We start from the raw sequence: 55692 nt of genomic DNA on the forward strand, positions 1-55692 counted from the left end.
TGCATAGAGGCTGATAGCCTCATCGGAGAAAAGTTTTTGACAAAGGAGAGAAGGCTGATGACCTCATCGGATAGTCTGGTGATCTGCACTTGATAACACCAGAGAATTTCTTGCATAAAAGAAATATAAGTGCAAAGACTGAAGATCAACCCACCGGAAGGTCCAGTATTTAGTTTGTGCACACCATAGTATAGCACTAGAGCATTTCTTGTAGACGTGACTACAAGTGCTGAAGAATGAAGATCAACTCACCAGATAGTCTGGTGATCACAGAGATTAATGCACCAAAGTATTTTACACAAAGAAGAAGTGACGCGGTCAGGCTCAAGATAACTCACCGAAAGGTCCGATGATGGATTTGAAGGCACATCAGAATGTCCGATGTCCATAGAGGCTTTGAGTGGAGTTCCAACAGCTAGTTTCTGAATTTGTACTAACCGGATGATCTGGTGTTAATACTACTGTTCTCACCAGATCATCTGGTGTTAATAACTTTTTTTAGTCATTGGGACAACAGTTAGTTGGTGGGTTTGAGGCTATAAATACCCCTCCACTCAGTCATTTGAAGGTGTAGCATACTACTAGAGTCTAGAGGAAGCTCACAATATTTTTGAGAACACATCCAAATCACCAAAGTACTTAAAGTGATCATCCAAGGCAATTAAGCACAGGATTAGATAAGTGTTTAGTGCTTATAGGCATAGAGTGAGTTGTAGCTAGGTGTTGTAGCTTGAATAAGGGATCAAAGAGTGATCCGAGCATGTACCGAGAGGTACGTCGGTACCTTGGAGTTTTGGTGACTCATCGACATCTTGGACCTTGGTAGCTCAAGCTTGTTGACCCTCCGACTTGGTGTGGAGCGGAAGTAAGACACGTGTACGGGGACGCGGAGACCCTTACCTTGGTGGCTCAAGCTCCGAAGTGATCATGGCGGCAAGTGACTAGAAGAGAGGCTAGTGGTAAGTCCTTGGCTTAGTGGCTTGGTGACTCATCGTGCTTGAGATCTTGTCTTGGTGACTTGGTAGCTCAAGAGTCGTGATCAGAAGACTCGTGCCGACCGAGAGCATATCCTTTGTGGAGCTCCAACGTGAATGCCATCGATACCACGGAATAAAAATCCCTTGTGCCGAGTTTGTCTCTCTACCTTATTTACGTTTCCACATTTATATACTTGTAATTGACCTTGCTATAGTAGGTTGCAATTCTCTTAAGTGGTAGAGTAGACATGCTAGATAAATATGGAGTATATTTAGATAGAAATTGAGATAGATTTATCTTGTGAAGTTTTTGGAGCCGAATAGTTTCTAAGTGTCCTAATTCACCCTCACCCTTCTTAGGACATCATCGTTCCTCACAATTGGTATCAGAGTCTCGTGCTCTTGATAGGCTTAACATCCTAGAGTTGTGACATCTAGGGTTGGGATGGATACCCATAGCGCTTCACATTTCGATGGCATAAATTTTTCCCGTTGAAAAATTCTAATATCTTGTTATTTGCAAGCTAAAGATCTAGATATTTGGAGAGTCATCGAGGAATGGATGAGACTTCGTATTACTAACAAGGAGAGGCAATTAGATGCTTTGGCAAAGAGTATCATTTTATCATCATTAAATGTTGATGCATTTAATCATGTTTATTCTCTCACTAATATACATGATATTTGGAATAGTCTCATTGAAATACAAGAAGGCACAAAGGATGTGCGCAATGAGAAATATCATGTGCTTGTTACTAAGATCAATAGCATCAAACAATTTGCCCATAGAAGTGCCAATGATATGTATTCACGTTTGAATATTCTTATCAACGAGATAAATAAGCTATGTTTGACGCCAATTGACGATGATCAAGTAGTGAGAAGAATACTTCAAGCTTTTCTTCTATAGTATAAGTTGATAGTCTCCATCATCTACGACAACAACGACATCAAGAAGATGATTACAAGTCAAGTGCTTGGCAAGATCACCACCTATGAGATGACCATGAACATAGGGGTGGAAGCCTCTTCCTCATCCGATGCCAAGAGTCTTGCTCTCGTAAGCAAGCAAGCAACATGCTCACACATGAAGGCGAAGATAAGAAGGCAAGAGCAAGAGTCAAGCTCAAGCGAAGATGATGATAGAGATGAAGATGAAGATGAAGAGAGCAATAAAGATGATGAGCAAAGCACATAAAGTGATGAAAAAATAGATCCTGAAGTCACCAAGCTCAATGCTAAGATTGATCAAGTAGAGAAGAACATCAATAAGATCAATGCTAAGATTGATCATCGAATCTTCATGAAAGACTTGATCAAAATAATTAATCACATCAAGAAGGAGAAGAAGACCAAGAGCAAAAGGGAGACAAGGGGAAGAGTCAAAGTATTTGCAAGCATAAGAAAATGGGTGAGTGAAGATGAAGATTCAAACTCAAGTGATGAGAGCTTCGCCGCTCACTCCTCCAAGAGAAGCTATTCCTAAAAGTCATTATCATGCAAATCATCATCGCGCAAATCATCACACAAGTGCCTTATGACCAAATGTATAGATAGCGATGTAAGTGATGATGAATCCGATGAGGACTCTCCCTCCTATGAGGAACTCCTTCATTTGATCAATGAGCAACAAATGGTCCTTAAGAAACAATCTAAGGAACTTAAGAAATTTAATGCTCTCAATGACATGCATGCTACTTTTGTTTTTAATTATGAATAATTATTGAGCAAATTCAATTTGCTAAACAAGGAGCATGATGAGCTTAAGGCAAAATTTGAGTGCATTGAATCTCAATCTAAGTCCCCTTTGGAGCAATCTACCTCTCTATTTAATTTTAATCCTAAGGTAGATGTTTGCACTTCTTGTGATGATTTAATTGATATATCATGCTCACCCCTTTGCAATGAGATATGTGTTAAAAATATTCTTGTAAAACTATCTAATGAACTCATTGCACAAGAAAATAATAAGTTCAAGCAAGAAGTGGAAAAGCTTAAGAGGGATTTAGCAAGATTAAAGGGCAAGAACCATGTCCAACCTCCTCAAGATAACCATGCTACCATAGTGAAGAAACTTACGGAGGGGTCCACCATGACATGCTTTAAATGTCATCAAGAAGGTCACAAGTTCTTTCAATATAAGCAAGTCAAGAAGGAGACCAAGGAGAAGAAGAAAGTAATGAACCTCTCCAACAAGACCTCCAACATTTACACTAAGCCCAACTATAAAACCAAGACCAAGAGCAACCATTACAAGCTCAAGAAGAAGAACAATGGCAAGGTGGTTGCACATATGGTTGGGAGAAATAATTGAGGGTGGAACCAACTCATTTGGGTGCCAAGAAAGTCGTCACCAATATGAAGAGACCCCAATCGGTTTGGGTTCCAAAGAAGACTTGAAGTTCGAAGCGGCTATGGGGATTTGGAAACCTGCCTCACAAGATGAAATGAAGGTTCAATCGAAGAAGCTAAATACATAAGTTTTAGTCCTTTAATGAAGATTATGATCATCATATACCCAAATTCCCATCTAAAGGTAATGAGGTAATGGTAGCTGGACTTTTGTTTATGTTTTGAGCCATTGCCTTGTCTAAGATTGCATGTGCTTATTTTAATTTATTTTCTTGTGCAATGAGTTTTCATATGGTAGCTAAGAAGGACTTAGCAAGATTGCATGTGGTATTCACAAGTGGGTTTTATTACATGTATGCTTACATAAAGGGAGAGTTTAGATTATATCGTGCGAGTTTTATGAATTATGATCCTTGTTCGTTCTTTTTTAATTGATATCAATGCATCATATCCTCACAATTGGTATCATGAATTATATCCTTACAATCGGTATTTCTTTTTAATTGGTGTCATTTCATTGGATCATGATTTATGAAGCTCTCTCTCATGTGATCAACGCTCTTCCTTGAGTTCAACATATGTTTGTAGTCCTTTTTGAGATTATTGACAAAGGGGAAAAAGTTTCATGACCAAAGCAAGAAGCAAGATATAAGATGTCTAGGAATGCCGAAGTTGACAAAGAAGAGAAGAAGAAGATACAAGAAGCAACATGAGCTACCTAGGTTGACAAAGAGGGAGAAGCTCTTGCATGAGTCGATCAAGCGGGATAGTGGCAATGGAGAAAGGGAAGGCACAACAAAGAGGGACTAAATGATAAGAACATGCATACAAGCAATATGGTAAGGCTTTGTGCTCTTTACAATTGACATAGTTGTGTTGTCATCAATCATCAAAAAAATGGGAGACTGTAGCAAAAATAGCCCTACTAGGCTATGATCGTGATTTTCATGATTAATGATAACATAGTCAATGGGACTAACATATTTGTCAAAAATATATGTTAGTAGATCTCATTGATGCAATACATCAAGAAGCCACCGCAGCTGTCGGTGACACAGGAACCAGGGGTCCCCGAGTCCCGAGGCCAGGTCAGCAGGTTGCCACGTGGTGACCTCCCGCAGGGATCATCTCCCCAAAGCACGAAAAGACTAAGTCTCGGGAGAGGGTGCTCGGGGCCATGAACAGTTGCTCCCGGGTACCCGAGTTCCCCGATGACCCGAGAAGACCAAGTACCGGGAAGAGAGCGCTCGGGGCTGCGAGCAGTGGCCCCCGAGCACTCGAGTCCCCCGACGACCAAGGAAAGCCGAGTTCTGGGAAAGGGGTGCTCGGGGCCGCGAGCAGCGGCCCCCGAGCGCCCAAGTACCCCGAAGACCCAAAGGAAGCTTAGTTCCGGGAGGGAGTGCTCGGGGTCGCGAGCTGTGGTCCCCGAGCACTCGGTTTCCCGAGGACCAAGAGGGGGCATATCCGGGAGAGAGTGCTCGGGGCTGTGAACAGTGGCCCCCGAGCACTCGGTTCCCCGGGGACCTCGGAAGTCCTTCGCCGGTGGCCCCCACAGAGGTCCAGCGGTAAGGTGTCAACCTGTGACAGGCATGATGCCGCATTTAAGAGGATGCGTGGCCTGTCACTTCCAACTGCTCCTGCCACGCTCGGTGTCAGCCCCTGTGTAACACCCTACTTTACAACTAAGCATAATTATTTGAAAATAAGAATTTTGACAGCATTTCCTCTATAGGGGCGGTATAACTAACCACAAAAAAGATCACAGGCAGACAATATATGATATAACCAACAAATATATAGAAATCTTCACGACGCTACCATCGTCTTACCACAACATATACAAAACAAACAACAGACCACCAAAAACACAACTTATAAACACCGGTTGAGTCATCGACATCGTGATGAGGTAGTGCGTGCAACTATCAAGATCCATCCCCAAAAATGCACGTCAACATTCTGAACATACCTGTATAAGATTTAACAGGGGGTGAGATGAGCTCAGCAAGTAACAGCTATGAATATAAACACATGTCACTCAATTCAAAAGTATTAGGGAATAAAACATTCTTCTCACAACGTAAAAAAACCACATGGTTTTAAAGAGAATATCTTTTCAGAGTATTTGTTGAGAAAGTAACAACAGACTCCAACCCAGTCTCCCACAAAAATATGGCATTCAACTCCCAGAATTCTGTATTCTCCAGATATCATAACAAGATGTATGAATGCCATGATGCAACTCCATTTGAGAGCTGGACGATGCCAACTTCTCATGCAACTCCATGTACCGGTACGAATCACGCACGATGGCAGTGATCGGCCTTTATCACCATAAGAAGTGCATAAATGCATATGTATGCATGTGAATTGACGTCAATTCTAATTTTCCTTTTGATGACTCGTGATAAAAACCACAACTGATTCATGAAGATAAAGGTACAATCCAAATCAATAAGAAAAGCATGGATTTAAATAATCGAATGCAACATCATCCATGATTTGAATGAATTAGAAAAAAGCCATATACTTCAATTTTATTTGCAAAAGAAGTAAGACATGAATATAAACATAGCATGGAATCACACCCCCACGTTACTTGCCTTTTACCAAAAGCAACGAAGAAATTTCGATCAAGAACGTCCGGAAGTAGTACCACCTGTACAGGTATATTATTAGCACTACAACACATTTAAAACACATAAAATATGAAGCGTCAACCCTACGTCTGAAAACATCGCATATGCGCCTATATTTCGGAAAACCGAACAGAAAACTGTATCACATGAAATGATACACTATTTCCAATTCAGAGTCGAATCAAAGTTCTCACTAATTAGACTTTGCTCCGATGAAAGAATTGAATGTTTCGACTCGGATGTCGTATCTTTGAATCAATAACGATTATCGAAACGAATCAGACTATTGATCACATGAAATGATACGACAGGAATTGATTGATTTGATTCAACCATAAACGCCTAGGAAATACTGAAGAATCACCTTCGAAGGATTGACGACGACTCCGACAAAAACGCGAAAAATTCCAACTTTCTCTTTTTTTCTTCCTTCTTTTTTTTCCTCTTTCTTCCCTTTTTTCCTTTTCTCTTTTTCTTTTTCTTCTCTTTCTTCTTTCTTCTTCCTGGCTTCCTTGCTCGGCGACTGTTGGCTTGCTTGCTTGCTTCTCTCAGCTGCTAGCACAGAGGCAACGGCGGCCGGCTTGCATGGCAACACGATGGCGCACGGTAGCGGCACGCAGGCGCGGCGGCGGTGGCCCAGCTCGATGGCAGCGGCGTGATGCTCAAGCGCGCGGCGCAGAGGCGCGGCGACGCGCACGTGGGTGGCAGCACGACTCAGACCGGCGGAGACAGCACGGCACGACGATGGGGGGAGAGAGAGAGAGAGAGAGAGAGAGAGAGAGAGAGAACACGAGAGGCGGCACGAAAACTCTGGATGGGTCGGGGTGACGACCGATCCATCCGGAGCTTTATCTCTTCTTTTTTAAAAAAAAAAAACAACAAACGGTCTAAATTTATTGGGCTTGCTACGGGTCACAAAGTGCCCGGAATGGACATATGAATAGCAAAATGGGTTCGTCTCGACGAGATTAACACAACCACGGTCTCCGATCGTCCGTACGAGCAACTGATCAAAAAGTCAACTTTTTGGTCAAAACTCTCTTTTTTCTCTCTAAAAAAAATCGGTATTTCACCCTGCCACGGCTTGGCAGAGAGGCGTGGGGACATTTAATGCACGAGTCCCATCCCGCATCATCCGGCGCGCCTCGGGATAACATCGCGAGGCCCCAGGCGCTCCGCTCGCCACCCTGCTGTGGCAGGCGTACAAGACCAAGCGGGCACGCCGGGCCGCTTGGTGGCTGCCCGGTGGGCCCTCTTCGCGGAGCTCGTTGCAAAACGCCATCATGACGACCAAGACCGGGCGGGGGGCGCATTTTCAACCCCGTCGTCACTCGCGCAGCAGCCCATGATGTTTGCTTTTCCATTTATGGCACCTTGGAACTCGTGCCCTCTCTTTCGGGGCACGCTACTGCTGGCGGGTATTTAAGAGGAGCCGGTGGGCACAGAGAGGAAGGGCCGAATCCGGACGCATCCTAGTCTCTCACACACACTCTCTCTCCAACCCGAACGAAGATCGGAGACAGAGGAGCGCTCAGTACAAGCACAGAAGCTGAGACCACCGAAGAACAAGGAGCCCGAAGCTCTAGGATAGACAGACATTCTTGTAACCAACGACATCCCTGTGAGACATTCTTAGCGCATTTATAGCATCCACACAGGAATAGGGTATTACGCTTAGTGCGGCCCGAACCTGTCTAAAAACCCTCAGTGCATTTACTGCATTCTGCATTCGATCATTCCATCCCACCTGCCATTGCATTTACGTTCATTTATTTCACCCGCAAGCAGATTCAGAATCATCCCCCCGGCCGAATCTCAAAGGGGGTCCCTCCAGATCCCCGCTTTAGGAGTTCACCCTCCGACAACAGCCGGGATAAAGTTTGATTGAATTAGAGAAGTCATAGGAGAATTGACACACATCGAAGTATTGTACACGGAGGCTGATAGCCTCACCGGAGCATTTTTGACAAAGGGGAGAAGGCTGAGGAACTCATCGGATAGTCCGATGATCTGCACTGGATAACATCGGAGCATTTCTTGCATAGAAGAATGCAAGTGCAAAGATTGAAGATCAACCCACCGGAAGGTCCGGTGCTTGGTTTGTGCACACTGGAGTATAGCACCGGAGCATTTCTTGAGGTGACTGCAAGTGCTGAAGAATGAAGATCAACTTACTAGATAGTATGGTGATCACAGATATGAATATACCAGAGCATTTTATACAGAGAAGAAGTGACGCGGTCTGACTCAAGATAACTCATCGAAAGGTCCGATGATAGATTCAAAGGCACATCGAAATGTCCGGTGTCCATAGAAGCTTTGAGTGGAGTTTCAACGGCTAGTTTCTGAGTTTGTACTCATCGAATGATCCAGTGTTAGTTCTACTGTTCTTACCAGATTATCCGGTGTTAACAGCTTTTCTGAGTCGTTGGAAAAACGGCTAGTTGGTGGGTTTGAGGCTACAAATACCCCTCTACTCAATTATTTGAAGGTGTGGCATGCTGCTGGAGTCTAGAGGAAGCTTATACAAACTTGAGAAGATATCCAAATCATTAAAGTGCTTAAAGTGATCATCCAAGGTAATTGCGCACAAGATTAGATAAGTGTTTAGTACTTGTAGGCCTAGAATGAGATGTAGCTAGGTGCTGCAACTTGAAAAAGGGATCAAGGAGTGATCCTAGCGTGTACCGAGAGGTACGCCGACACCTTGAAGTCTTGGTGACTCACTGACATCTTAGGCCTTGGTGGCTCAAGCTTGTTGACCCTCCGACTTAGTGTAAAGCGGCAGCAAGATACGTGTATGGGGACACGGAGACTCTTGCCTTGGTGGTTTAATCTCCAAAGTGATCACGGCAATAAATGACTGGAATAGAGACTAGTGGTGAGACCTTGCCTTGATGGTTTGGTAGCTCATCATGTTTGGTACCTTGTCTTGGTGACTTGGTAGCTCAAAAGTCGTGATGGCAAGAATCGTGCCGACCGGTAGCATATCCTTTGTGGAGCTCTAACGTGAACTAGAGGTGACATTCATACCATCAATACCACGGAATAAAAAAAATCTCTTGTGTTAAGTTTATCTCTCTACCTTATTTATGTTTCTACATTTATATACTTAGAATTTACCTTACTAAAGTATGTCGCAATCCTCTTAAGCGGTAGAGTAGACACACTAGATAAATCTAAAACACATTTAGATAGAAACTAAGATAGATTTATCTTATAAAGTTTTTAGAATCGAATAGTTTCTAAATATCCTAATTCACTCTCTCTTAAAATGTCACTGTTCCTCACACTAACCCTAATTCTCTGGATAAAGTTTGTGTTAAATTTTGAACCCTATGCATGAGGTAATGCCTCTCGTATTTATAATCGTCCCGACAAAGTCCTTTCTTGGAGGTGAAGAGATCTCCTCAAAATCTTATCTTGATTGATGAGGAAACCTTCCAAAAATCTTAATTCAGTGGACAACTTCAATCTCGATCAGAGCCAGCTTAAATGGGCTTCATGGGCCCATGTGCTAGTCGGTACTATCCCTGTGCTTTGCAGTATTTTTAGCCACCCTTTATGCTTTATTCCTTCAGTTTCTTCTGATTTTCTTTGCTCCTTCATCCTTCCAGAAGTGTGTTGTTTAGCAAATATTTCCTTCAAAATAACATATACATACAAAACACACAACATACTTGCAAATAGGGTTAATGTTAGATGCCAAGTGGCATAAATGATCAATTATTATTAATATATCCTTAGAATTGATAAGTAAAAGGGATGCATAACTTGCACTAACACGTAGGCACACTACTCACACACTCGCATGTGTAAAGTTGTGGGCACCATGATTGAACCCTAGTAAATGGAGGTGCACAACAAGTCAATAAGCATAAGCCATGTCCCAAGTAGGAATATATCTAGTTTTGTTCAGTTGGAATAGGCTTGGGCATGTTGGGAAATTCATTGAGAGAAAAAATTCATGAAAACCGGAGAAAAGAAGGTAAAATGAACGAAAGTGTGGGAGAAATGGAATTCATCAAAGAAACAAGATGCTAGAGTGGCATGTTTATTTCAGAAGACCCATCGGTGGCATCCTCTAGTCCGAAAAGTTTTAAGCTTTCCCTTCTAAAAATAAGGCCTTTAATTCAACTATCCCAACCCTAGTCGAATGCATATGGGTGTCAGGGCTCAAACCCCTGACCAACATGCTCTGGTGCCTTGTCAACTACGCTATGGCAGCTCCCTTATAAGGTTTTAAGCTTTTAGCTAAAGAGACATGTATTATGAATGCACTGTGGAAACCATAAGATGTGTAGGGCAGTCAAGCCAAGGTGGCTCCTAATGGCTGCCCTCAGGTGGGAGACCTGGGTTCGATCCCCAGCTCTCACCCCCGGGGGCGCCCCTCAGTCCCTTTGTGGCTGAGGGTGTGTGGACCCCCTTTGTGAAAAAAAATAGACCATAAGATGTATTGTAGGTGCAACAATGCGTACTATAGCAGCCATACACATATTGTAGTCGCCACAACGCTAACAATGTTTTGTGGGCGAAATTACTGAAGTACCCTACCTTGGTTTGGCTATAAAAGAGGACCAGGAAGAGTTGATCCATCCATTCTGTCATCCACCCTCCTCCTCACCGGTGTATCCAGCAGGGGGGGCTCAAGCCCTCCTACCCACTGGTGCTCTATGGAGAGGAAGGACAAAACAGAGGGAGAGGGTTTGGGAAGGAAGGAGATGAGCCCCTAGTACTGCATCATGTGCCCACCGGTGCTTCTGACACTCATATTGTAGTTAGAATAGCCAAACCAATATACTTCAGATTTAAACCGGCTTGGTTAGAACAGCAGGGACTCAAACAGATGGTGATTTGCTGGGTGTTGCGGAATACTTGTTAGAACAGCAGGGACTCAAACAGATGGTCCAGCGGTTGGACGGGGGCTACCAGCCGTGCGAAAAAAACATGGAGGCGGCGATGTGGCGTTCGACTTTCCGGTGAATTCCGGTGATGGCTACGACGAACGTCGGCCAGCAGGCGTCCTGCTTCTGGAGGTCGGTCCCCGAATACGGCGCTGCTGGACCGTGCATCGTTCGGTGCTTGGTTTTTTTTCTTTATGGCTTTTCCTCGCAATAGATAAGTAAATAAATAGATGGCTTCCTACTACCAATGCGAGTGCCTCGTGTTCCTAGGATCAGTCTGATTGGCATCTCATTAACCAGGTGTAAGCAGGCTAGATTACATAAACTGGTACCCAGGTACCACTATGGATTACAAGACGAGACATGCCCCCCCCCCCCCCCCCCAAAAAAAAAACAGAGGTCTATGTCAGTTCGAATCGACGACACCCGTGCAGCATCTTCTGCTTCCTTCTTCATACAGCGATTCTGCTGCTCAAGCTCAACTCATGCAGGAAACTGCCTTCAAATAAGAGAAATCCGCGCACGAGGCGGATGGAGATCTCCATCTATTCTCGCCACATGCCAGGAGGTGAGTAGGTGGTGTCACTCGACCGGTTTATGTTTGGCCTGAGACAGCCCTTAGCACAAGAGAATTGATCCCTGCATGAGTCTAGTTTGCAACTGGATTCTGATTCTGCATATACGCAATGACCACTATTCTCGATCTCTCGTACATAACTTACAATTTACAAGCCTACAATTGCCTGCCTGAGATGAATAACACGCTACTTCTCTACGCAGAAGAGGTTGCATAGCAATAGCCAGAATAGCCACTTCCCTAAAGATCAGTAGAAAGGACTCATAAACCAACATGAACAAGCACCGCAAGGCCTACATGAAGGTTGACGAAGTTCAAGCTGCAGTTGGTAGCAGCAATCCCCGAACAAGATTTTCCAGAGACATAAAATAAGAGTAACAAGGCATTAGCATGTAAGTGTTTGACTGCAGCAGGGGTCGGTATCATGCGTAGAGCAGGCATAGAAGCTTGGTGTAACTGGCCATTGCCCTGTTAACACTGATACCAGCCCAGGACAGGACTGGTATCCAATTCTGATGTTCACATTTGAGAAAAATACAAGGAAAATGCATCATCCTACTACTGCAGAAATATGCATCCTCTTGCCAGAAGTGGCAGCAAGAGCAATAAGACAAAGAAAATAGTTCCACATGGTCGCACGGCACACAAAAGATTGACATTGCATACCTTAATATCCTTCAGATATTCTTGGCGGCATCGAAATTTGAATTGGGACGTATTGCAGCATATGAAGACAAATCCTGCTGGACACGTCAAAAAAGGGCCAATAAGTTCATAGAGCAAAAATAACTTTTTTTATTGCATTGACATCCATAATGCCTAGCTAAACTCCATGCTCATATTTGTGCTACAGTTCGTGTTGCGTCTCTGTGTACTTCTGTTGTCTCTCAGTGAAATGGGTCATATTAAATTTGCCATCAGTGAAATCCAGAGCTAAGGTCCAAATGGACCTAATAACTTTAAGAAGAAAAAGCCCCCGAACCCATCTACCAAGTCATACATCTTTTGCATGAGCCAGGAGTTTTATCATTTTATTGGAGTTTAAGAGATTGTATTATTATAAGCTCAAAAGCCAATAACAGAAACTGTTGATAGTAGTTGGGATAAAGGTTTGCACAGTTCAGTTCAGTATTCATGGTACTTCAGTTTTTTTTAGCAACATAAGCCACCATAGTTTCAGCAGTGCAGTGCTCAGTGGCTGTAATGTTAAGGGTGTTCACCACCATTGTGTTCCATGGTGTGAAGGGTGTTGTTGCTGCCTGCTGTCGATTGCCCTTGCGGCCATGTCTCTGGCGGCTTCCTCAACTTCGAGTCACACCAATGGATCATTCACCTTCAGGAATCGTCTGCCAGATTTCCTCCTCGCTGTTCTTCTCTTGCATGACAAAGTGCACTTTGGAGCCATCATCCAGCCATCAAGGGCTTCAACCATGGCCACCATCACAGCTCGAGAATGAGCTGTCACAGAGGAGCGAGAAGGTGTCATGTGCGGCAGGACAGGGATTGTTCACACGGACAATGTAGCACAGGCAGTGCCCACACGGTTAGCGTCACATATGGTGGCAACAATTTGATTGTCCGGTTATCAGATTATGTTAGTTGCACAGATCAGAATCTTATCTATAATTGTTATGAGAGCCCTCTATAAAATAGGACTATTGTAATCAATATCCTGAAGCAAGAAGAAAGATAAAATAATAGAGAAGTGCCTCTCCCTGCCAAAATCTCTCATAATGTCTCTCCCCTTCACAGCGTGGCACGGCCTTGTATTGATCTTTACAAGATGAGAGAATTTTTTTCAGGTCTATCAGTTAATTATAATACCTGTGGCGTGCAAAGAGGCATTGTGTGCATATTCGGATGCATGTAGATCTGGTTCGGTTGCATAGGGGCAGTTGGAAAAGCCTGCTGAACATGAAGCATGTAAGTACAAGATCTGTTAAATGCTAGAAAGAAAAGGAAATGAACTACATATTTCTGTGTACCTGATAGTAAATTGGTCTTCCAATTGTCGCATGACCCTGAGCATCTTGTGAAGATGGAAACTGATGCTCATTAGTTTGGACAATTAGCTCCTGGCCAATTGAGGAAGATGTTGGGACTTGCTTTGCTTTTTCTGCATAATACGGTATAAATTTGAATAAAACGATGCCCTATATGGAGAAGGGAGTTTAAAATTGTTACTTACTTGAGTTTGGTCCTTTTGATAGTTTTTTCTTCTTTTTCTCCCTTTTACTAGCATCTTTTGCAGCTTGAGTGCGCAAGTTTCTCATTTCAAAGAATACTTCCAGTGCCTTCTCTCCGGTTTCAAGGGAGTCCCAGAATATTTTTCTTGATTCTTCCAATTCCTGACTCTTCATAATTAGGTTATATGCGTACTGCATTGCTCGATTACGATATGCAAGTTCAGCCTCAGTGCATTCCTGTTGGGTTGAATCATCTTGAGCAAGTTTATACATGCTTCTCTTGGCATCTTTTGTCCAGCGTTTCAAAATATACTTTTCTGGAATTGTGTCCACATTCTGCAGGCTGAAGGTTTTGAGAGCATGCGAACAAAGAAGACCCATCCTTTCAAACTTTCTGCAACCACAAGTGATCTCCATGGTGGAAGTGTCAAGAGCAGCCCATACTTTTGAACCCCTCCCCTGCATCGTAATTTCATATCTCAATAAATTTCCACCGGACGAAGTTTCATGGCATGATGTTGCTCCACATCCATCCAGAAATTCTGCCTCAAATAGTTTGTAGATCCTATGAGTATATGATTCTGCAGCCTGCTTCAGAACTGTACTATGCTTAATTGCACGAACTGGAGCAGTTTGGCTACAGCGAAAATCCTCTTCAGATTCATTTCTACGTAGAGCCTTGACAACCTTTTCTAGCAAAAGGGAGAAACGTGTAAGAGAAGTAGATTCATCAGAAATTCCATTGAGAATATTGTTTGAAACTTCCCCCCATTGTGATGAATTCATCCCACCATCAAAGGTATCTTTGTTAAATGCTGAGCACCATTTATGACGGAACCTATAAAGGTCAATCAGCCAGCTATTATCCTGTAGTTTGTATTCATGGAGCATTGCAGTCCAAGATTCCTCAAACTCCTCTTCCGAGTCAGATCCATGCATACACTTCATAAACATATTTTGAAATGCTTGTGAAGTATTTAGTGTGCCTAAATGAGATTGTGCATTCTTCAGAATATGCCAGTAGGAAAAGCAATGTTGTGTGTTAGGAAAAACCTGCTCGATTGCCTGCATAATAGCTTCGTCCTGATCAGTGAAAATTGATTTTGGTGATCGGCCTCCCATTGACTCCAAGAATGATTTAAATACCCAAATGTAGGAAGATACAGATTCATCTAACAAGAATGCACAGCCGAAAACAACATTCTGCCAATGGTGGTCAACACCAACAAATGGGGCACATATCAAGTTATATTTATTTGTGCGGTAAGTTGTGTCAAATATAACAGCGTCTCCAAAGCAGTCATAATCATTTCTACTTTTACCATCCCTGTAGAAGAAATTTGTCATGCGCCCTTCTTGATCAACTTGGACATCCCAATAAAACATGCCTTCCTCGTTGGTTCTACGCTTGAAATAGCTGACAAGATTTTGGCTGTCCCCAGCCTCAATTATCGTTATACCCTGTATTCTCACTTGATTGTAGCAATCCCTTATAGTATACTCTGGATTCTCAGCTATATCACCTTCAATCATATCAGAGAAACCATTTATTGGATGTGGCACTGTAGATGCTGATGGATCTATAACACCTGATCTGCCAACAGCAAGTGACTTGGCCGATCTCAGCATGTGCCTTTCCCCAGGTTTCGCCAATTGGTGATTATGGTCAGGAACAAAGCGAATAACTGTCCATCGTCCCTTCTCGTCAACTCTAAAGCGGATCATTGCTTTGCAATTAGTTCTTGTGTCTGGTCGATTAAAATTTGCTTCTGTAACAGGCTCATCATATTTAAGCCCTTCCTTTGAGCAATAGTAATCCTTTGTCCGAATATTCTTGGTACCAATAAAGTAAGACTGTTTGCCCTTCCGCACACTAAAACCAATTCGATGCCCATAGTCACAATACAGTTTGTATGCCTCTTCCTCACTATGGACTACGCAACCAAGAAGCTCTTCTGTTGCCTTCTTGCGAGTCAAAGCATTTCCGTAATCAACCGCCTTTTCTGCTTCTTCACCATTCTCCCTTCTTTGAAGCCTTTCTTCTTGAGAATCTTGATTGCTCTCCATTTCTACTCAGCTAGCTCCATCAATATTTATAGATAAAGGATCAGAAGTGGTTCCACTCAACTGCTGCAGACCAACATTCATATATTTCTTGTAAGATGCATAAATTAGAGGGAAAACATTTAAATATTTAATCTTGGAAGCTGCAATAAAATTCACTATTATACATAGGATGTTAAAAGCAACAATAGTCAATTTGAGGCTGCTAGACCGGAGAGTCTGTAATGGTCATTGTCTAATGGTTCACTTAACTAAACCTGAAAGTAACATGTCCCATATCCCATGATGATTTCCACCTGCCTGTTGGTGTTTGAAGCTAGTCAAGCAAAAGGACTTAAGTGCACAGGTGAGATATGGTTAATAACTAACAAAAATTGTGAAAAAAATCCTTCCACATGAATAAGAAAATACCAAAATGGGTATTTGCATGAGGAAATTGTTAGCTGTTTTTCTCAGCACACTGAAAATCTACCAGGTGTAGGTCCGAAATGTGAACATATGATACAACAACAGACTTTGTCCGAAATGTGAACATATGGTAAATCCGTAAATGTGATCAATTCTGATGGCCGAATAACACTACTTCACTTAGGGAAGTAGAAATTACCAATATAAGCGAAAAGTTTTGGCTCGCTAATTTACATGGTAAGCTCTAAAAGTGAGGCCCAAACTTTAACAGGGCATGTTTTGTTGTTGTTTAATGCTGTGTTTACTTTCCAAAGGTAATGTGCACAAGCAATCGTGAAAAATCTAGCACCCTATTTGGCAATTAGATTATACTCCCTCTGTTGATATTTAATGAATATTTAGGCTTTGTGTGACCACTAATTTAACTTTGAAAGTGAGAATCTTTGATAATATATAGTCCGTGCATGCATAATCATGATCTTGTGAAAGTACATTCAAATAAGAATCCAACAGCATCGCTTTTGTGTCAAAATAAAACCTACATATCATAAACGTTGGTAAAAAATATTGGTGCGAATCTCTAAATGCTTGGGCGCCTTATAAAAGATTCAACGGAGGTCAGTCGTGCACGCATGGCTAAATTCTAGCCGCTGCTAGTGGGTGGTGGCCACGATGACATCATGCTGGACAGAACTCATTGAATTCCGAAGTTTCAGTTTCATCACCAAAAGATGGCGATTGCTAAACCAAAACCCTCGACCTCCAGGTCCATCAGACCATCACTAACAATAACAGAAGTGAACAAACTAATTCCAAGGAAATCGTGCTCAAAATTGAACCTTTTTTTAGCACGAAAAGAACAATAAATGAAAGTTGAATTGATATCACTTGGCTAACATTAGCAGTTGAGCAAAGTTTTCATCAACTTTAGGCCTCCCTCAACCATCGTAACGTGGCTCCATGTTTGCAAATCCATGAAAAGGGCCAAAATGTCGCCATGTATCACTATCTGAGCAAGACACATTTTTTCCACAGGGGGCAAACTGCACAAGTACGCAGAAACAAATTTTATAGGACCAGTGCTACCAAAGACCCTATGCCCTAGAAAGACATGTGTCCATTCTCTTTCCTCTTCAGTTCAGTGATTGAATCACGAGATGAATGCTATGATAAAATCTCACGAAGGTCTTTCTACGTGCTATAAAATTCGCTTCTACGCAGTGCTCACCGGGGGAAAAAATAACGCCTGAGGAGCCGATTGCTGCGGCCCGCCCGCCTCCGCCTCAGCACTCGGCTCTGCTAGCCGCGGCGCTCCTCCCGGGCCTGCGGCGCCCGCAATCTCCGCTGCCAGGCCAACCGCGTGCCGTGCGCCCTCGGTCAGCACCCGCTGCCCTCGCCGCTAGCGCGCGCCCGGCGGTCTCGTCCCCCTATCCTCCTTCACCGCTGCCGCGCCGCCTGTTTCGATCACGGGAGCAGGGACCACGCCGGTCTCGGCGGCGGGCGATTGGGCCGGGGGAGGGAGGAGCCGAGGAAAGGAGGGGAGGGGAGGGGTCTAGCGGCGGTCTACGTCCGAGATGGTGGAACCGGTCCAAGGGAACTCGAAGCTCCCAAGTCACACATTGGCTGCACCCGGTGCTCGAGCACCTCTTGTGTATCGCGTGGGTCCGCGTGGGCCCAGTCTCACCAGTTGGTTTTTAAGGTAGTGTTTGGTTCGTGAGATAGGATGGAACGGGAGCGGTTCTATTTTGTTTTTAGCTGTTTGATTAAAATTTAGTGGGATGAAATGGTTCTAAATCAGAGAATATTCTTTAAAGATTTGGGATGGATCTGTTAAAAAAAAGGCTGAATACAGTCATCCTACTTGGGACGGGTCACTGACGGTGAGCACGAAATCTAAAATGAACTCGTTCCATTCCACCCACCAAACAAACATCTGATCCTAGATCATCACATTCCATCCATAAATACATGAATAGAATCATCACATCCCTAAATATATGAATAGAATCATCCCATTCCACCTCGTCATTCCATCCCTAAATACATGAATAGAATCATCCCATCTCACCTTACTCTCCAACCAAACACTACCTTACAGCACTCACCAAACTTTGTCTAAGGGCTAGTTTAAAAATAAAAGGAAGGAAAATTAAGGAGTGGAACTTTTTGGAGGGATTTTGATGGCACATGAGAACCCCTCGTTTTTATGGGGAGGAATTTTTGACCGTTGCTGCCGTTTGGAAGGCACAGGTGTAACCCCTGCCTTCTATGTGGGGTGTATTTGTTTTTTTCTGATTATGTAATACTCTCGCTGTTACTGCTACTATCTCCTTCCCTAGTCTGATAGTATTAGCTAGCTTGATACATACGTATAGTTGTATGCATGCATATATATGAGCTATTTGTATCTGCGTGGTTTATGTAATATAGATTGTTTTTTTTTTATGTAACTGAATCTGAACAATATAGGAGCATCTTTCGTGCAACACACTATGCCAAATGGACCTGAGTGATATTCCATATACAAGTGTAGAGCCTGCAAGATAACAGAAACCATAGATTTGCTATACTGGACAGTAGACAATCAATTCACCGAAAGATGATATACAGGTAGCAGCCGCATGAATCACACGCTAGAACACACGTTAAACCACAGTACATCCATATCTGTCTCGTCATCAGCACTAGTTCTTACAGCATCACACATTGTTCAGCATATACAGGCTGCTCATACGAAGTTCAGCATGAAAACTGGTTCTAGGCAAGCCCATGAAAACGCAAGCATCAAAAGTGCTCATATAGCATAACATCCTAGGCTATAACATGTCCAGAATGTTCTTAAAGGTGAGTCTACAACAGTAACAATCTTCAGTACCATCACACATTGTTACGCTGGGTGGTCATTCAAAATTTGCATCTATCACTAGAAACACTTCCATAGTTCGATTAGTCTGATCATCATATTGCTCAAAGCCAGAAAAAAATTACAGTCCAACAAAAGGTCGCCTGCACATCCCATAAATAGGAAGTTGTCAGAGTTTTCTTTCCATGCAGCTATTGCTAATAAAAAACTAATTACACCATGCCTAATTCGAACAGCCAAGCAACACATCAATTGTAAATTACAAACACATCAAGTAGTTAAATAACAGTCATATATCACATTTTCTTTCTGAAATGTGATATTCCAAGTCCTACAAGGCTACAACTAAAGGGTTCAGATCCATGTTGAAAGCTACATAGAGACCACTAAGTCAATTTTGGTTGTGCTTTACTAAACTTGGAACAACATAGTACAGTCTTACTACAGAGACCAGTACTCAGAAGAAAGTAGCACATGATATATAGACGGTTTCTTTATGACACTGAAGGACCATACCTATCCGCTATAATTCGAACTATGAACTAACAATCTAACTATGAGCTATTATTTGAACTATGAACTAAAAAGCAAAAATTTGAAAGGATCATACCTATGGAGTCATTTTCTTCTTTAGCCAAATTAATCTCACATTTGGGTTCTTGGTTTTGATAAATATTTGTTTGTTCACCTCACTTTCAAAAATCACCAATACGTCTGCCTTCTCCTCATCGGTTAACTCTTCCATGGCTTCTAAGTTATTGATACACTTTTCAATGGAATAATCATCTTCATGTCTTTTCTTTTCATTCAGATTTTCCATAGCTTTTTCTGTTTGTTTCCTTTTGTAGTCCAAGTAGTCTTCAAGAACAGCTGCAACTTGACTTTGCGCTTTTTCCTACTATCACCTTCTTGCTGTCCTAAATTATGATCGGATGGTGCAAATTGAGCTTCATTGGGTTTAATATGTTGATTTGATGTCCCTTGACCATCCAAACTTGAAGCAAATGGATTTGTACCAACATTGCGTTCAGAGACAGGGGGCACATATTGTATGCTCTGTTCGGAGGTCCTTCTTTCAGTTAGAGGTTCCACACGCTCAGTTGATGTAAAATTTAAATCTTCCGTAGCAATGCTTCCTGTTCCAAAGCAAAAAAAATAACTAAATATGCATGCCAAAATCACAGCTAAGAGATATACATATTGGAAGCAAAGGCAGCACATGCTTATGGCAAAGTAAAGAGCTTTCATCTTTTAGTTGTGAGCAGAACAGATGGGAAGGACAAGATGAGAGAACTTTTTATCCGTCAACATGCTGGTAATAAATAAATATGTTGGTAATAAATAAATCACCAGTAGTAGAGGGTCAAACTTACCTTCATACAGTGATGCCAAGTTGTTAAACAAAGGAAATAGCTTTTTGCGGAACTTCTTACCTTTTAGGTGATCCTATAGAATACAACACAACAAGATAGTTAGTACTTATTAACATAAGGCAACACAAAGACATCTAGCTGCTAATATGTGTGAGAAGGGTTTACATAAATAATATTATCCCAAATCATTGGTTCAGCAACTATCATGCCTAGAGAATCATTCCAACCGACACCACTCTATTTTCTAGCATCTCGTATTGACTTATAGCTTCCTTTCAATTTCTTTTCTGTTTCTTGTATTTGTTGCTTTGTGAAATGCGCTAGAGGATATCTTTTATTGAACTTGCTTGTGATACTTCTCCAACCCTCTGTTGTCCAACCATTTTGCCCCTTGAACATTGATTTATTATTGTGCTCATGCAATGTGTCAACAAGACCTTTTTCATATATGAATATCCATGCAGCCCCTATATCTTCTGTTGACATGGCTACATTTCCCACAACAAATTTAAACAGAATATGCTTATTATAAAAGAACATTACAAGAAATAAGAAATATTATGAAACATCTTTTACATATCATATAAGAACTACATTAGTAGTACTTTTAAGTGTCCAGCACACAAACTAGTGATACCATACTACATTACAAGACATCATGCTCAGCTAAATATTGTAGGAAGCCCACATTTGTAGTGCAATTTGATCTCTTAGGGCGCTTCCATCGGTTGACTCCACATCATTTGCATAGTTATCATCCCCCTCCGGCAAGTCAACGTAATTGGATGGCTCGGTATAAATAGGTTGGTCATCTAGCTACCCTTCTTGACCATTTTGCCCTCTAATGATATTATGAAATGCAACCGATGTAGCTGTAATCTTAATCTGAGACTCTATTGAATGGAATGTCCCCACTTTCAAAATTGAAAACCGCTTTTTCAGCACTCCTATTGCTCGTTCAATGTGATTGCAATGGATTGTATGTTGATGATTGAACAATTCTTTGTAGTTTGCATAATCATTTCTTCGAGATGAACGACGCCTTCTAAACTCACTAATATGGCATATAACTCCTTGATATAGAGCAATGAAGGACCGTGCGTTTGCATAGCCACTATCTACGAGGTAAAATTTCCCCTCTGTCACATTAAAACCCTTCCTAAGAGCAGATCGCAGAACTCCTTCATCAGATGCAGACCCTTTCCCACCCACATGAAATGAATGTGAACTTTATATCGAAGTCACAAGCGAGCATTACATTCTGAGATAGCATTCCTTTCCTATTTCTATATGGAGGGGCATTGTCTTCTGCAATGTAATATGGATATGTGTGCCATCAATGACACCAATGCAATTCTGCACATTAAAAAAAGGAAACTAAGGATTGGAATCGAGTGTTATGGAATGGTGATAGAGATAGGTGTATAGATCTTATGGCTAACCTGGAAGAAATGCATAAATCGAGGGTCAAATGCAATCTTCACATGAGTTTGGTTTGCACTATGGAGCTTAACAAATCTATGAGTCAAGGTTGGGATTATATCGAAGACCTCCTTTATTTTCCTATAGATTGTCTCACCACTGTGTTGAAATACCTTTGTTAGCCTTAAATTGCTTGTATTGTGAGAGAGCATGAACATAAACATTCCTAGCTGCTCCTCAATGGAAACACCACGTGTATCACGCAACAAATTCTCCCTCCTAAGAAAATTTGTTGTAGCTCTAAATACTTTAGGTTCCATCCTGAACTCAGCTCTGCACCAACTCTCATGACCTTCCAGTATTTCTTTGATCTTTTTTGCACCAGGAAGTGATGATGTGTGCACTAGCCTTTTCTCATCATGAAGGCAAGAGTGAATAGCAGGGGCAATAGCTAGAAATAGTTCATCGTCCCCTTCTTCCTAATCTAACATGAACTCTCTAACTTGTTCCTCCCAAGAACCCATTATCTAGTAAATGTAATTTGTGTTGTTAATTAGCATATTGAATATGAATAGGTAGTTAATTAGCATATTAAACATGAAGATGGAAAGCCTTATCTATCCTAGTGGGAATAGCGGAAGAATTGAGTTGTCCTTGTAGTAATATTAAAGGGAAATGATCAAATGAAGAATCTACAATAAATTGAGTTGTGCACATTGATGCAAAACCATCATAATCCTTTTCCAATATAATTTAAGACAAATATAATCAATTTTTCTCACCCCAGACAATGCATCAGATTTGCATAATGATTAAATCAGTAACATATAATATCTCATTTTATTAATTTTTATAAGAAAAAGGCATATAACTACAGATATGAAAAGCATGCACAACTAGCATACTGCTGAAACAAACACCTCAAAACTCAAAAAAGCATACATTAGCAACATAGACAATCCTTTGTGACATCTACTCAGACTAATAAGAGTTAAGAAGCTAGCATACAGGAAATTAAACACAAGTGCAAGCAACCCAGGTAAATGGTCTACAATAATAATACATTAAAAATAATGGACAATGCATACCTATATAGCAATATACCAAGGGTAAACCACAGATAATTATATCTAACCAGTTAAAAGACAAGCAGCATTTTCACTTCTGTTAAGATAGAATGCACAGAAACAATGAAGAGTAAACAACAACACGTGAACAGTTCTCACTTCTGTTAAGATAAAATGCAGTGAACTTATAAATCATAAAAGTAGCACAATTATGCATAAGATCTACAAGGCTATATTACTACACCTCAACACACTACGTATTTCTGGACAGAGAAAGACCCATGCAGCAACGAACAAATTTTGTCAGGGATATTTTGCATCTCTACTATGAGCAGTCAACAAAATAGCTTTGAACTTCTGAACATTCTCTTGAGTTAGCTCTTAAATATTTTGTAAGGAGTGGCTCTTTTCCTACTGGAGGAAATAGCAGGTGTTCTCAAAAGAAGTTGAACATCACAGAACTCAAACCAATATACTTACACTTGTGGAGGCAACACACCTTGGATGAAAAGAGCAACAGAGATGAACTTCAAACTAATCCACCGTTGTGTCTGTCAAAACCACCATCTAAAATCAAGGAGCAGAAACCTTGGTGACCAATTTGACAATTAAGGAGCTGAAACATGAAAATCAACTTGCTATGACCTGTAGATATGCATGAGCATAGCAAATCACATCCATGTGGCCAGATCGAAGCAAATCAGAGCGAGATAGCGGCAAACCTGGTAGAGATCAGTGTAGGAGAGGATGAGGAACTCCTTCTTGACTGGCTTGAGTGATCAAAACATTGTTGCCCTCCGTTCTTGCGATCTAGGACTCGATGAATCCGTTCTTCGAGCCTCCCTGACCAAGATCTACGACAAAAAGGTGAAGAGTTGAGGAACCTAGTGTTAGTAGGAGAGGGAAAGGGAGAGGAGAACTCACGAGTCACCGACGAGAAGGAAGTGGAGGCGGCGTCCACAGAGGCGGAGGTGGAGAGGAGGTGGTCGTGGTGCTTGTGGCTTCGGTGGAGGTGGAGAGGAGGCGGCCGTGGTGGTTGCGGCGTCGGCAGAGGTGGAGAGGGGGTGATGGCGGAGGTGGTGGCAGCGGAGGAGGTTGAGGTGGAGAGGGTCGGCTATGGTGGACAGGGTGGCGGCGTCGGCCACGGAGGAAGTGAGCGAGCGAGACGGGGGAGACACATCCGACCTGGGAAGATGAGGCGTAAATTCTGCGTGGGAACAACGTGGGTCGGGCCAGAGATTCACGTCATGTGGGCTTCCAAACGCGATTTCCACTCGGCCCGTGGATCATTCCCCTGTGGGCTTGCTCCCCTGGAAAAAGGCCGTTATCTCAGAGATTTTTGGGCTTTCCAAACATAGCCTAAGTATGGCTAACAATTTGTTAGTTATATCTTAGATAAGATTTAACTAAAACATGAGTCTATAATAGTTAGGATTTAGAGTTGTAAATTTATAGCACGTCACAATTGTAACATAACCCAAACAATTATCATATAAAAAATACGACAAAGTTTAATAAACTGTGATAATTAACCAAACATATCCTAAATCTGTATATGGCACGGTCCGATGGGATGGAGTATTGAGGCGCGGCCCTGGACTACATGTCCTGGTGTCCTAGCCAAATGTAAATGAGAACCCCGTGTTGTTTTGTGAAAGTTTTCAAGTGAAGAGTGGATAACATATGAGATCAACAAAGGTGTAGAATGGGCATGTTAAGCAAAAATGATTGACCGTCTCCAGCATTGCTCGACACAGTGGGCATTGTGCACGGTCAGAATCTTGTTTTGGATTAGCGTCCACCCGAAGAATCTACACCCTTTTTTTAGAATCAGCTTGATACGCCCTTGGATTACATCAGTATTTCTCCGCTTACTAGCTTGGTTTTCATGTTAAATTGAAGTGTAATTTTAAATATTAACATGCTCTCTTTCATCTACTTTATTTTCTGATAGATTTGAAAGGGCTGGCAGTAGCAATGGGAGGTGGAAGGAGGCTACAGGACACCGTATCTAGAGAGAAGGCATTGGATAATGGATCGAAATCCTCGTACTTCAAACAGGTGAAGTCACAAAAGAATAATGATTTGTGAGTAGATAAATAGTACCATGAGTGGCGATAGGAGGTGGGTGGGGCAGCAGGACACCGCCGTCAGGGTGGCGGAGGACCCTTAGTATTCTTGTTAATCTTGTCTCTTTTTTCCCAAACTTAATTGCTCGTGTCTAATCAAGTAAGGGCGTGTTTGGTAGGAATCCAAATTCTTCTAGAAACGTTTCAGAAGCAGATTCTTTCTGGAAACGTTTCTCTGATGAATCAAAATCACTTGTTGAAACTATTTGGCTAGCTGTTTGGATTCAGATTCTTAGAAATGACATCAAAATTAAGTTGTTTTGTTAAAAAATTCACAGAGAGAGATATGGTTCATAAAAAATATCAATTTTTTTTAGATGAAGAACAATTCAAATGCAACCCATTTTAACGGGTGGCACTTGAAAAGAATTAAATATAAAAAAATTGGCCGTTTATAAACTAGAGGGAAGGCAAGAAAGGAAGAAACGGAATCACTAGAAACTATCTGATCCCTAATAAAAAAACTAAAATCACTTGAATTGTTTCTAGCACATTGTGCCCGTTTGGCAAGGTTCTGACAGTTTCTCCGGAGAATCGGAAACGATTTATCCAGCCAAACGGGCCCTAAAATATTTAGCGCATTTCAAAACAAAAGTAAAACAATTAGCGTTGTGGCTTGTTTTCCATCCCGTCCATTGTTCAAACCTCGGAGAATCGCATTTGGAACAAGGAAAAGATTGCAAGATAAAATACTCGGATTATACATTTGGCATCTCTGAATTGAAATGAGCATTTTGTGTATCTCGCGAGGGGCAGCGTCACAACACAGAAATCAGCTTTGTTTGTGCTATCAGGAATTACAGACACAGACCAAACAACAAGAAGAGAAGAAAAATGAGAAAAAAGAATTATATATAGCAGCAGGAGCGGCAGTACCGCACCACGAACACCACCACCGTCTCAGCTCGGCTCAGTTAAGCACACAGGGTGAACAAGGAAGAGGCAGCAGCACGAAGATGGCTCAGCCGGTGAGGGCGTCGGCTCCGGCGACGATCTCGAGGATCTCCCCCGTGATCTTTGCCTGGCGCTGGCGGTTGTAGGCAATGGAGAGGTTCTTGCGGAGCTCAATGGCGTTGTCGGTGGCGCTGCTCATGGCGCTCATCCTGGCGGCGAGCTCGCTGGCGAGCGACTCCTGGAGCGCGCGCAGGATCTGGCTGTTTAGGTAGAGCGGGAGGAGCGCGTCGAGGATCTGGACGGGGTCCTGCTCGAACTGCACGACGGGGGAGAAGGGCTGCGTCTCGATCTTGACCTTCTCGCGCTCGATGGTGAGCTTCCCTTCCTTGGTGGTGAGGCGGAAGAGCTCGTCCTCGGTGGCGTCGACGCAGACGCCGTTGACGTCGCAGATCTCGCCCTTTGGGGACATGGGCAGCAGCGTCTGGATAATTGGGTCGGAGCGCACGAGGGAGACGAACTTGGAGTAGAGCAGCTCCACCTTGTCCACCTCCTCGGAGACGAAGAGCGAGTAGACGAGGTCGCAGATGGCCTGCGAGTCCTTGACGGTGGGCACGCTGCTCACCTCGAGCTGCCGCTCCAGCGGGATGTAGGGGCGGCGCACGAAGTAAGCGTTGCCCTTCTTGCCGACGCTGACGACGGTGTACCCGAGGCCGAGCTGCTTGAGCTCGTCGATGCGGGTCTCCGCCTTCTTGAGCACGTTGTTGTTGAAGCTGCCGCAGAGGCCGCGCTCCCCGGTGAGCACGACGAGCGCCACCTTCTTGACGGGGCGGGTGCGGGTGAGGGGCAGGTCGATGTCCTCCGTCTGGATCTCCTGGTTCATGTTGTAGAGCACCTCCACTAGGGCCTCCGAGAAGGGGCGGGAGGAGACCACCGCCTCCTGCGCGCGCCGGACCTTGGCGGCGGCCACCAGCTTCATGGCCTCCGTGATCTTCTGCGTGTTGCGGACCGAGTCGATGCGGCCACGGAGCTCGCGGAGGGAGCACCGGACCACCAGGCCGCCGGAGCGCGGGTTGGGGGTGTTGGAGCGCCGGCGGGTGGAGGTGCTGGCGAGCGCCGAGGAGGACCAGGCGGTAGAGAGGTGGGAGCACGACATGGCTGGTCCGCGGCGATGCGGATCACCGGCGGCGGAGGTGGAAGAGTGAGGGGAATGGAAGGGAGGGAAATATGGGTTTGGATGGATTGGGTTTGGGTGGAGAGAGGTGAGCTTGGTGGGGTTTTCAAGCGCGGGTGAGTGGTGGAGGGGCAGTGACGGCGAGATGGGGGAGGATCATGTGTGGCTCGCCCCAGCTGCCTGCCTCCTGCTGCTGCATTTCACGCTTCATTTTTTCTTGCCAAATAAAATATAAATGAGACCAGTAATCTTTTGGGGGATTAACTGATACTGGGATTGCATTGTGCTCAGGATATCCTAAAACAGATGCTTGAAAATCCAGAAACCGTTTGAAACACGGGAATTTTTTTTCTTCAGTTTTCTAAAATCCTGTAAAATTACTGTGTCCCAAACAAGCCCAAGTGTATATAACACATGGTTTAGAGGTGCCAGATGCTGAGGTATAGTTCACTGATGGTTTTACTTTTACCGTTCTTCCCCCCTGTAACTCTGCATATATGGAGAACGGCTTACCATATGGGAATTTCATGGCATAGGAGCATAGAACGAATAAGATCAAACAGGTATTTCGAGATAAAGCAAGGAAGTACAAGCATGCAAATTAATGGGGTACAAGTACAAGGATCAGGTCTCATGGGATGTAAACAACATTGAAAATAAATTGAACCTCAGGGTACAACGGCAGCGAAGGTATAGGAGAGATCCGTAGCCTAATCGATTTCAGATTGAGCTTTCTTTGGTGGCTTGTAGACACTGAAGTCACCGAAATCCCGCCGTCCACTGCACCGCAGAAGAGGGTACGCAGATAACAGTAAATATCAGATGCTCAAAGAAAGTGTGCACAAAAAGCACCACGATACACACAAAGATCTTCCAAGGCCATTGGTACAGGACTAACACTTAGCAAACAACTTGGCCAATTCTAAGCACCAGAAAGTTCAAGCAATTATGCAATTAACCAATGTGCATAGGAAAAAAAAAGGACTTCCCAAAACAAGCATTCTTGCCCAAAAAAACTACGAAAGGCAACTAACCTGTGCTTGATATTCCAGCCAGACGGTAAATAGCGGGGGTGAACAGCTTCAACAAAGACCTGCCTCCATCTTTGGCAAAACTGGTTAATAGCTTCCTCCCCGTCATTGGAAAGCAAAAGCTCCACAACTTGTTTGCCGTGGTGCCCATGACCCAACAGGGAGATCTTCTTCTCATCATTCTTCGAAATGGCTTTATTAGAATTGTCAAAGATGCAAGGATCCCTGTCAAGATGACCGTTTGCAGGAGTACATGCGCCACTTGCTTGCTGCTTAGTGTTTGTCTCAAGTGTCGCCGTGTTATGATTGCAATTGGAATCATCCATACTGACTGGCAAACTCGAGCTTACTTGGCTCAAGGTTTTATCTTCTGGCTGATTTTGACTCTCTGTTTCATCAAACTCTTGTTGACCATTACTCTCAGTTCCATCTTCTGGAAATTGGTCAGATAAGGCATGACTATTATCTGAATCATGTCCACTGTTTTCTAAGATGGTGTTGTGGTTGCTCTTTCTTATAATATTTTGAGCCTGAGTTCTAAACGAATAACCTTTTTTCTTTTCAAGACGCCTTCGCTCATGGGGACTCATACCAACAAGTAATGCCATCTCCAAATCTTCAGGAGTCACATCCCTACCACCATAGTATGACTTCACAATCTGCATGGTAAGGAATGGATCGGTAACAAAGATCTACAGCTAAGAACACGCACATAATTAACCAGGACGATATTGACACCTAGCACAAACAATCATTCTAACAAGACACTGTCAGTAAACTTTAATAAGTCCATAGAGAGCTAGAAATACTCGAAGGATGTTGTCACCTGCATTAGCTCTTCGCATCTCTTCAAAGGCATATTGGATCCATGTCGTAGAAGAGCCATTGCAGCAGTCCTCAGCTGCAAAGGAGAGACGCCTGTTCTGTTCGATTTATCTTCAGATACTGATGCATCAGTTATTAAACTTATATCACCCGAGTTAACTATCTTTTGCACAAAAAGGGGTATCCCAAATTCTTCCGCTACTCGCCTCTTGTGCTTCTCAGCTGCTGAATGAGCAATTTCATGGCAGTCTACACAGAGAAGTACGATATCATGTGAACGATGGCTCTTCAGATGCTCTGGAAAATGCATCCTGTAGCATGATGGGATTATTCTATATCTGATATAGTGACTCTGTTCTCCACATCCAACGCAAATATTTTTCTTGCTCTGAATATAAAATCCATTATCTTCATCCTCTGGACGACCTTTAGGTTCAAACAGAAGCATGATTGCCGGAGGATTATCTTCTATCAATTTTGCCAAATTACGTTGAGTGTACCTGTGGTAGAAGAAACTATCAGTTTGACAAAATAACTATGACATCGATGCTACATGCTTATACCCAATTTAATGTGCACATCTAAGAGACAAACCATTCCAACTTTTTGCGGTCACAGTAGCAAAGCAGTCTTCCATCACTAGCATAGATCCTGCAGTTGTGATATACTGGGGACTTACAAGAGAACTTTTTAATGAATAACTCCCGGGAAGCCTTTTTACTAGGTGGTGCTGTCAACAACTCTCCACTTGAAGCAAAGGAGAACATATTTGTTTGCTTCAAACTTAGCTGTGATATCAGGTTATAATTATAAACCGATAGTCGACATAATCCACTTGGATCTTTATACTTCTCTAGAAAACTTTTGAAGATGTCGTCCATGCTGACAGTGGTGTCCTCAAGCAGATAGCAAAGTTCTTCAACATGAGCGATAACGATAGGCGATGGGGATGACAAGGAAGGGTACACACTTGAAGTACTTAAATCAGTTTCTGCTATGATAGCTGACACCTCTGTCGGACCTTTCGGAACATTAACAGCAAGGGCAGCTATAGCTTGGTCCGACAGAACATATCGTAAGCTTTCATCATGCATCCTAGCCTGGAATGAGGTCCCCAAGTCATTTGCAGATATTAGAAAGGATAACATACCACAACATGACTGGAGATACAAGGTTATCTGAGGCGGCTGCGCAGAAATATGTTATTATAATGTACTGATGAGTTGTCTAGTTAGGGGTCTCATGACTCTCATCAAAGCAAATGCATATCCAGGAAGGACCACTGGAGAACTTTTTTTAAAAAAAGTAAGGAAAATAATAAGATGAAGATTGCTTGGTTTAAACCTTTAACCTATCATGTTCGATCCAATGAAATTCAAACCTAGATAAACATATTATTACATTAACAAAAAGGGCAGTTAAAAAGATATACTTTGCAGGGGGCAGGGATATAATATTTACCATAGGAAAACTGATAAACTAAACAAAAAGGAAATGAAATATGAAGCTAAAGCATTCCTAAGGAAACTAGTGGTGCTTTGACTGACCATTAAGTCCCTCCATGCGCAAAATTTCCAAACAAGATCCTGCATAGGATTACAAAATTCAAGTATTTATTGAGATTGCTGGCTGGTAAGATAACTATAGGAGCCCCTGAAATAAAACAACAAATACAAAAAACAAGCACCTTAACTTCACTAGACTTTTTGGAGTCAAGTCCTTGAGTTTGCAAATTTCGTGAGAGAATAGATGCTGCAGTGGAAGCTCCAGGGGGACATTCAATCTCTTTTGTATACAGTTGCATGCAAACCATATTTGAGCGATGACTAGCCTCGAAGAAAAAACTGATTTTATCATTGGAAGAATCTGAAGTATCTGATTGAATATTACAGCTGATCAAGGACTTGAGACATGAGATAAAGGATGCCATTACGTGATTTGATGTCGACAAGTAAGGAGATATTTGTTCAGAACTACTCAAATTTTGTGAGGGGTATTAATATCGATTTCTGCTGTTCAGCAATAGAATGTCATCAATGCATCATTACTGCCATCTACCTTTCTTGTCCCCCTTAATGCTGCTTTCATTTGGTAACTACAGATCTGGAATATGTAGAATATATATTCAAGATGATACATTGTGCTTACCGGGTGAAAGTTTATGTTGAGCTTGTCAAATAAGCTTTGTATATCCAATCAACAAATAACCCTCCAGTTTTTTTTCCCGCTGGTAGATAGAATTGCAATTTATTTATCTATGGAATATCCCTTGCTGATATAGCTTGACAGTGTACCATTTCAAAGGCTTTGTTGGTAGAGAACACAATAGATGAGAGTAACTTTATTTAATCATTTACAATTCACGATTAATTCTCCAGCCACAACTCATAAAATGCAATCTTTTCAAACTACTCATTGTTTCCAGAATTAGTGGATTTAAAAATTCTGAATCCACTATTAGCAACAAGTGCATCAGAGCTGTTAATACCTTGCATGTGCAGAAAAACTAACAAAAAGAACTCAAGGGGCAATAATTCAAACCAATGCTCATCAGCTCATGTGAAATTATTTTAAAAGCTACTCTGGGATATCAAATTTTAGTGTATTGAGCAATTCTGAGTGTGCTGGACCAATGAACCAAAAAGAAACACAAACTATCAGAAGTGAAAGGATGACACCGCAATTAGGCCATACCACAGTCTTTTGCGTGGAGCTCTGATGTCAGACAATTTGCAATGTACAGCAGATAATGAGCATCAATGCGAGCATACTCAATCATTTCTGGTGTCAATGGACGCAATCTCCAATCTTCACGCTGGAATCTCAAAATCAAGGTGTATTGACACGAAAAGAGGAGCAGATATCAGGCAATTGTGATACTGGAAACTGGAGATTTGAACAAACTGAAATTTTGAATGCAAAACAAGAAAGATTGCGGACAAGTGTGCAAGTGGTTATCATTTTAATTAGCATGTCATGTATTCAATACCAAAAAAAATGCCTATAAGCAAATAGCCTTTGTGAAAATATCAGTTGTAAAGAAACTGAACTGAGGTTGATTAATGGAACAGAATTTCTAAACTGCTGACCAAGATCTATGATGTTGTTTCATCAAATTTAGTTGACTAAAAGGACACAGGAAGTAAGCTACCTTGCCTTGCTTATTACGGTTAAGCCAATAAACCAAAGTATGAGATCAGCCTAAACTAAGCTAAATACGGCTCAGTGTGTTTGGTACTGTGGTGCTTTTGAAAATAACTTATATTTTGTATTCAATAACTGACAAAAAAAACTAAAAAACGGTGAATATTCCCTGCAATAAACCCTGATTCCATAGGACAGTAATGCCAAATTGACCCCGAATCTGCTTCCCTACTTTGTTGTAATTTACACTGTGAAAACATAAAATCGATGTACTTTTGAGACATTGTCTCTCACAGTATTTTCAATCCTCTAATGGAAGTATTAACCTTTCTGGTTCAAAAGACAAAGCACCAGTAATTGTTCCTTCAGTTGCCTAGAATGAGGTAACTATCTAAAAGTTGAGGAGGCACATGAGTGCTAAATAGGTACTGGGCACACCAGTGTGTAAGGTAAACTGTCACACCAGCTTGCTATTTTTAATCCTGAGCAGTTACTTACCTGCATTGTTTTGTCTGTGGTCACTCCACAATATAGCTCTAGCAAATATGCTAATGATTTATGTGGTTTTGACAGAACATCGCACGCCTGAAATTAAATTAGTTCTAAGAAGCAATTAGAAAAGGCTGCATAAAGCCATGGCATGAGAAAGAAAAAGCTGAGGGTGTAAATTCAGAAATTATCAAATGATGACAAATACATCTACGCAACCTTGGTAAAGATCCAGGATGAGGTGCCAAGAAAAAAATAATGTTCAAAAACCAAAATATTTATAAGTAGAATTGCAGCATGCTGTTATAAGGGAATTGATGATGGTTTAATAAACTAGAAACTCTGATTTTGAACTGCAATGACATTCTACCGCATGATAAATTCATTCATAAAGCTTTTCATATTACAGTTATGAAGTTGACCTTTCCATGCTACAGCAATAGAGTACGTTATTAGACTGAAATTTATAGTCTCTATCAAAAGCTGAGTACAAGAGGAGGCATAAGAGACCACGACATCATTGAATTATCTCCTCCCCATTGGATTCCAGTACAATGAACACAAATGTCTCCATAAAAAAACAATAAATCATAGAATCTAGAACCTATTACAGAAGAAATTCAATAACTCATAGCACAATCTAGAACCAACCTGTTTCTAAGAAAAACTAAAACTAAAAAGGGGAGTACATTTGTTCGGGATTGAAATTCTTAGCTAATTTGGTGCAATTCCACCTGAACATTTCATCCTTCATTCACTGATAATACATATTTTCATACTAATTTTTTAAAGAGAGAATAAATTACTGGAACAACGTGTGGGCTCAATTCTAGTTAAAACACAAATCAATACAACTGAAGCAGAGGCATTGCAGACTAGCATGCATTACAAGACTAGTTGTTGATTCTCAGAGACTAACCTTTCTTTCATTTCACTAGAGCAGCTATAACATGAGTATATGTAATGTGATCTCCAAGAAGTTAGAAATGATAAAAATACTAAAGCATTTGCACATAATTGACAAGTTACTTTAATGGAAATGGGTTGGAAAAGTCTTTGCAGAGTCATATTAAATGTGTCAACCAAGACATAATATTGGTACTAACCTTGGCAGTATCAAACATATTCACGACATAAATATGAAAATCCCTCTGAAGCCAAAGAACATCATTGTCAGCTCCATGGAAGATCTGCAGCATAAGAAGACAAAAGATAAATGATTGTGCGTATTTAGAGAGAAGGCAACATTGATCTTCCATTGAGACAAACAGACAACAACAAATTTTGGTGATCAATAACAAACTCATTGGAGTTCGATGGGAGTATCAATGATAAGCTTTAGCATTGCATGTGCAAAGTGAGGAGATGGGCTTACAATCTCAAAAAGATGGGCTGGATGAAATATCCAAGGAACTCAAGACTCAAGAGACCACTAAACATCATAGGGAATCCAAGAGATGCCAAAGGCACAAATGGAAAACAAAACATAAGTAGACATGCAAAAAAACAACCCAAAAACTGGAGGTCTAGAGACTAACTATTACATCAATTTGTACTTTGTACACATAGCAATGTCCAGCTGCCTTTATGAAAGATGGATAATACGAGAGTTAGGATCACACACGTGAACATTCATCTTTTTATTTCTGAAAACTGTAGCCCGTTGTTCTTCAAGATCTCAGACATGTTTATCAAGGTTTGAACTAGGGGAACTTAAAGCTTAAGCTTAGGCCCTCCCACATGCAGACCCTAGAGATACCCTCTTTTGTTTTGGAGACGACCCTAGAGATAATTCGACTTTAGAAAATAAGAAGCATCAAGTATGAGCTAACAAAGCTATAAATGTAGCTTTTTCGTCAGCAATGGCTCAGGTTGATACCAAAAAGATATCAAACTTAGAATTTTCTAGATATCTTTTACTTTAAGCTTAGTACTTAGAGTGGCGCATAAATGTGATATGGGAGGAAACAATTTGTTGCCATTAGGGTGGTGTACAGCTTATGCCTTTAATGCATGTTCCAAATCTAAAATCAGTTACATTTCAGTGGCATGTACATAGAATTCACGCCTTCATGGCGTCATACCTGCTTGTACTGTTCTAGAGATTAAAAAGGTACCAGTTTACAGTCATCATGCATATCCATTATAAAGAGTTAAAGACTACCTTTAACTTAATCATAACAATAAATGCAATACTGAAGATGAAAATAAATAGCTGTCCAATGACATCAGCTATGAAGATGTGTTACCTTACAGATTGAAGGATTGGCAAAAACTGGTCGTAGAATGCCCATTACATCATGTAATGCAATTGTGTCTACCAAATAGTCTTCCTTCTGGGTAGAGATCTAAAATAGAATATTTCTATGTCATAATATTAACAAACTAATTAAAACAGAACATCGAGGATGCATCCACAAGCAATTACCTGCATTAGTGCAGTATATCCTAGGAAAGACCGAAGGCTATGTTGCTCTGTATCAACAGAAAAAGCTTTTTCCTCACCCAATAATCTTGCCAGATGCTCTAGTTGAGCTTCTGTATCAACCCAATTGTATGAAGTACTCATTTCTGGGCATTGGTTAGCCAGCATTAAGCTAGGACAACCAGGGGGCTTGTTCAGCAAAGATGTGATTACCTCCTCAAACGGGTGAACTTTTTGTGACGAATCTGTAACAATAAAAAGTAACTGTAAGAACTATTAAAAGAATGTATTATATCATACATCTGTTTGAGTTATGGTCCGAGGTAAAATCAATACTCAATATGCTTGATGTGCAAATTTAAATTCTTATGGCAAAAACTTATGCAATCAACCTTCGAGCTTGGCACCTGTGCTATCTCTACATCCTTTTAACTGATTCTTAATAACAGCTTGAGTTCTTGGAGTAAATTAACAGCAATTGCAGCACAAAATATTCAATTACTCAGCCAAGATTGTCAGGAGCTGGACCATGAGAAGCAATTACTGTTTCAAATGATACCAAAAAAAAAGGTAGTCATGTGTTGAGGGCATGGTCTGGAGCTCTTCTGCGATCCTGGAACACCAGGCCACTAGTCCAGTCGTTCATCAAAAAAGCAGTATCAACAAATAGAAGCATCAGTAGAACAGAAATGGAGCTACATTGTACATTAATGCACAAGTAGCGATTGGGCCAAGTGCCAACAACAAGGAAAACTGACCACCCTAAACATCACTTGCAGCTTGTACTTCTGCAAGCCAGACTAGCAGAATATGCAATCAGCTCAGCAGCAATTCCCTAGGATTCCCAACTCAAAACTCGGTGCGACCTTGCAAAGCTGCACTCACTCAAGTGTTCGACCAAATTCCCCAGAGAATCCACGCGATGTTTGACCAAATTCGCTTCCTCGGCGCATCGCGTGGCTCGATCCGCAGAAGGTTTTCGACAGAATTCCTAAAACAACCATATGCATACGACCACGAGGGCAATGCCGAAATAAAAAAACAAGCAGGATCGATAGCGCGCACCTTCCAGCAGCGGCGGCGGGGCCTCGCGTCCCGGCTGTCCACCCTGGCGGCGCAGGTGCTTGAAGGGGTAGTAGGAGTTGTCAGCGAGCACGCGCTTGAACCGGCCCTGCGGCTTCTCCTCCTCCTCGCAGGCGCGGCGGGGGCGCCCCTGCAGCTCCACGAGGCGGCGAGGCGAGGCAGGGGGCCGGTTCCGGCGGCGCCTGCGGTGGAGAAGCGCCGCCGCCGCGAGAACCGCAAGGCACGCGGCCAAGGCGGCGCGCGACCTGAGGTTGGCGCTGGGCATGTCGCGAGGCAGGTTGGCGGCGCGACGGGGACGGGATCACAGGAGGAAGAAAATGGAAAGAGGGTGGATCGGTTCGAATTTGACGTTTTGTTGGTCTCTGTCAAGGCTGGTATCATCTCGAGGCAGAAAATGCAAGGGACACGGATTCATCGATTTAGGGGGTACGATTGCTTGCTCGATCTCGGATTGGACAAACTAATAGAAACTTAGTTTAATTTATCTAGATAGATATAATTAATTAAATATTTTTTTAATAAATATAATATAACTCAGACCGTATATATAGTCCGTATAGATAGGGCTCATACGAATAAACAATCACATTTTAGTTTCTATGATTGAAAAAAATCCATGTTTTAGATGGACTCTACCTTCTTATTCTAAATGTAAGGTATTTTAGATTTTATCACTCTTCTCCGAATGTAAGTTATTATAGGACTTCTAGATCTACTTCTCCGAATATAAGTTATTATCTCTATTATATAAAACACGACCTGATTTTCGTGTCACCTCTTTCATTAATCTTCTCCTATCTAATAAAATCTCTTAAAATTTGAATAATTTATCTAATTTTATCATTCACTCTCATCCTCTAGCTTCTCTGTCTCATTACCAACTACGAGTATAGGACCAGTTGTACTAATAAAAATAAATAAAGAAATAAAGAAGGAAATTAGCGGATAATCTTATCTTCTTTTTTGGGTCACATCTGAAATCAAACTACGGTATTGCTCCCGACATATTCGTTCGACGGCACTCACATGGCGCATCCATGTCTCAATACCTTAAGTTTGTATTTGATGTTACCATGTCTAATATTTACGTTTTCGTTATAACACATGTGATGTAGAGACTAAAATGACTAGTATGACTTCTAGAAACATGTTCTCTACTTTTTCTTCTTATGCCCTTGCTAACTAAATGCTGTCTCTATCATGAATAAATGAGGTATTTTTCCAATGTGTAGTGATTTAAAGGCAACATGATCATTTTAGAATTTCGTTAATTTATGTTAGTCTAAAATGACTTATGCTTAGTATTGGAGGGAGCAGATGCCTAAACTCTGTTCATATGACACCAGGCTTCTTTTTCAATCATTTTCACTATCGAAAAAGTAAATAGGGTATTGTAGTTGCACTGCTAAAAGTAATATCAAGTGGAATAGCCTCAGGAGTCCAACGGCCAAACAGTCACCAAAAGTTTCTTCTACCGACAATGGCAGCTCGTGCTGACAGAGGGTGGAAGTCATCAGCATCCTGGTGTGGAAGAGGGACACCAGTCCCGCCGCCGCCGCCGCAGGATGGTCCCTGCACACGTCCGTCCCACTGGACAGATGACCCTCCTGCCAAGTACAAGGATGCAGCGAGCGCCGCCCTCGTTGTTGGGATTTCACGAGGAGAGCAGCGTGATCTTTGTGTGGATTGATGCTGGCGTGTTTCATGCTCCAACTCCAGTCGACGCAATCCAGGATGGTGTGCCAAGGTGTCAGCGACTTCAAGATTTATCCCTACTCAATTGCTTGTATTTCTACTTTCTAATGTAGACATAATGCAACCAAGTTGTTTTATGCTACTTGCCTTAGGATATTTTCACACCATTTATTCTTCAAATGCATCGATAGTGGTTAATATCGGAGATGGAAATGAGGCATTGTTTTGGTATTTTTTGATAGGTCCATGGCTAAGCCTAAAAAACTAGCACCGGCCCTGTATAACAAGGTAAGAAGGAAACATCAAACGGTCAGTAAAGAACTACCGATCATAATTAGATGCGAAGCCTAGCGCAAATTGATACACCTCAAGAACTGGACCAGCTTGTGCAGCTGTGGGAGAGCATACAAGACGTGGTTATACAGGCAGATTCTCTAACAATATCTTATGGCAATGGACAACAAACGAAGAATATATCAGTAAAAGTGCTTATCAGATGCAGTTCCAAAGATCAATACAACTTCATAATATGAAGCCTGTTTGGAGAGCGCATGCAAAGCCAAAATGTAAGTTTTTCTCGTGAGTACTACTACAGCAAAAGATCCTAACGGTGGATAATTTGGCTCGCTGTGGATGGCCCCACGATCCCACCTGCAAACTTTGTGGCAGTGTTGATGAAATGACACTATATTTATACAAAGATTGCCCATACACCAAGAGGGTTTAGGTATCAGTTGCCACCTGGTTTCACTAACCACCCTGCTAAGCCTAACAGAGTACTGTACAATCAAAAGATGGTGGCAAGAAGTAAGGAGAAGGGTGGACAAATAGCATAGGGATGAAGTCTCGAGGCTAGTGACTTATTTCTGTTAGAACATGTGGAAGGAGCGGAACAAACGAACGTTTCAAAATCAAGCCCAACCACCTGGCTCGCGGCATCAAAGAAGATTTTGATGAAAGGAAGATGGCATTTTGGGGATAGAGCGGCAGTAGCTCTTCCCATGTAATCACAACTAATTTATATCTTTGTAGTTACCCTGGTGATAGTATGTGGATTGAGCTCGGCTCTAGGTGGGGTTATTATAGCCCTCTTGTATTTCTATATTTTCATGCTTTATACTCTTCCTAATAAAAAATCAGTAAATCTTCTTCCGTCCATTCGGAAAAATAATTATTCATCAAATACCGATTTTTTTTCTCGAATTGGCGTCCACCTATTTCCATTACTAGAACGGAAAAAGAAAAAATTTCCTACGAGAAGATACAGGGGTGAAAGGAGAAAGTAGAAAGAGAGGCGAGTAGATAGTGTTTCGTCTGAACCATCCAACTTACTTCAAGTTGTCAGTTTCAAGCAACAAAACACAACCCCAGATCTATCAGCTAAACTGTTACGGGGTTCGATAACAACCATTACAAAAAAACAACAGACAGACTCCATGATACCAAACGCCCAAACATGCCCCTAAGCTTCATCGCTCTCTTCTTCGTCATCTTCTCCTAGATTCGGTTCTAGCAGCATCATCAGACGTCCTGCCACATGAGCGTCCATTGCCTTGCACGCTGCCTTCAAAGGTGAATCAGCTCCCGCCAGAACCGCAACTTGAAATTTACTGCTATGCAATCCTGCCCAATACCGGATAAAGGCACAAGCATGGCACAAAATCTCATTAGGATGTCGAGGGATCTTTTTGTCAAAACAAGCTCAATTTTGAGCTTCCCAAATTGTCCACCAAATCGCAGATAAAACGGGCATATTAACTTTTTCACCATGCGGTAGCCAAATTTTAATCTAGGACCAATATTGATCAAATCATTTAGACGATTGTTTGCCCCAGAACAGCTCCCAACAATGTCCCAATTCCAAAATGACTCTTGCACTGGACAATCAAATAAAAGGTACAGCATAATTGGAATGGTTTCATTGAGCAAAAATAGCAGGAAGGGTCCCTCTGTCACTTTCTCCGGATCGTCTTTTCTTTAGTAAGAACAGACCATTGTCGCCACATAAAAATCTTGATTTTGTTTGGAATCTTAGCACCCCAAATATGCATATGATTAGGACCAGCATAATTGGAATGGCTTCATTGAGCAGAGCTGTGTGGTTGTCTTCATACACGGCTAACTTCTTTGACCGCTTTTTTCCATGAATCGTGCACATATAAAACAATGCTAAGAAGGTTGTCATGCTTATTTGAGCTGTGCATTGGTTTAGAGTTTCTTTGTTAAAGTTGATTAGGCATATAGTAACTGCACGTAGTGCAGTTAGCTAAGACTCGAACCCGGCTCCTGCAAAAGCCTTCAAAGAAGGCTGGGTTAAAAAGACTCTTTTAAAAAAAAGATAAAGTTGATTAGGCATATGCAATACGCTCCACACAAAATATTTCTTATTGCAATTTAAGGCCCTATTTGCGATAGGCACAGAGATGGTGGTGGTGGGGGGGGGGGGATGAAACTCAATTCCTGGAATGTTTTCACTGTTCAACTGAATGCAATGGAGTAATGTTCCCCACAAGTGCATGGTTCAAACATGTAAATATGGAAAATTGGAAGTGCATACAGAACCAAACCAACTTGCAGTTCTGCAGTTCATAGTTTCATACTATATTAGTAATAAAAAGGTGTCCGTTTTTTCCTCTATCTCTATCTGACCAAAATGATCTTGATGAAGTCAACCTAGATGGTATCTACTGGCAACACATCCATGGCTACTTTAGAACCTGTAACGCGGGGCTTGCAATTATCCATTCCATATTTTATAAGTATCATCCCTTTCCCCCTTCTATCTAACCGAAATGATCTTGATGAACTCAACACAGACAGCGACGCGGGAACGCAAGTCAATGCCGCTCCGGAACCTGTAGCAGATGGTGCTTTGGAAGACATGCGCATGCTGCCCATGCCGGGAATGTGGCGCTATGCGGACCCTCGAGGAGATAGATGCACACGGGCCATTCTCCATTTTTATATTTTTTTCTTTTAATATTTGCAAAAGTGCATGCTATTTCAAAAAATGGCATGAATACCCTACCGTTACCCGTTGCATGGACGATAGCAAGATGGTGCCCATCCAACATGCGACAACTTGACATGGCAAGCCAGCGTTGCGGTCAGCTGACCTCACCTTGCTATCGCCCATCTAACGAGCGACACCTTGATGCCGCCCTACCAACAGGCGACATCTAGGGTTTTGGCTCGCTGTCGCTTTGGCTTGTGGCAGAATAAGTGTAATCCGTGCGTCGTCATTCATTGTTGTTGATTTATTTTAATGTACATTGCCATTCAATGTTTTTGAGATATTTTTGATACGCGGAATTCACAAAAAAGAAGGTTGAATACGATGATTTTAATCAGAGCTGCGGCATACACGATGGTATGTATGGTACACGATCATTCTAACCTATCTATGTACCGCGTCTAAACCTAATATGCCTTAGAGAATGTAAACAATATGATTACATAATCTAGTCTATTGAGTGCAACAAGGGTATTTTCCCTTCCTCGCCGCTTCCGGTCCTGCCACACTCGCCCAACATGCCCCCTTGTGTTTCCTCTCCCTCTCTGTCTCATGGGCTTCCTCCATCATGCGCTTATGCTCCTTCCTCATCTTCTGTTGCTCCTCCTAAATGCGTTTGCGCGTAGACTCTCTCCTCTCGTCAGATTTCATTTCATGGAAGCATCTCCAAGCGGTCCGGTGCTAAGTGTGTAGGAGGAACATATCAGCTTGTGACTGCTCAGTATCCAACCACTGTAAGAAATCACATAGTGGTGACGATGACTGCAACAGAGACCAAAATATTTAGTGGTAAATTTTAGTTGTAGCCAACATTGGTGTTGCTCTAGGGTGGATCGTACTCGTATTTTCGGCATATGAAGAACCTCCTTTTGTATGTGTCGGAGAACTCAAATGACTTCATCACCCTACAAAAATCTCCACCCAAAAACATGAGCGCTTCGACCCCAACAGACGTAGTATCTAACAAGTATTTCTTGGGAAAATGATCAGACGCCATCACAGTTGGAGTTATGGAACTTGAGGCTAGTGGTTTGGCTCTACATGTGGCCAAAAGATCATCTATTTATAATGTGGTTTCGTGCTAGTGCATGGACTAGGTCCACATAAATTGAACCTGGGAAAGTAGTTGATTCCACCATAAGGAGTGGTCATGCAACTGAAAAGACTACTTCTAAAAAGGCTATATCTTAAAAGGCTAAGTCTGAAAAGTCTACTGCTGAAAAGGCTAGATCTGAAAAGGCTATATTTTAAAATGCTACTTCTAAAAAGATTAGGTCTGAAAAATGCTACTTCTGAAAATACTAGGTCTGAAAATGTTACTTCTAAAAAGGCTACACTTCAATCGAGTACAAGTTTATTAATGTGACGAGTTCTAGTACAAGCCATCAATTTTATTAGCACTGTTGGATGTCTGCGGGTAACACAAAGTTTATGATAATAGTACATTGAAACGGATAGAAAAAGGTTTCTACTAGGTGGACCGGGGATGTCTCCCCCTTCTTTGACATGCCGCTTCGCACCTAACCTCTTTTTGACGATGCAGAAACGCTTCATGCCTTTGTAGTTTTTCCTCATGCCTTTGAAGCTTGGTCTCTTGCCTCCTTAGAATGTGACAGTGTTCCTCCTCACGCCTCTGTTAAAGTACATCTAGGCCCCTATATGGGTTTTGATGATTGACGACAAACGATTAAGGAACTAATGCGTTCAATGAGTATTTGAATAGGTAAAACTCCCAACGATGAAAGCTAAACAACGTTAGCGATCCCCAAAAATGAAGAAAGAAGACGGCCCTTGGTTACTCCTATGGCTATAGCATTTTAATTTTGAATTGAGTTCAGGAATGTCATACAATTAAGAGGGATGCAACATTGAAGGTTTTGTTATGAACTTAATGCTCAAAGTTTATTCTTAGAATGAGAGACACGATTCACAACACGAACACTTGGGTTGAAAAAGTTTTGGTCTGATCAGATGTTTCGATTATTTTATCGGAAGTTCCGGCCTGAGTCAGAATGTTTGGTTATTTGAAAACTCAAGGTGCTCAAGTTCCTCTTTTTGATTAATCGGAAGTTCCGATATTTTGGTTGGAAGTTCTAATATGGATCGAAATGTTCGAGTTTCCTCAAGTCTCGAGCTCTCGGGTTAGAAGTAATTTTTTTTACTAATTGGAAGTTCCAATGTTGAGATCGAAAGTTCCGATCTGAGTCGGACTATCTGATATTCTCAAAACCTCAGGTTCTCAGGATGGAGTTTTGTTGCTAATCAGAAGTTCCAATTTGTGAGGTCGGAAGTTCCGATGTGTGTTTTATTCCAGTTTTGGTTTGGGTGAAGTAGGTCAATGCTGTTACTTTGCACTGATCGGAAGTTCCGATCAGGATATCAGAAGTTCCGATGTGGGTTGAAAAGCACATAACGACTAGTTTTGGGGGGTACTCTATAAATACCTCTTCACCTCTCCCAAGCTGGTTGCTGCTCCCTTTCTCTTGTGAAACACATCTAGAGCAATTTTGCACCTCTCCTCTCTCCATTCTAAGTGGTTCAATCTTTTGTGAGAGTTTTGAGAGGAAGATTTGAGCGCTAGTGATAAGCTTTGAAATCTTTGAGCGCTAGGGTTCATCTCCAAGCATTCTTTGTACAATTTTGTTACTCTTGGAGATTGAGATCTCTTGGATGGTTAGGAGTCGCTCACAAGTCACCAATTCACTTGTGGTGCATCGTGAGAAGTTTGTGAAGGCTGGATTCTGCCTCTACAAGGGAAGTAGTACCAAGTGGAGCCGAGGAGTGCTTTGTGCAATCTCGAGAGGAAAAGGGTTGAAAGAGACCCATCTCAAGTGTGACCGAGCCCCTCAATGGTGACATAGGATCCCTTCAAGGATCTGAACTTCGGGAACAAATCCATCTTGTCTCCGCTTTCGGTTATTTCTTACCTCTTATGCAATTTCGAGCAATTAGTTTACTATCTTAAGTTATACTGCGTATTTGCTTGCTTTACTTCAAATTCAGTAGCATCATTGCCTGCTACATCTTGTATTTCATAGTTTAACTCATCCTTGCTCGTAGATCTAGCTTTGTTTCAAATTTAGGCAAATTGGAAGTTCTGGTCGTATCAATCAGAACTTCCGGTGTTAGTAGGAACATCCGATATTTTATATTTGAAATATCCGACCTGCTTCCATTGTGCTGTTTTAATATTTGAAAAAGCGCCTCCCCCCTCTAGGCGCTATCTCATTCCTTCACTCTGAAGTTCCTCGGGCTATCGCTTGCGTTCTTATTCTCAGCATTGATATTCTTGTTGGTGCTCATGCCATGCCTCCTGCCGCAACCATGCTTCCTCCATCCTAATCTCGTACTCACATTTGGTTTCAGCCTCTATGATGTAGCCCCCATTGTATGGTGACCTGACAAGGTCGATTCATTCCTTGAAATGACATGACTTAGGACAATAAACTCAACATTAGAAGTGCTGTGGACAATATATATTTTAGAGGTGTGAACGTAGGGCAAAAGAGAGACGTACCATGAAATCATTATCAAGCTCTGAACACATGAAGAACCTTCTACCAAAATTCTCAACCTCGAAGGACGTCGACATTCGAGCTCAGTCGCCACACATGCACAATGGATGCTCGTGTCGTTGTGGCATTCCCATGGGGTGGTTCCTCTCAGACCTTTTTTGAGACGACACAAGTAACCAATTAGCATGCAGAAGGAATGAATGTGCGATAGAAAAATTGTTGCAGATGTATGCATATTTCTTATGTAATTTTTCATGCTGCTTTGAGGAGTCATTTCGGTTAGACAAGTGATTTTGTGTGGTGTCAGCTATTCATGAAAAGCACAGCAGTATACCAAGTTCTTTAGGACAAAAAGGCAATCCTATTTGGCGCAACAAAAACAATTACATCATGATAAAAGGAGATATGTTGGCATCACGCATCTATAAAAGGCTCATATATCTTAAACTGAACCCATAGCAATCAATGGAAGTTAGGGGAGGGAGGGCTGAGGAAGAAGGGGCCCGGGGCGGCCAACGGTGATATGGGAGGGTTCGTTTGGTCCAACAGAGTACGGTAAGCCTCTCCACAACTTCCCTCTGCAAGATAAGAGTGACTTTCGTCCTCCAAGTCACCTAAGGATTTACGACCACCCGAATGCGACGTGGCCCAAGTGCTCCCATGGTTATGACTGCATCATCTAGATGTATGATGGGTGCATTCATGAAGGGCATCGATTATTCTGATGTCCTCTTGGGAGGGTGAGAAGTATATTAGCTTTAACGTCAATATCATATTTTTTATACTAATGAAGATTGTGATCTCCATATTTTTTCAGGCCTCAGACGATGACCTTGACAACTGCCAATACACGATGAGTCGATCCTCCTATTTACAGCATATCTAAGATTACAACCATCACATGTGAGACCACATCTTCAACTTGCAACAAGAGGTGGATGCTACACAAGTCCTCATGTCATATAGATATTACTATGAAAACTACAATGCTCTTCCTTGCTCGTTTTGGCTGCCATGTTGGCATGGAGATGACGTTGTATTCCATGTTTATGAGCATTTCAGTGATGCAGGTTGTCGATTCTTCCATTGTCCACATTTCAGAGTATGAACAAATAATACTCACTTTCTTTCCTATTATCTCAACACCATTTACTTATCTTATCCATCACTTTCTTCAGATATATGATTATGGGTTTTAGTCCTGGATTGACCCGCGGATAAAAGCACACATTCAAGAATACATCCATCACTTTCACGTCATCCTTGAGGAACTACATGAACAATTGCGCCAAGAGAGAGCCAGAAACGTCAAAAGATGCTATATCCCACCTCGCATGGCTGGTCAGAGGAACAACTGTGAGTAATATCGATGTGTTCTAGCTGTCGGTAGATGATTTGATTTCGTATTTGACTTGTACTATTTGTTATTTCCTAAGACATGTTAGGTGAAGCGCTGGTACACCACTAGGGGTATCGTATATGACATCATTCATTTGGTCAACATGTTTATTATGATTGTTATGAAATGATCGTTGTACGAGTCAATGGTCCGAATAGAATTACAAAACAAAAACACGGTACAGGAAAGCTATTATGACAGTAACAATAACAAAGTAGCATGAAGAAAGACAATAACATAACAGCATGAAACTAACAATGACATAGCTGCCTACAGGTTACATCCCCTCTTAGGGATGAGGCCCTTGGTCAGGTGGTCCGGTGGAACGATCAGGTGCTCAGGCCATCCAGCGGGCGGTGGAGTGGCGTACTCGTCCAGGGCGTGTTGTGGCCCCTGGAGTGGCGCGCTAGTAGTTGCGACACACCAAGTTTGTCGCTTTGTCTGAACATGAAGTCATACCTAGGGACCTAAGTAACGTCCTTTCTAATCTGCTCCATGTAGCTACCCTATGCCTCTACGTCCTAGAGATTATCGATCTCTACACATAGAACAACGAAGAAAATATGTTAGCATCGATAAACCATGACATACGTAACAATTTGTTATGCATGAAGCGAGTGTCGTACATGAGTCAAGGACACGAGAACTCGAAGGACCTGGATCCGCGAAGGAAGGGTGTGTCTCCCTGCTCGTGGCGTAGAAGCGGTCACCGCCACTGGTGAAGGGTGGCCTAAATGCTGTGACGCCATAGCAGGGGTCACCGACGTTGGAGAATGAAAGCCGAGGCAACATGCCACTGTATTGGGGTGATCATGCCCGGTGAAGGATTGCCTCGCTGTAGCAGGGATCGAAGAGGAAGTCAAGGTTGAATACATCGTTGACGGGTCGCGCGGCAAAGGTTGGCCGTTTCGATGGGTGTGGCGGCTTGGTGAAGGTGGCGGATGGGTGTGCCGGGATATGAGTTGACGCTCGTGGTACCATTGTAGCGTCCAATGACAAACTGCAGCTCATCGATCGAAATACCTTGGCCACATTCCAGATAATCTGGCCAAATGTCGCGCTCATCTCGGCCCTACAGATCTCGTCACCACTGTTGAGCAGCAGCTTCGACGCACGTGCCTCAATATCAATATGGTGCAGTATGTCCCTCTGCAAAGGAAAGCTTCATTTAATTACACAATTTTTTTTACAATCTATTGTAGTAAATGAGGACTCGCATAGTGTTATTCTTACCTCAAGAGAACGCGCCTGGTCCTTGTGTGTTGGTTATGTGTCATGCACGTCCACCACGTGTCAGGGAAGCTCGGTCGGTGTGAACATGACTTGGATCCACGTCCGGTGTTGCAATATTTTGGATGTAGGTTTACATATTTTTTTATGTTCAGTCAAAATAATGATATGGTTTTATATCGATGGTTGGTAGGTATGTCGGATAAGTGATAGTTTAGGATTTTCTTGTGGGGATAGTGAAATATTTTATGGTCCAGAAGGGGTAGTGTTGTCGGTCTTTGAGTTAATGGACAAGGGTATATCCAGACCTATGCAGAAGAGTGTCAGGTATTTGTACGACTGGTTGATGCAGGGTTTCAAAATAGGCCTCGAGGTTTAAGAAATGACTATTAGCATTGTGGGCAATTGTAGGAGAGATGGTGTGTGCTGGGAAGTATACCCATTCAGGGAAAACCAAGTTTGGAAAAGGTAACTGTAGTATGTAGTGAAAATAGGTTGGCCACCTATGTTGCTTGTGCAATGGAAGAACAAGGAGGGAGTTGGGGAGATGCAAGGTGGGGGTATGTTGAGGAGGAGGAGGGTGACAAGGCTGGCGAATCGGATGCTAGACAGTCATCGGCTGTTCCGATTGAATCCACCGGTGAGGCAGACGATGGGAAACGAATCCTTTCTCTAATTGAATAGATGGAGTGGGATGATCTTGTGGCCCGAAGCTCCTGAGTATGACATATCAAATGATGAGGACGATGCTATTGTCCCTGCGAACTGAAGCAATCCTAACTTTAATAACCTTGTGGTGAATAAATGGAATCAGGTGCCCTGGGAGTATACTCAAAATGAGGTGATTGAGGGGCTAGATATCCTACCAGTCAGACCATGAAGGATGATGTGATTCAATGGACGATATCGCTTCGATGGTAGTTTTATGTTGTAAAGTAAAGTAAGAAGGAGTACGATGTGAAGTGCGTGAAGGAGAGTTGCCCGTGGTGGGTGAATGGCTTCAAGGGGAAGTGTGTTGACTATTGGGAGGTGTCAATTGTGGTATACCACATTTGCACACTAGATGAACTTGAGCCGAGCCACATGAACCTGACATCAGCCTTTGTTGCCAATGTGATGTATGCCTAGATTTTGAACAACTTGAACTATGAACCAAGGTCCATAATCAGGCAATTGAGGAGCACTACCAGTACACTATTAGCTACAACAAGGCATAGAGGATGGAGAGGAAGGCAATTGAGATGAGGTTCATGACCTTCAAAGCATCATATGACAATTTTTCATGCTTGCTTCATACCATTACTCGAAGAAACTTGGTGACTTATTACGACTTTGATAAGTACCTATTGTTGTCTGAACCTGGCAACTATGTATTGAAGCGTAGCTTTTTGTTGCCTTAGGAGCATGTATCAAAACTTTCGAGCATTGTCTCCCTATTCTCTGTAACGATGGTACTTTCCTTACCGAAATGTACAAGGGTCAGATACTGACTACTATTGGGGTTGGTGGGAACAACCAAGTGCTACTGTTAGCCTTTGCATTTGTGGAGAGTGAGAACACCAGCAGTTGGTATTGGTTCTTGTACCGTGTGAAGATGATAATTGTGGGTGCTCGATCGGATGTGTGCCTTATACATGACCAGCATGCATGGATGCTGAAGACTATTCAGGATCTATAGAATGGTATAGAGGAAGGCATGATGGGTCATGTGTGGTCAGATTTGCAGAGTAGGTGGTGCATGAGGCATTTGTGTTCTAACTTCTTTTGGCAATTCAAGAAGAAGAATCTTATGAACATGTTTAAGAGACTATGCTGTTAGAATCAGCAGCGAAAGTTTGATGCCCTGTGGAAGACACTGGAAGAGTTGACAAAAAAGCAAACATAGGAGCGTGCACGGAGGCCAGTGAGGGGACTGGAGGATGAACCAGTAGCTCTTGAGTACCTGCCAATGGACCAAGAAGTTGGCATAACGCGGAGGACCGGGTCATCTACCAGGTCATTCATCGAGTGGATTGAAAATGCGCTGAAGGAGAAGTGCTCTCTGCTCTACAACACAAACGGGGCTAGGTATGGCATTATGACTATAAATTTAGCCAAGTTGTATAACTGGGTGATTAAAGGTGTGAAGGGTCTGCCGCTAGTCAGGATTGTAGTGTTCATTCTTCAAGGGACCTACAAATATTTCATGGACTGTTATGCAATAGCTCAGTCGGCACTAAATAATGCTCATCTGATTTATAGGACGAAGATCACTAAGTACATGAAAGACAAAATGGAGAAGTGAAAAATGCAATGGGTGAAGCCTATGGGTAATGCACAACATAGATACAAAGTTCTTTATAGGGACAAAGGAAGGGCGACGCGTGAGAGAGTTATACATGAGTGCACCTTATTCGATGAATGTGTATTTGCAGTTGCTACAAACCGATGCTACTGCATAAGGCAAGCTCACATGTGGTTGTCGCGTGTGCTGTGACGGGCACGAGGACTCGAAGGTACATCTCGAACTACTTTAAGAAGGAATCTCTCTTTAACACATGGAACCATGAGGTATATGATTTCAGGATTTATGATTCTTTCACGAAGGATACTGGGTTGGATTGTATGTTCATCCCTGATCCCAAGAAGATGAAGCAGAAGAAGGAACGTCGTAGGATGACAAGCATCCATAATGACATGGACGAAGCAGAAGTCGGTCGTCACGTGAAATGGTGCAGCAAGTGCAATGGAACAAGGCACACCTACAAGAAATGCACCGTTGGTGTGATAGGTGCCAACCCCGCTGAAGCAAGTCCTTCTGGCTCAGCTGTAGGTGGGAGACATCCTCGTGCTCGTTGATTGCCGACTTCGTCAACTTAGTGAGTTTGATTCATGTTGTAATTCGTGGTGTGATGAATATTCTTGTTGGCAACATTGTAGTTTGCTATTGTAGTAGTGAGACTATTATTATGTTTGATGTTGTAATGTGTTAAGTTGTGATTGCTTTTTTTTGTCGAGTACATTATGTCCTATGGAATATATGTATTGGACTATGTTAACATATTTGTGTATGCATTAAACATTTTAATCTCTCATATCATATGTTGAGGTCTTACTTGTTACTTTATATTTGTTTTGCTTAACAAAGTCTAAATAACTTTTCAACTTGTAGGTATGGTGCACCTGGAGCTACTTGACCTTCAGCTTGACCTCAGGCACCATTCGTACATCACCATCGTGTAGGCTGAGGAGCTCTCGATACTACGACCCCGTGTGCCGGATGAGCTCATAAAGGTTGATGCTCGCTGGATCCTGAGGTTTGTATCAATTCAATGTAACATTGTCTACGCCTTATTGTCGCAAGTCTTCGCAAAACGTATTTTGCTTACAGGTTGCATGTTGTTGGGCTTCTTCCATTGTGTTAGATGGTGGTGGTGGATGCATTGCTAGGGGGCACCGAGTCAACGACACGCTTCAGCTATAACAGGGACCTACTCGTTGCCCTAGTGGAAAGGTGGCATCCCAAGATGCACATCTTCTACCTCCCGTGCAGCGAGATGACACCCACGCTTGAGGACATCTCCCTGCTGCTGGGCTTGCCTTGTGCAGGTGCCGTAGTTGGCATGAGGGACGTGGGTGTGGTGCGGCACGATGAGTTCCTTGCCCGCTTCTCCGTCATTGTCCAGAGGGACAGTCTGGTCTCCTTCAAGCCAATTTTGGGGTCAGAGAAGCATGACCCGATGAAGATCTTCCTCATTCAGTTTGTGGTACATTATTCATGTAATATTCTTTTATGTCATTCATGTTACTAACTGATGAACTATTTTTTTATCGTTTCTTCATTGACAGGTGGACAACATACACCCACTGGCAGCGAAGACGATGTCTCCTGCCACTCAGAGACATACCTAATGTGGTTGTTCAGTTGGATCATATTCACCAAGACCCACAATAACTCGGTCTCATGGAGCATGATCCCGTACGCTAGAGAGGATCCGAACATCGATCTGAGGGAGGTGTTCATCGGGTGTCCGCTACTATTGTAGTTGTGGTTGTACTAGCGGTTCACCATCGGCAGGCCTGTTATCGACCACAACACGTACCAGTTTTCTACTGACAGTATCGACGACCTGACCATGGGCTATTTGTGGTACGCGACGTTGGGTAAGAGCTACCAACTGTACACATATTCATTAAATCATTCTATTACTATCTTTCTCTAACTTAGTTTTGTTGCACAGCTGACTTGGTCCAGTGTACAGACCCACCGCGCGTACCCATACTTCATTCACCAGTTCGATGACTTCACCGTGCACGATGTTAGTTAGAGGTCGTACACCGATGAGGAGGTACATATACATTCCCCCTCAGACTTTTGTGTTTTAAGCACGAGACCGGGAGTACTGGCTGATGCGGTGCACCCCCGTGTGCAACATCTAAGTCAAGGAGTACTCTCTGCATCGTATCATGCAGCAGTTCAGCTAGTTCTAGGCTTTCATTCTCCTACCCACTAGGACGATGCCTAGTAACATCCACAGGTGTGTAATGCTATAATTACCTCTTAAACTTCATCATTGTCGAATCATGTCATGTGTTTACGCTTATACAGGTTGACATGCAAGAGAGCTCATACCACGACCACGTTTGCGACACATGTCCAGACGTGGGTCCTCAAATGGGAGCAGGTTGTCGAGGATATCATGGACGAGGACCGGCCACACTCAGATGATGCTTACGCCTAGTATCTGGCTTGGTTTGTGGCTCACATGCAGATCCGGATCACGTACACACCGACCGAGCCTCTTTCTCATGTGGTGCATCTGCGCGACATGTACCTGGTGCACAGGGACCAAGCGCGTTCACTAGAGGTACGTAGAGCATTACATGACTTGTCTTTCACTACAATTTTAGGTTACAAACAAATTATCTAATCAAATGAAACTTTTATTTGTGGAAGGACATACTCAACCAGATTGGGATCGAGGCATGGACGAACCAAGAGCGGTTGGATAGTGGCCTCGACATCTCTAGCGGCATGTTGAGCATGGCATTCGTCCGGATCTATTGGTAGGTCCAAAAGGTGATCAAGATCGCAAGTTGTAGATCCTCCACAGACGTTTCAACGGGACCTCGAGTGTCAGCTACTCTTCCACCATGCCCCTTGGCCACATTCATCATCCCGCCGCAGGCATCAGTATGTTCGATGTACGTTACCGAGGCCTCAAGGTTGTCTTGCATCCCGTCTACTGACCCTTACTGCGGCGGTGACTCTACGAGGCAATCTTTCACCTGTGGCGGTGACCTGTACTACAGCAGTGGATCGGTGAGGCACTCTTTCTCCGGTGCCAGTGACCCCCACTATGGTGTCGTAGCGTTAAGGGCAACGTTCACCGATGCCGGTGACCACTACTACAGCAGCAGTGGATCAAGGCTGCCTTCTGTCGTGGACGCGAGTCCCTACTCTTCTTGCATCTCTGCCTCAAGTATGACGAGAAGCATTATAACCTGATGAAGGCAGCTTCACCATGGGCAATACACTGGATTGAGGCTAATCACATGAATTTGTGGGCAAGGTGTTTCTTCTCTAGACTAAGCAAGTGTGATTATGTAACCAACAACATTGAAGGATGTTTTAATAGCTAGATAAGGGATGAGAAGTCCTTGCCTCCCATGGAGCTCATGGACAGTGTTAGACAGAAGATCATGGAGAAGATGCATGTGAGAAGACTGTCAATGAAGATGAAAGGAACATAGTTCCACACATTGTCATGGACCTGAATGAAAAGAGTCATGGATTGGGAGCTTATTTGATCCACAAATGTGCTGATCACACTGTTGAGGTAAGTGGTTATACAAGGACTTGACACCTTGGAGGCACACTGTTGATCTGAAGAAAAAAGAGTGTAGCTGTAGGAAATGGCAACTAACTGGTATCCCATGTACACATGCTATTTCTGTCATTATTTCTCAACATGGTGTAGAAATTGAACATTATGTAAATGATTGGTACTCTGTGGAAAAGTTTAAGGCAGCTTATGCAAACAGGATCATACCGATGACAGACAACACCCAGTGGCCTGAAGTGCACATGGGTTTCAAGTTGTGGCCACCAGTGTAGAAGAGGTCAGCTGGAAGATCAAGGGTGAGGAGATACAAAGGTGTCGAGGAAGGAGGGCCTAATAAGAAGAGGAAGAGATGCGGATAATTTGGCCACGTGAAGAAGACTTGCGACGAATCAGATGCACCTTCTCCTGCTCCACCAAAACTAAAAAGAAACAGGTCCAAAAAGACCAAGGAAGTTGTGTGCAATGAGGCCACACAGATCAGTCAAGCAACAATGTAAGTCCATTGAACATCAAGATATTATATGGTTGTGAGTGCTTTTACTTTGTAACTCACTTCCACTCATTACAGAACAATTCCAACAAAGCTGCATGGAAGCACTTTGGATGTCGATGGCAGCCCTGGAGCTCTAACTAGAAGGTAAACAATATTTGCCTTTGTTCTCTCTCAAAACATTTTGTCACTCAGATTTGCCTTTATTTTATAGTCGAACAAGAGCGTTACTATTGGTAGGGAGTCTAGGTCCTTCAACCACATCTACAGTCCAGTGCAGTGACCAAGTGAAGAAGGGAAACACCAAAAAACTAGTTCTGTGATAGTTGTGATGTATTAGACGTTGCATTTTGGCCAAAAAGCTAGTTCTTTGACCAAGTGATGACAATTTGGCCACATGAAGAAGATTAGCATTTTGTGTCAATTGTGATGTATTAGACGTTGGCATGTGATGGCAGATTACAGTTTGTGTCAGTCGTGATGTATTAGACGTTGGCGTGTGCTGATGCGATCTATCTCCCTACGTAGACTTATATGCTAAATGACATGTTCTTAGACTGTTACTTGTGACATGCTGAATTCCATGACAATGTCATGTATGACCCTAATTATCTATGTTATTTGTGCTAAGACTACTACACAAATGTCATGTATGGAGCCAATTACCTGTGTTGAATAGCTATCCAGAGTCCGGACCTCCCCCACGCACCCAAAGGGCAAAACGTTCAGCCTCCCCACCTTCTCTCCTCCAGCAGCCACAAATATTATTTAGGGGAGGCCGTGTCCTAAGCTAATTTTCAGGGTTTTGCAGTGTCCTGCATCTAAAACGCACAAGAGATATCTAGAGCTAAAACCACGCTATAATAGTGTCCTGTAGCTAAAATCCTCATAAAAAATATCGACAAAATAACATCAAACTAAAAATAGGAATAAATTAAACCACTCTATGATACCGTTTGGACAACTATTTGCACAATTAGTATTTTTCACTGAATAAATGTGTAATATTTTTTAAATTACCGTATACAAAAGTTATATTAGAAAAAAATTATACATACATCTATTCTGCTTTATATTAATAAAGATGTTGCATATTCACTGAGCGAGACGAAGGTCTCGCCCGTTCAGTGAGATGTTCCTCTTTCCGATTATTAATTGTGCTGAGCGTCGAGGCCCACAAGTTCTGGCCCATTCAACGGGCGACGATAGCCTACATATACAATTTTTTCAAATGAATATGTATTCTTAGAATATTAAAAAAATATAAAAAAATCGCGGCATGGCTACTGCGAGGAAGGTTTCAGGGTGTGGAGAACGGACCAGACGAAGGAGCAGGCCGACTTGCTAGCGCATGGCCACTCTTTGAGAGGAATGGGCTAGTGCGTAGGTGTTCAATGTTTTTTTATTTTTTTATTTTCTAATATAAAAATTTATTTAAATATACCGAGATAAAAAGATTTGTGAAAATAAGCCTCTACCGCTCCACAGTGCATAAACAGTAACCTGCGCTGAACAGTACTCCAAAGTTCAATTTCCCTCCTATCTTGTCTATTCAAAACAGTGATGTTCTATTGCTCCAAAAATCCTAAAACTTTTTTTACGTGTTACATAATCCATGTGCAACCTATTTTAATTGAATTCACCCAAAAAATCCTGTATAAAATTTAAACTAAAATTCTCCAAAAAAGACTACTTTAATAACTTCTAACAATTGTTAGGGCCTCAAATAAATTTCTAAAAATCTGGTAAAATTCACTAATATTCTTCTTATGTGATGTGATAATTTCTAAAATTATTTTCAGCACTATTTTTATATATGTTTGAATTCAAATTAAGTTAAAAGAAGAATATCACATGAAATTATAAAAATACATATAAATGGTGCATTACAAAGGAACTCACTTTTTTACCACATAATATAGGGCTGAAAATAATTTTATAAATTATCACATCACATAAGAAGAATAGTAGTGAATTTTACTAGATTTTTAGAAATTTATTTGAGGCGCTAACAATTGTTAGAAGTTATAAAAGTAGCCTTTTTGGAGAATTTTAGTTTAAAATTTACACAGTATTTTTGGGTGAATTCAATTAAAATGGGTTGCACATGAATTATGGAACACGTATAAAAAGTTTTATGATTTTTGGAGTAACACAACATCACTATTTTGAACAGATAGGAGAGAAAATTAATTTCGGAGTACTGCTCACCATGGTTACTGTTCATATAGGGGGCTCATGAGAGCCGCGCATGAGAGGGGCGGTAAGAGTCTTCAAAGGTCTGTAAGGGGCTAACCCTCTGTGAGAAGTCGGTAAATGTCTATTTTCATAAATATTTTTATCCGAGTATATTTAAATAAATTTTTATGTTAGAAAATATAAAAATAAAAAAACTCCGTGTTTGGCTGAGCGGGCGGGTTGAGTCAGGCTACTGGTTTGCGCAGGAAACATAAGAAATGAGAGAGGCAGATTGGGCTGATCTGAAATAGAAGAGGGAAGGAA

General features: G+C 42.2%; 3 protein-coding genes and 1 pseudogene across 26 annotated transcripts; all 4 read right to left on the bottom strand.

The window, feature by feature from the left end:
- Positions 1-11252: 11252 nt before the first annotated feature.
- Positions 11253-17716, bottom strand: LOC133890545 (protein FAR1-RELATED SEQUENCE 5-like). 22 transcript variants are annotated; one of them, XR_009904067.1, is made up of 7 exons: positions 17336-17714; positions 13638-15765; positions 13435-13565; positions 13274-13357; positions 12673-12907; positions 12116-12192; positions 11253-11768 (listed from the first exon to the last, which is right to left on the bottom strand). XR_009904067.1 is itself a non-coding variant. In XM_062330961.1 (6 exons), the coding sequence occupies exons 2-5, from the start codon at positions 15700-15702 to the stop codon at positions 12127-12129; spliced, it is 2343 nt and encodes a 780-aa protein (XP_062186945.1). In that variant the 5' UTR covers positions 15703-15765; positions 17336-17715; the 3' UTR covers positions 11253-11768; positions 12116-12126. The 22 variants fall into 22 exon arrangements, 12 of the variants coding, with proteins under 12 accessions (XP_062186945.1, XP_062186944.1, XP_062186936.1 ...); XR_009904066.1 differs by having other exon boundaries at positions 12670-12907; XR_009904065.1 differs by having other exon boundaries at positions 11253-11948; positions 12670-12907.
- A 2061-nt stretch (positions 17717-19777) lies between these two features.
- On the bottom strand, positions 19778-22289 carry LOC133890312 (uncharacterized; annotated as a pseudogene).
- Positions 22290-25719: 3430 nt separating this feature from the next.
- LOC133891309 (ATP synthase subunit gamma, chloroplastic) lies at positions 25720-27013 on the bottom strand. Its single transcript, XM_062332029.1, has one exon. It carries the CDS (start codon positions 27006-27008, stop codon positions 25923-25925), a length of 1086 nt encoding a protein of 361 aa, XP_062188013.1. The 5' UTR covers positions 27009-27013; the 3' UTR covers positions 25720-25922.
- LOC133891308 (protein RRP6-like 3) lies at positions 26951-36395 on the bottom strand. Of its 3 annotated transcripts, XM_062332027.1 has the most exons (13): positions 36006-36395; positions 34944-35185; positions 34765-34863; positions 33622-33705; positions 32525-32611; positions 31577-31697; positions 30570-30757; positions 30430-30468; positions 29477-29982; positions 28884-29382; positions 28061-28716; positions 27694-27806; positions 26951-27515 (listed from the first exon to the last, which is right to left on the bottom strand). In XM_062332027.1, the coding sequence occupies exons 1-12, from the start codon at positions 36286-36288 to the stop codon at positions 27737-27739; spliced, it is 2874 nt and encodes a 957-aa protein (XP_062188011.1). In that variant the 5' UTR covers positions 36289-36395; the 3' UTR covers positions 26951-27515; positions 27694-27736. The 3 variants fall into 3 exon arrangements, with proteins under 3 accessions (XP_062188011.1, XP_062188010.1, XP_062188012.1); XM_062332026.1 differs by lacking the exon at positions 26951-27515 and having other exon boundaries at positions 27577-27806; XM_062332028.1 differs by lacking the exons at positions 26951-27515; positions 36006-36395 and adding an exon at positions 35348-35502 and having other exon boundaries at positions 27577-27806.
- Between the last annotated feature and the right edge of the window lie 19297 nt (positions 36396-55692).

Source organism: Phragmites australis, chromosome 14 (assembly GCF_958298935.1).
Source record: "Phragmites australis chromosome 14, lpPhrAust1.1, whole genome shotgun sequence".
NCBI classification, from domain to species: domain Eukaryota; kingdom Viridiplantae; phylum Streptophyta; class Magnoliopsida; order Poales; family Poaceae; genus Phragmites; species Phragmites australis.

Excerpts from the sequence above, each read along its gene's own strand:
- LOC133891309 (XM_062332029.1), bottom strand. The coding sequence starts at position 27,008 with ATGTCGTGCTCCCACCTCTCTACCGCCTGGTCCTCCTCGGCGCTCGCC.
- LOC133891308 (XM_062332027.1), bottom strand. The coding sequence starts at position 36,288 with ATGCCCAGCGCCAACCTCAGGTCGCGCGCCGCCTTGGCCGCGTGCCTT. Across the intron at positions 30,758-31,576 it reads GCTCCACGCAAAAGACTGTG|ATACTTCAGATTCTTCCAAT; the intron begins GTATGGCCTAAT and ends ATATTCAATCAG. Across the intron at positions 29,983-30,429 it reads GCGCATGGAGGGACTTAATG|GCTAGGATGCATGATGAAAG; the intron begins GTCAGTCAAAGC and ends ACCTCATTCCAG.
- LOC133890545 (XM_062330955.1), bottom strand. The coding sequence starts at position 15,702 with ATGGAGAGCAATCAAGATTCTCAAGAAGAAAGGCTTCAAAGAAGGGAG. Across the intron at positions 13,566-13,637 it reads ATCAAAAGGACCAAACTCAA|AAAAAGCAAAGCAAGTCCCA; the intron begins GTAAGTAACAAT and ends CGTATTATGCAG. Across the intron at positions 13,358-13,434 it reads GAAGACCAATTTACTATCAG|CAGGCTTTTCCAACTGCCCC; the intron begins GTACACAGAAAT and ends CTTCATGTTCAG.